At 32.4% G+C, this 57,181-nt stretch overlaps 2 protein-coding genes across 2 annotated transcripts; one reads left to right on the top strand and one right to left on the bottom strand.

The window, feature by feature from the left end:
• Positions 1-6,528: 6,528 nt before the first annotated feature.
• LOTGIDRAFT_152026 (hypothetical protein) lies at positions 6,529-26,111 on the bottom strand (the record flags this gene model as incomplete). The annotated part of the gene is made up of 33 exons (XM_009045509.1): positions 6,529-6,822; positions 7,050-7,160; positions 8,239-8,403; positions 8,749-8,829; positions 9,086-9,222; positions 9,450-9,664; positions 10,048-10,215; positions 10,310-10,365; positions 11,081-11,305; positions 13,551-13,673; positions 14,318-14,447; positions 14,639-14,835; positions 15,003-15,158; positions 15,427-15,555; positions 15,890-16,090; positions 16,453-16,537; positions 16,922-17,136; positions 17,607-17,723; positions 18,018-18,170; positions 18,340-18,423; positions 18,538-18,646; positions 18,759-18,873; positions 19,094-19,232; positions 19,511-19,594; positions 19,893-20,025; positions 20,388-20,608; positions 20,791-20,937; positions 21,173-21,328; positions 21,698-22,016; positions 22,273-22,495; positions 22,680-22,905; positions 23,205-23,332; positions 25,940-26,111. 33 exons carry the CDS (start codon positions 26,109-26,111, stop codon positions 6,529-6,531), a joined length of 5,214 nt encoding a protein of 1,737 aa, XP_009043757.1.
• A 10,791-nt stretch (positions 26,112-36,902) lies between these two features.
• Positions 36,903-37,784, top strand: LOTGIDRAFT_80233 (hypothetical protein; the record flags this gene model as incomplete). Its single annotated transcript, XM_009045508.1, has 2 exons — positions 36,903-37,012; positions 37,676-37,784. Coding segments are annotated over 2 exons (219 nt in total), but the record flags the coding sequence as incomplete, so codon positions are not given.
• Between the last annotated feature and the right edge of the window lie 19,397 nt (positions 37,785-57,181).

Here is a 57,181-nt window from a genome sequence, read left to right as displayed (position 1 = left end):
GCGCAAAGCGGTCGTAATTATCTATCATTTGTGGAATATATTTTGATTGATTACAAATTTAAGAGGTTTACACAACAAGTGTTCATAATAGGGCCAACGCATTAAGGTCAGTAGTACTAAGAACTGGTCAAGTGTTTGACAAATGGTCATAATGACTCGATTACTTACAGTCCACTTGTTCCAAGGCCATTTACCTTTACCTTACATTTATCAAGTGTCATTTCTATCATGATATCATACATAAATTATAACAAAGATAGCTTGCCAGGCAAGGTAACATACGCCCACTGGCAGCTGTCAGAAATGATTAAACAGTCTTTAGTGACTACATGGTTGCACAATATAGCTATTAGAGTGAAACGTCAAGTCAGACACGATATTTCGGTGAAATATTATCCGATCATCGCGAAAATCGATAGGGATCATCTTCATAATGACATTGACATACAAAACAAAAATCAAAAGAATCTGTAAAGAATTGTAGCCTGTAGAGTGAGCACGAGTTGCACAATATAGCTAATAGAGTAAAACGTCAGGTCAGACACGATATTTCGGTGAAAAATTATCCGATCATCATGAAAATCGATAGATCATCATGAAAATCAATAGGGATCATCTTCATAACGTCATAGACTATACAAAATAAAAATCAAAAGAGTCTGTAAAGAATTGTAGCCTGTAGAGTGAGCACGAGTTGCACAATATAGCTAATAGAGTTAAACGTCAAGTCACACACGATATTTCGATGAAAAATTATCCGATCATCACGAAAATCAATAGGGATCATCTTCATAATGACATTGACACACAAAATAAAAATCAAAAGAATCTGTAAAAAATTGTAACCTGTAGAGTGAGCACGAGTTGCACAATATAGCTAATAGAGAAAAACGTCAAGTCAGACACGATATTTCGGTGAAAAATTATCCGATCATCACGAATATCAATAGGGATCATCTTCATAATGACATTGACACACAAAATAAAAATCAAAAGAATCTGTAAAAAATTGTAGCCTGTAGAGTGAGCACGAGCCAAATGTGAACGGACGGACCGACGGACGGACGGACGGACCGACGGGGTGATTACAATATACGCCCATCTTACGTGTGGGCGTATAAAAATAGAAACTTGAGTATGAAATTTCCATAATAATCAGTTTGTATTGGGAAACGGAAATATTTTAATATGATAATTTTGGATTTGCCCGGATACTTATCTATTTCATGTTTACCCTTTATTTGAATGAGATCCAAATATATTCACTGACCTAATACTTCGCGATTACAACCCTCAAAACAATTTTTTCATGCTTAGTCATTGGGCAATTTGCGAGTCAATTTTGGAACAATTCCGAATCCAATGTAAGCCATGAGTGAAATGATTTTTATGTTAAGCTACAACATCATGCCTTGAACTAACACAGTAAAAGCAATTTTGTCTTTATACTTTTAAATTGACGTTTACAGAATGATTCAAGCGTGTATATTTTAAATATCAGTCCAATTTTTTCACGTTACATAAACTCAATGCCAACAAGTACACTGACATTTATATAAAAAAAATAAACGTAAGAAATTCATTATGTACATAATCAATGTAAAAAATGTCACGGTCAATCTTATTATCCTGTAAACGGCCACCTTTGAAGCTGGTTTAATAAGATTTTAATTCAAGTCAGCAATGTTTATTTAGGGTTGTCAACTCTCAATGCTACATTTTCATGATTTACTTCTTTAATTTTGACCGAAATTGAGGGTCAGAAGATGGGATTAGGATTTCTTTAAAAGTCGATAATAAATGTGTTAAAATGGATTTCATATTATTACGAGTCATTCCTGATTTGGGCAATATTCATAACATTCAAATTTTTTGGCGTAAAAATGCATTAGATTACCCGGGCATCGTATAATTATACAATTGTCAATTGGAGAGAGAGAGAGAGAGAGAGAGAGAGAGAGAGAGAGAGAGAGAGAAAACCCTATAAAGCAATACATAAGGATTCAATTACCAAGTAGTACAAGGTTATATTGTTGAATAACGATATCACCATAGTGCTTGTATTAGTATTAGTTATTTTTCATGTTATATATAACTCTTTAATTATTGTTAATGTCACGAATGTCATTATGTCAATATAGAAACGACACAAATCTACCAAACATTATCATATTTCTAAATACACAAATTGTGAAAGGGCCAATACTGATCTGATTATTTCTATTTTCTTTACTAAAAAACCTATTTTCATTTTATATTTAAGAAGTGTTACCATGTGGGAATTGATATCAATTTTCGGGTCTTCCGAGAGAGGTGGGGGGGGGGGGGGGGGGGGGGGAATGAAAGACCCCACATCACGAATAGAAGCCACAGGAGGAACTCACAGCTAATACTGATCAGACAGTCAGGATGACCACCACAGCGCTGAAGACCTCTTACCTACTGAGGCTACCCAGATCAACATTGAAACAGAGCGAGGATCACCAAACCCGGCACATACCAATCCTGACCCAGCAGATGATCAAAGGAAATCAGCGATACAGTGACCATTAACAGATGACGAAAGATGGGAGTCGTTTGTGATTCTGAACAACACACTAGTTGGAGATGTACATAGGAAAATAGCATCAATATCATTAATTCATTGAGGGAGAGAGAATAAGGCAAGCAAGACGACAAAGGGGAAAAAAAGAGGGCAATGTTTACAGCAAATCCATATAGATTTACCAAATCAACACTTGACGGGACTCGGTCAGGAACACCACGTAGTGGAAAAGAGGAGGTTAGGTTGAGAAACACCTGGAGGAAACACATGGTGATGAACAACAGTGGGGACCACATGTGAATTTAAGGGCACCAGAACCAGAGATACCAATGGATCGGAAGGAACCGACATTGAAAGAAGTGCAGGACATAGTCAAGAAAGCTAGATTGCTCTCGCCCCTGTCCGTCGGTCCGTTCGTTCTTTTCCGTACATTTCTTGTAGGCGCGATAGAAGTTTGTTTCCGATCTTGATGAAACTTGGTATACATGTATATATTGATGAGATCTCAGTCAAGTTCGAAATTGGTAATAATTGGATGAACAGTTTCAGAGTTGCTGTCCTTGTGCCCATTGTTTGAATTTGATGATAATTTGATGAACTGTTTCAGGTTTTTGCCTTGACTTATAGATGATTTTAAGATTACATGTACTTGAAAATTCATTATTAAGCCACCAAGTATTTTGTTATCATTTCTGACAGCTGGTAGTGGGCGTATGTTACCTTGCCTGGCAAGATATACTTTCAGGGTGCATTGAACAAACCAGCATCATTACACAGCTAATTCAAGAAGCTAAGGCCAACAAAAAAGAACCTCACCATAGTATGGTTAGATTTAGCTAATGCATATGGGACCATCCCACATAGGCTTATAGATGAACCACTAATCCATTACCACATTCCAGAACACTTCAGAGGGCTACTTCAGTGGGATAAACATCCGATTTACTACTAATTTACCACCATTAGCTTCACAACATCTGAACAAAAACTCCAGAGGGGCATCATAACAGATAACAGGATGTACCATCTCAGTTATCCTCTTTGTAATGGACATTATAAAAGCATGAGAAAGAGAAACTAGGGGACCAAAAACATCCAGCAACATCCGACAACCACTAACAATCACCACAGAAATCCACATACAAGCTAGATGGATTTAAAGACTCTAGAAGAAACTGCGTCGTGGACAAGAATGACTTTTAAACCCAAGAGGTTTAGAGCACTTGTCCTTGGGAAAGGTAAAGTGACACAACAGGTATGTGAGGGGATGCGGAATATCGACAAAATAGGCCTCCCAGAGAAGTTCAAAGCTTGGATATACCAACATAGGCTCTTACCTAGTTTAGCCTGGCCCCTGATGCTAAATGAGATTTCTGGCACAACAGTTGAAAAGATGGAGCGTATCGTCAAAATGCACCTCTGTGAATGCTTTGGAGTTCCTCCAAGCTTCACTTCAATAGGCCTTTACAGCAGATCAGCCAAGCTTCAATTTCCGCGGACATCTATAGTTGAAGAATTCAAGACTGGGACTAATTATGACTTTATAAGATTCCAAAGATGACAAGGTGCGCTTAGCTGGAGTACAAGTGCGGACAGGAAGGAACTGGCAATCATCCAGTGCAGTAAATGAGACTGAGGGCAGATTACGACAAAAAGTTATTGTTGGAACAGTAGCAGTAGGACGACAAGGCTTGGGAATTTCTACAACCAGTTACTGGAAGAATGCTGATGAGCTGAGAAGCGGAATATGGTCCAAGGAGAAATCAGATCCAAGGAAAAGGAAACGCGAGAGTCCAAAGAAGTTGAAATGGGAATCTAGGGAGCATGGACAAGATGGGAAAAGGACAAAACATCAATAACTTGGTCGGAAATATGGAGATACCCACAGTTCCAATTCCAGTTTTTGCTAAGATCTGTGTATGATGTGCTACAAACACCAGTTAACCTCCACCGATGGAACTTGGTAGATGCACCAGATTGCCCCCTGTGTGGTTAGAGAGAAACATTAAGCCACATACTCTTTTCATGTCGTGTGGCTCTATCACAGGGAAGGTACACATGGCGCCACAACCAAGTATTAAGGGAGCTGGCGGACATCATAGAAAAGGAGAGAATAAACAGGAAGAAACATCTAAAGAATAAGCCCACAAAGATCCTTTTTGTACTAGAGGGTGAGATAGCATCTAGAGTAGATAGAAGGAATATTACATCAAGCTGGAGACTGGCAGTTAGCCGTAGATCTTGATTTGACATTCCAACAGATAGTCCCAACCAATCTCAAACCAGATATGGCTCTTCGGTCATCAGGAACAAGAAAGATCGTCATCATTGAATTGACAATCCTATTGGAGGAAAGATGTAGTGAAGCCCACGAGCGGAAAAAAGCCAAAGTTATCCAGTGGAAGTTGGGTGCAGAGGCTTCCCTGTACATTCACTTTGGAGAATGCTTTCTGCATTAGGAGTAACAGGGAGAAGCAGACGGACAGCAGTCCAGAGAAAATCCTAAGCTGCAGGGTGTCGATGAAGTGATACAACAGTAGCTGGAAACCCACCACCGATGCGCAGTAACTGATCATTAATGTGGACCCACAATCCTGAGAGTGCATCGAGCTAGGGGCCTAAACATACAATGAGGGATTGCCCCGGCTAAGGACTTTGGTGGTGCAGCAGCAGAAACATCATTGTTGTATGTAATAACTGAGTGGATATTAGCGATATCATTTAGTCATCGGCTATAACTTTTAAAAATCATTTCTTTTTAATTTTGTCACCATCGCCAGAACAAAGCTGGGTGTGTATCTTTAATATAAGGTGTGTAGATTATAGTGACGTCATAATAGTACAACTTTAACATAATTTTAAAGGTTTTTCATTCATCAGTCGCTAAATTGGTCTGAACCTGCCTTTGATTTGAATGTTTTCAGTGAGTCCCATCTTATCCAATATTAACATGGATATTCTGAGACATTATATTTTAAGGTTTCAGAAAAATATAGTTTCGGTTTGTGGTGAGCCCTTCCAGCCAATGGACTATGTTATTTTTCTTTTATAGAGAACGTTAAACCCATGTAGCTTAGTGAATATTGATTCTAGCATCTTTCCCCCTTATAGGACATATTGGGTTACAAAGATAAGGGGAAGCTAAAACAGGAAAGGAACAGGAGAACTTTATTGTTAATATTATTTACATATTTTTACAATAGTTACTTATACAATTATTTATTGTATCAATAATAATAAGAACACTTATAAATTTATCTTCATTATTTTTATGTAAATAAAGAATACACAAGAAATAATAATTTTTACTAATGAATGAAACAATATATCAGATCACATGGATTTATATCCAATAAGGCTCTTTTGTCCTTTTTTTGGCAACCGGACATTTTTCAATGACCAGTAAAATCTTATATCAATTTCCTTCAGTAAAAAGTGTGCGAATTACAGGGTTTCCAGATAAATATTATCTTTTCAGTCAACAAGAAGATTGAAGAATAGACATAGCTTATAGATTGAAGAATAGACATACCTTATAGATTGAAGAATGGACATAGCTTATAGATTGAAGAATAGACATAGCTTATAGATTGAAGAATAGACATAGCTTATAGATTGAAGAATAGACATAGCTTATAGATTGAAGAATGGACATACCTTATAGATTGAAGAATGGACATACCTTATAGATTGAAGAACAGACATACCTTATAGATTGAAGAATAGAAATACCTTATAGATTGAAGAATGGACATAGCTTATAGATTGAAGAATGGACATAGCTTATAGATTGAAGAATAGACATAGCTTATAGATTGAAGAATAGACATAGCTTATAGATTGAAGAATGGACATACCTTATAGATTGAAGATTGGACATTACTTTTCTATTATTTTAAAAACTGAAAAATGCAGTTTGTACATTCAATGAATGTTATGTTTAAGATTGAAGATTGTACATTATTCTAATGTCTAAATTCATGTTATTTTAAAGGCTGAAGAACATCAAAGCTACCAGTACCACAAGAAACTAGTTGACCAGCAATAATACGTGATGAAGGTGTTTTTAATCTGTCTACATTACTGTGTATACTAGAATCTACCATAAACGCCATGGTTGTTTCATACGTCATTTTTAACAATGGTGAGGAATTGTTTTTGATGCCTATTCTATTGAATGGTCTTATATTGCCTTCAAATGTCATAAAGTCTGAGAGTAATGAGAGATGTCTGTGATCCACGTAAATACCATAAGCACCAAATACATTCTTTAATTCCTGAAAGTAGATAGATGTATGGGTCATTTTCCAAAATTACTGTTTCGGATGGATCTCACTAATTTGAAGCCATGAAAATATATATGTGAACGCAAAACAATCTTTCAGATAATTTATGTAGAAAGAAAGTGTATCGGATGGTTCTGTCATGGTCTACTTAAAGACCTGGATGAGGTGGAAATACATAACTGTTCCTCAGACGAAATGTTTGAGTCAATATATAATACCTGTTGTATAATTCTAGCTGAAGCCTCTATACCATATGTCTGTGAGAAGAGTTTAAAATTATTACTGTATAATTTATTGAGATCTAATATATCAGCATACTTATACACCTCCTGTTAAACAGAGAAAAATTCATTTTAGTTCAATTAAAAACTGTAAAATAGCATGGCACAGTGCTTGAACTAGTGTCATGCATGCTACAATTACATTCTGTTTAAACAAAACAACTCAATCAGTTGAGCAGTTTAATCTGAAATAGAGGTCATAAGTTTTTTATCTAGGTAATCAGGGGAAAGTCTTATCTTGTAAATATTTTACTCAACATAGCTGTAGATGTCAACGTAGTTGTAGATGTCAACGTAGCTGTAGATGTCAACATAGCTGTAGTTGTCAACGTAGCTGTAGGTGTCAACATAGCTGTAGATGTCAACATAACTGTAGATGTCAACATAGCTGTAGGTGTCAACGTAGCTGTAGGTGTCAACGTAGCTGTAGATGTCAATGTAGCTGTAGATGTCAACGTAGCTGTAGATGTCAATGTAGCTGTAGATGTCAACGTAGTTGTAGATGTCAACGTAGCTGTAGATGTCAACATAGCTGTAGTTGTCAACGTAGCTGTAGGTGTCAACATAGCTGTAGATGTCAACATAGCTGTAGTTGTCAACGTAGCTGTAGGTGTCAACATAGCTGTAGATGTCAATGTAGCTGTAGATGTCAACGTAGCTGTAGATGTCAACATAGCTGTAGATGTCAACGTAGTTGTAGATGTCAACGTAGCTGTAGATGTCAACATAGCTGTAGTTGTCAACGTAGCTGTAGATGTCAACATAACTGTAGATGTCAACATAGCTGTAGATGTCAACGTAGCTGTAGGTGTCAACATAGCTGTAGATGTCAACGTAGCTGTAGATGTCAACGTAGCTGTAGATGTCAACGTAGCTGTAGATGTCAACATAGCTGTAGATGTCAACATAGCTGTAGATGTCAACGTAGCTGTAGATGTCAACATAGCTGTAGATGTTAACATAGCTGTAGATGTTAACATAGCTGTAGATGTGTATAGTAATAAAGCAAGAATATGAGAAATGTTTGGTTAAAAACTAGCTAGTGGAAAGTATCTTCAGTATCTAAGGAAATGTGAAAGTTTCCCTCTCAACATGTTATTAAAGAATTAAGAATATCTTGCCTTACCTGAAAATTAATACCCTCAGTTTTTAAATGTAAGATTGTTTCTCCTTGTTCTTTCTCTTCACTAAGATAAGTCTGATTGATACCACGTACAGAGTGTAGAACAGACTTCTTTACATGATCTTGTACTACTGATGCTATATCTAATCTTAAATCACTTAAACTAAACTGTTCAAAAAAATAAAAAGGATCAATATCATGTTTATGTTCAAAGTATAACCAACCATGAAAATTGTTTGAAAAACCAGTAGGAAGCTGCAACTACATGTTCATATAGAATAAAGCTTTGTTCATTGGCTATCAAAGAGCTCTCTTAACTTCTAAATTAACCACAAGATTTTGAAGTGATCTTTCCATTAATAATGGTGTGACAACCATAACCATAATAAGATGATAAAAGTCAAAGGTTGAAAATTAAACAGCTTATGATGCATTGAATTAGATATCTCACTTGACTCTTAAAATTTATCTCACAACTATGTTGTTGGTTATTAAAAAATATTAGCTACAAACCTGTAGAACAAATTCACACCACAACTGTTTTTTAGTATCATATTTATAATCTACTATAGCTGGGTTTGATGCTAACACATGCTGAAACATTAGTTTAAAAAAGCCTTAAGATTTTTTATTGAAAATGGGTTTACCTTTTTCACTACCTCTAAACATACTACATTAACATTTGAACTCAGGAGATATTTGATGTACAATAAAAGTAAACAAGAACAATCTAACATGTGATAATTATAATGATTCACCATGGTACCAAGTTCTAATTAAAATTAAATAAAGTATCATATGATTGTAAATCTAGTCGCATATTTCAAGGAAATAAGGAAAAGTCTGGTACCTGAATTCTGGCATTGGCTGACTGTTTTTGTACATCAGATGTTTTCTTTCTGCTTGTATTTTCATTATCACTCTTATCATCATCAGAAATGATTTTGCCATCTTTCATATTGACATTATCATCATTATCTTCATCATCTAAAATCAGATCAAATAGAAACGTCCTGGAGTTTGTTAACAAGCACAAACAATTGATGGACTTTATATGAAAGCATGATTGCTCTAACATAACTTCAATTTACAGCCAAATTATTTTCTCTTTTATTTTTCATTTGTGATTTCGTAATATTCAAATTATCTTTCTTAAACAAAAATTCTCTTTCATAAATTAATCATAGTTTTCACATCTGATGATTTCATCTTACTATCTTCATCGCTTATACCAGCTTCTTCTTTTTCATTTTCTTCTCCCACATATTCTTGGGTATCTCTCTTCCTTTCTTTCTGTTTCATAGCAGTAGCATCACCATCATCATCATCATCAGATGACAGATCATCATCATCATTATCATTATCATCCTTACCACCATCACCTCCTCTCAACTCTTCTTGTACTCTAACATTACCAGTATCTACTAGTCTATAATTAACATCATTGTTATTCTGTCAACCTCAAAACTTAAATTATCAGTTTCATATGGATTGTAATCAGAAGTTTTGAGTTGGGAGTTACGTTCAGTACACAAGACCATTTTCATTATTCGCAAACATATGCAACTCAAAGAGAAGGCACCTCTAATGAAATATTCCGCTCAATTTACATATATTTCTCATTGTCATAATTTTGCAGCTAAACCTTTAATTTCCAACCCAATTAAATGGTTCTCACTAAATTACTATAGGTTCTCACTAAATTACTATAGGTCTTCACTCAACTTATTTCAATCTCCAGACTTTCTCAAACTGAATCAACATTTTCTACTAATGTTATTTGTTACACTTTACTTTCTCTTTAGTACTTACTTTGATTTCCTTGATAATCCCATCTGTTTTCTAATAACATCTACTAGTTGATTAATATAAGTTTGTTCTATATAAAATAATATTGTATGTGGTTTAACTGACATCTTATCTCTATAACATTCTGGTGATAAAAACTCAAAATGTATCTTGTATTTTCTGTAACGATTACTGAAAAATAAAACAACCAAATGTACAACATCTTACATTTTAGTAGCAGTCATTTTCTTTTGTTATTAAGGACATGTAGTGAATAAGAACTTACAATGTGGTTAATCCCTCAATTGAAAGTTCTTCTTTTATTTGTATATCTTTCATCACCTAAAATAAGAGAAATTGGATGAGAAATGGTAGTAAAAACCATACACAAACATCAGTGTAAGTATCCAATACATTAAATGTATGCTGCAGTGCAACAATATCAATGACAAGCAAAATATTCCTTTAGATAATATAAATTTGTGTTATTGTGATTCCCATCGTGTCCAAACCACACCATTCGTCATACTTCCTTGGGGCCGTGGTAACCCAAGTGAGAAAAATTACGTATTCATAGCTAAATATTGTCCAATTCAAATTGGCCTAATGTATTGGTAGCAAATTTCAGCCAACAAATTACTCGTTATGATGACGAAAGCAGTGTGCCATTACATATTTTGATGAATATGTACGGTACAGAATTGATTAAGATTTTCGTTAAAGAACTGAAGCTGAGAGAATATTTATTTGGAAAGAATGTGTTCTTATCTTTTCAAACGGGCGGCAGCAAAGCGGTGTTGTGTTTTGTTTACATCACCTCATTTCTGTTCTACTGATTTGATTTAAATGCCACCTATCTAATTTCCACCATGTCAAAAATGGTATTCATGATACAATGTTGTGATTCTATGCTAAATTTGCAGATTATAAATTCTTTTCATGCATCAAAGATATGATATTTATCGAGTCTAATAATGTGTAACATATTCAACCATGAACATAAGGACTTTAATATTTAACATGGAACAATATTTTAACAAGTATACTGTTTACTAACCTCAGATAATCTAACTTTTGATAATTTCTTCTGTAAATCTTTAGCATTAGATCGTGCTGTATCTGTATTATGGACTGGTATGTCCATGGCCGGTGTTTTTATATTCTCACTAGCTGTCATTAAGATTTCACGTAACCTAGGTATACCCAATGTCATATTCATCTCACCACGACCAGCGAAATGAAAGGTATTCAAGGTCATCTGAGTGGATGGTTCACCAATTGACTGAAAATAAATGCTCATTCATAACTACAAAGTATACTTCCTTAACAGTTTGGTTTGGTATCCAGCTTGCGAGGCAAGGTAACATACGCCCACTGGCAGCTGTCAGAAATGATAAAACAGTCTTTAGTGACTAAAGTATGAATTTTCTCATATTGAAGAAATTGTATTAGTTTGAATTCAATTACATATATGTATATGCCAGTTATTTATGCTGAATAATTCCACAAAATTTTTTAAAATCAATATCAATAAACAAACCCAACAAACAATTAAATCACACAGCTCTAATCAAGGGCAAAAAACAACTTTTGACGCGTGTTTACAAAGTCAAGGGCAATAACCCAAAAAAGTTCATCAAAAATATCTCAAGTTAGAACTTGTCCGAGATCTTATCAATTCCAAAAATCACACCAAGTTTCATCAATATCGGTTGAAAACTGTAGCGTCTATTGTGCTCACAAACAAATTTTGACACGTTTTTCATAAGTCAAGGGCAATAACTCAAAAACCGTTCATCAAAAATGCGTCAAGTTAGAACTTGACCAAGATCTTATCAATTCCAATGATCACACCAAGTTTGATCCAATTTGGTTGAAAACTGTAGCTTCTATAGTGCTCACAAACACATTTTGATGCGTTTTTACAAAGCCAAGGCCAGTAACTCAAAAACCGTTACAGAAAATGCGTCAAATTAAAACTTGTCCGATGATCTTATCAATTTCAATGAGACACACCAAGTTTCATCAGAATCGGTTGAAAACTGTAGCGTCAATCCTGCTCACAGACTATTTTTAGCAAATTTCGACGCATTTTAACAAAGTCAAGGGCAATAACTCAAAAACCGTTCGTCAAAAATGCGTCAAGTTAGAACTTGTCTGATATCTTATCAATTCCAAAGATCACACCAAGTTTCATCAGAATCGGTTGAAAACTGTAACTTCTATTGTGCTCACAAACAAAATTTGACACGTTTTAACTAAGTCAAGGGCAATAGCTCAAAAACCATTCATCGAAAATGCTTCAAGTTAGAACTTGTCCGAGATCTTATCAATTCCAATGATCATACCAAGTTTCATCAGAATCGGTTGAAAACTGTAGCTTCAATCCTGCTCACGAACTATTTTTAACAAATTTCAACACGTTTTTACAAAGTCAAGGGCAGTAACTCAAAAACCGTTACAGACAATACGTCAAATTAAAACTTGTCCGAGATCTTATCAATTTCAATGAGACACACCAAGTTTCATCAGAATCGGTTGAAAACTGTAGCGTCAATCCTGCTCACAGACTATTTTTAGCAAATTTCGACGCATTTTAACAAAGTCAAGGGCAAGAACTCAAAAACCGTTCGTCAAAAATGCGTCAAGTTAGAACTTGTCTGATATCTTATCAATTCCAATGATCACACCAAGTTTCATCAGAATCGGTTGAAAACTGTAACTTCTATTGTGCTCACGAACAAAATTTGACACGTTTTAACTAAGTCAAGGGCAATAGCTCAAAAACCATTCATCGAAAATGCTTCAAGTTAGAACTTGTCTGAGATCTTATCAATTCCAATGATCATACCAAGTTTCATCAGAATTGGTTGAAAACTGTAGCTTCAATCCTGCTCACGAACTATTTTTAACAAATTTCGACGTGTTTTAACAAAGTCAAGGGCAATAACGCAAAAACCGTTCATCGAAAATGCGTCAAGTTAGAACTTGTCCGAGATCTTATGAATTCCAATGATCACACCAAGTTTTATCAGAATCGGATGAAAACTGTAGCTTCAATCCTGCTCACGAACAATTTTCAAGGCGTTCTAAGTCAAGGGCAATATCTCAAAAACCGTTCATCGAAAATATGTCAATTTCGAACTTGACCGAGATCTTATCAATCTAAAGCATCACACCAAGTTTTATCAAAATCAGATAAAAACTGTAGTCTCTATAGTGCTCACAAGAAATGTTGACAGACGGACGGACCGACGGACAGGGGCAACGACAATATACGACCACATATTCATGTGGGCCTATATAAACGTTTTAATTTTCTGGTATACTTGATGTAACCTATATTATGCTGAAGAGTGATTTATCTGTACTCTATTTTGATTTCAGTAATACTTTGTTGTGCAAGTATGTAGATATATTACAGAGAAGAGACAACACATAAGAAGACTGAACACCATTACCCAACTGAAGCATCAACCAGTAAAACTGATGCTATCAGATTGAATTCACCCTGAATATGAACATACCTGTGCACATAATAAGCCTACAGCTTCACCAGGTTGTACTAAAGCTTGTTGTAATTTATCACTGATTAAACATTCAAAATCATTCTTATTAAACTTTTCTAGTAAACCGAGATCATTCAACATCTGAAAATATAAACAGTTCAAAAATTAAAATTAGAATTATTTCCATTTAGTACAACAACTAGTACTATACAGAATGCATACTTTAATCAGATATACAGAATACATACTTTACATCAGATAAACAGAATACATACTTTACATCAGATATACAGAATAAATACTTTACATCAGATATACATAATACATACTTTACATCAGATAAACAGAATACATACTTTACACCAGATATACAGAATACATACTTTACATCAGATATACAGCATACATACTTTACATCAGATAAACAGAATACATACTTTACATCAGATATACAGAATACATACTTTACATCAGATATACAGAATACATACTTTACATCAGATATACAGAATACATACTTTACATCAGATATACAGAATACATAATTTACATCAGATATACAAAATACATACTTTACATCAGATATACAGAATACATACTTTACATCAGATATACAGAATACATACTTTACATCAGATATACAGAATACATACTTTACATCAGATAAACTACATACTTTACATCAGATATACAGAATACATACTTTACATCAGATATACAGAATACATACTTTACATCAGATATACAGAATTCAGCAGAAATGCCTATATAAAATATATACTCACTGTATTAAAGTTTTCTTTATAATATTTATCTATAATATAATCTAATTTCTCTGATCTCACACCAGTATCTTCATGTGGCCATGTATGAGTGAATACAGGGTCTGGACAGGCTACAGTATTCTTCTCATACCTGGAAGTGGAATTATAAAAAGTCAGCCCTAAGTTTTACAAGTTCTTAATCCTATGTGACTTAAAAACTACATATTGAGATCTTTTTGCAACCAAATTCAGTGTTTGGATTTTATTTTTACAAATTGGTGTTCAATTTACTCCAACACCAAACAAGACGAAGACAAAACAAAATCAACAAAGATCACTTACTTATATTTCTCCTCTTCATTGAGTTCTCTCCATTTTTTGCAAAGCAAGATGGCTGACTTTGAGCGTCCATTTTGAGTTTTATTTCCACCACTGTCTATAGTTAATTCACTACAATTATCACAACAGAATTGTAGAAATCCTGATTTATATTGTTTACAAACTTCACTCTCACTATTAGATTTCTTCCATTTCTTAATCTGGAATCAAACAAAAACCCAAAACAATAAACCAATGTTGAATTTGACATCATTTCAACCTTGCAATGTTCATCCTCGACATTGGTTTAGAAAATGATACAACATACAAAACAATGTAATGATTGAACGTATTGGTAAGTGAAAATACTGAGAAATTATTTTCATACCCTTTTTTTAGTCTTTTTAACTTTTTTATGTTTTGATTTATCTGTAGGTATTGTGTTGGTACTGTCTGTGTGTTTATTTTGTACTAGGAAAGGGAATTGTTTTGGTTGTAAAAATGGTGTGTGTTGAACATCTAAACCATCATCACCATAATAGAACTGAAAAACAAAACACTCAAGAGTCTTCAATGCTGTTGTATTTTGTCACACCAGACATGATGCACATTGAAGCCCTCTAGACGTAAGGAATCAAAACAAGAGCTGACTAATGTGGCCACCTTGGAAAAATTTCCCTCATTACAAACCTGGTATTTTCACCAAATTGGATCATAAAAGTGGAATGTAGAGCTTCATGTCATGTCATTCAATTTTATTTTATTTATGCATTCTTTTTTCACTTCTCCCTGTCTATAAATATTATATATACCTGTACTATACTACCATCACTATCTCTAACACTAAGATCATAGTTAACTATCACACCTTCTAGATGTTTAATAAGACATCTCTGTAGATAACCACTACGACTAGTTTTAACAGCTGTATCAACTAAACCCTGTATGAAATTAATAATGATGATTATCAGCCTGTTGACATGTTAAACGTAAATATCAACTCTACAGTGGTATGATAAAAAATTTCTAAATAAATAAGAAGATCAAAAGATCATAAGCTATCTTTCTTTCAACAGGCTGTGTCCAAAAGTACTAATAGTTATATTACAGATCTCTTCTTATGAGATTCAGGCTATGACTTTTGTTTAATTTTAGTTTTCATGATATGATCAAAATATTGACACTAATTTTCTTCATAAAAAACTGACTTATTTCATATTTCAAGACTATTCTCAAATCCGACATCCTTTTTATGTCAAATTTGAATATCTTTACCTCTCTACCAGCCATACAGTGAAAAAAGTATTCCTGTGGTCTGATACCAGTTAAAAATCTTCCTGAGACAAAACCACCAGCTTTAGGGGAAGTATCATAGGGTAAGAATGATGGTAAGGTACTGCCATTTATCATCTGTGGTGGTCGTCTACCTTCTAATTCAATTTGTCCTAATAAACATGATATCTGCATACAATTCACCTGAAACATTAAAATAAATATTCATGTCTTACTGAATAAGGTATACATAATCAAAGATCAGATTTCTTATAGAAATAAAAAAATAAATTTCTGTCCATTGCAGAATAAGGCAATTGTTGCCCGATGAAGCACTCACTAACCAGAGTATTACAGACTTTCTCTCAGTGTTGATTGAGAGAGCATTATTGGATCTTCAGGTCTATAGATGTAAGCTGAAGAAATAGAACTGACTTAATGAGAGTACAATTCATTAACAATAACGTTGAGAATATAAAAAAAAAAAATGAAAGAAGGCTAGAAACATTTTACTTAAAATATCAAATAGCTAGGAAGAGAATTCAACAAATTTGTTTTTACCGTACCATAGAACCTTTGGCACCAGATAAAACCATTAATTGTAAATTATTGTCTGGAAATTTCTTTTCTAATCCACCTGGCATACATACACTAGAAATAAAATAATACTATTCCATAAGTTGATGTAAGTATTGGAAAGGAGGTTGAATTAGATTTTATGCTGTACATTGTCATTTACTTGTCATTTAAGATCTGAAAATGAGATGCATATAATCTTGAAAAATCTTTGATGAACAACAGTGAGTATTCAAAACTAAGACTATGAAGAGTCACAAAGAACATGATTTTCCAGACCATCTAAATTTCCAACATGTCACAAGATATGAAACTAACACATTCTAATAACATCATGGTTACATTTAGAGGATGTTCCAAATATCATGTATTTTCTCCCTATTATTTGAAATGTTGGGTATTATGCATCCATAACCTTTCCAGGTAAAATGGCCAATATCAATTCATTCCACAACTTACCCTGATATTTTGTTCTGAACATCATCAGTTTTATTTTTCATACCAGCATCAATTTCTCTAAGTCCTCTATCATCTATAGTATTATATAGTGCTGATTTCCACCCACTAACCATCTCCTGTTCACAAGCGGACTTCTCTAGACCTAGAGCTTTCTTTATAGCTTCTTTACCAACTTTAGGATATTTACGTATTATTTTACTCCTCTTTTTATTAGCCTGTAAACAAATATATGTACATTTTTATCTTTTCATATATAGGTCAGTTCTCAAAGAAGATAGCATAACAGATAAGTTCAGTTTTTACTGGCACAAAAATTAAGTTCATACATAATATGCCTTTTTACACCTCAGCTTTTTAGCTAGCATATCTTGAAGTTTCCCCAAAACTCAATTATGACACAATTATTGAGTTTGTCGATAATCCTCTCAACAGAAAAATGAACTTCAGTCAGAACATGAGTTTGAAATGTTTTTTAATAAAGATCAGCAAGTGAAATAATAGAGACTTTCCTTATTTCAGACAGACATTAGTAATGTAAAAGGGAATGGATCATCCAGGGGAAAATCAATGCCAAGAGGAAAGGACCAAATGGTAGACAGGATCCTAGCTAAGATCAATAATGCCATGCTTGTAAAATATTTGAATCTTGTATTGTTTGTTTTTAGAAACTTTTTATAAAACTTACTTTATTTGTAACTAGAATATCTGCCACACCTAGTGTAAAACCACGTAATTTGAGATAAGCATTGAATAGTCTACCTAAACATGATAGTAACAAACCTGCCACATTACCACCATACATCTAAAATAAATAAGGGCCATTAATACCTTTCAATTGAGGATTTTACATGCTCTGCTTATTGAAGGTTTTGAGTCTTATTCAAATAATAATATAAATGGTTGTAAATAGGTTTTCTAGTCTTTTATGTGTATCAAGGCCATTTAAAATTTTTTTTACAGAGTTCCATAAAATAATCAAAATAAAGATCACAATAAATATCTTAAGTTATACAAGAACACATAATGTCAATCTGCAACTGCATTTGTCAACTAGCCATTGCTTAAGGTGTTTATAAGAGATCTTTGTGAATCTTACCTCAAAACAACAATGAACCAAACCAAAAGGTGTATTACCATAGTGTCCTTTATCTAGAACACCTTGTAATAGTTCACCATGTCGAATAGTGACTGTAGATTCACCAAGATCTATTAACTTATCATCTATATCTCTCTTGATATTATCCCAATTCTGAAAAAAAGAAGAAAAAAAAGACATAGACTTGTAAAAAATCAATGTCTGCTTTTCAAAACCGAGGAAAGTGATAAGAGATGTTCACACTATATTGGGACAGGGCAGAGTGAGTGGTAGATTAATAAACACATTGCCATCTTTCAAAAAGTACAAAATTTTCCAATACCTTTTCTCCAATTTTAGATGTTCCATTGATACTTAATGGTGGTTTATCATCTGGTATTACATTTAATAATACAGTAGATAATACCTACAAATATATAAATATTATTATAACATAATATTACTATTCAAAATAGTTTTACTCTAAAAATAATATAATAAATCAAAATATAACAACTCATAATATGTTTGAAATATTTACCTGTTTACCAGACCACAGTTGATATGGTTTAATTATTGATGGTGGTAATGTTTTAACTCGACTATATTTATTGGATAAAGCTGAATATACCAAGTTGAAGTAATCACCCCTTTAAAATAACAAAATCAAACTTAATATAACAATCATGTCAACATACTGTATTCATATTATTGTAGATTTGTATCTTGTAATTGAAGATTAATTAAGAATTGAAAACCTACTTATTAAAGAAGCGGCCTCTAATTGTAAGAGCTACTCCTGATACCATATGATCTTGAATTAACCCAGCCAATGGAGCTCCATCTTTAGGTGCTAAATATTGAAAATCTGTACTGGCTGAAATTAACAAGACAAATCTATTAATGAAGGTAAAATCTTTCAACTCCAAATCAGTTACACATCAGATCTGAGTAGACAACTCATAGATTTAGATATATATTAAGGCAATATTGACCTGATTTAGGAATCCTAAAGTAGGGTTAAAACTACTATTTGCAACCTCCCATTTTACAGAACAATGTCTCTTTCAATAATTTAGAATTATAAGAGAATTTACCCAATGAATAAGCTTCAGATCTGCCCATTTCATTCTGTGGAAAATGTGCATTCATTTCATCTCCATCAAAATCAGCATTGTAGGCTTTACAATTAGCATAATGCATTCTTAATGTCTTCTGTCCTGGTAATACACGTGCCTAGAATATAACATACATTCAAATTTATTTCAAATGTATCTCTACAATATCTATTATTTTCCATTTTTTCCAATGCAAGAATTGAGCTGTTAACAGGACAAGTACTTGTCTGCTACAAGATAAAAGTGGTACACCTTCTTTCATTTTATTTGCATAAAACAAATAATATTCTTGAAAAGGACTATCCAATCAAAACAATTTTACCAAGGTTTTCTATACTAACATTTTTTTCAGACTTGCATCCAATAAAATCAGTTCAAAGGAATATTAATAATTACCCGATGAGCTTGTATACTGGGTTTATGTAATGTAGGTTGTCTATTTAATAACATTACATCACCATTCTTTAAATGACGATAAACCTAACAGATAGAAAAAATATATATGTATAAACTGCAACAATTACCTTAACAATCATGCTTTTAAAACATACAGGTTTTATACTAGCTTTTCCTACAATTTGACATATTGAAAAAATATATTGCAAAGAATGAAGTAGTTTACGTTTATCATCTAAACATATAACTCTGATTGATCTGAGCCAAATATCCATCAACAAAATTTCTATAAATTATTTCAATTTGGACATCAACTGTCTGACATCAAACTTCATTTAGACAGAAAACTGTACATAGAGAAAATATGTGAAGTATACTGTACCTTTTTACAGCCTAATAAAGATGTAGTTGTTGAGCTTGGTGTTAATAGTTGTTTAGCTAAAGCCTCTCTCTGTAGTTTATCTTTAGGACTTAACTTGGTTAGAAATCCATCTTCATTCTCCACAAATAATGCTCTATAAAAATATATATTCTTATTTTGGGTCAAATAAACCCACTACCATGAATTGATGTGATGGAACAGTAAAATCCTATTAGTCAATTGAAATGCAATACAATTATGTACTATGCAATAGAAATGATTCTGTTAGGAACAAAGCATTAGGCTATTTTCAATCTTCATCCGATTGTTCAAAGGTTGTAGCTCACAGGGCCTCAATTAAATGTCTTATCCAAACAACAAGACATTTTTGCAAGTCAGATCCTACAAATTGCATTACTTATCCTATAAGTGGAGTAAACACTGAAACTACAGCTTAGCAACACATTTCTTTCTCTTCTAATGCTATCTGAAGGTCTTTACAAGTCTATCACTTACCCTGGATGTACTAAAGGTCCATTTATAACAGCTTGTCTTAATTCTTGAACATTCCACATAGTAACTGGCTGAGGATATGATAACTTAGTAGCAAATACCAATGGTACACCAACCTCATTGGTATTTAAACAAGGATCAGGGGAGATTACTGAACGACAGGCATAATTGACACGTTTACCCATCATGTGCATTCTAAATAAACCAGATTTCTTCTCTAGTAGCTGAAATGAACAATGCAATATTTATACAGCCAAGATATGTAAACAGAAAACAATACACATACATAAGTCACAGTGGAACATATCATCATATCAAATAGAGAGGGAGGGCGAATTTGTCCAAGAAATATCTACTAATCACCATAATTTGAACATATCAGGGGCAGTAACTCCTGTTCTTTTACCTGTTTGATACCTGGCATTTTACTATCTGATCTTGTATATTTATCTGTATCACTATCTATCATACTATTAACATGCATCTGTAATGTCTGCCAACAAAAATGGAGTTTCTCAGATATTGTGTTGCCTTTTATACCATTTAATGCTTTCTGAAAAACATGTAAATATTTTACTTCTTTACATTATTTCAACTCTTCAGTTAATATTTAAGTGTCCTATCAGTTCATTAAGTAATAGAATTGTAAGAATGAAAAAATTTGTAAGAACTAAATATATTCGTTCTTGGTCCACTATTAATTGATGATTTGTATTCTACTTAAAAACAAATACATTAACAGATTTCTTGGAAGAAACTGAACTGTAAATTTGAAAATGATTACAAACCTGAGCAAATTCTTCAATATCTACGGTAGCATTGTCTATTTTCTGTGTTTTATCATTAGATTGAAGTATATATTTTAATATCACATTATCCATTATAATACGATTTAAACTGACAGATTGATGATGTTCACTAAAACCACCAGCTCGAAATGCTAACTAAAATAGATATACAAAAACAATTTTGTCCAAAAAGCTTCAAAAGATGTCTTGATAAATGCTAACAAATCAAAAACACTGTTTAAAGTTCTTAGATAATACAATGTAAGGACAATTTTCACTGAACAGAGCATTTGATTGGTTGAATATTAGAAGATTTGCACAGATACAATTTGTCAGATCATGGATGGCGAGTGGAGTGACAGCAGAAAACATGTAATGCAACATGAATCATTTTCCAATACACATAATATAGGTAACATTGTTGTGGCTTATTGTTTTACTAAAACTATTCTAAATTGATTCTATCCCGGAAAAAGTAATTCATAAAGTTTAAAAATATGAAAGTCAAATTGGTGTGGTACTTACTGGTCTAAATCTACAGGGTGGTACAGGTACAACATCTAAAAAGAAAACATCAGTTGGATAAGACTGGGTACCACAGAAATCTAAAGATTTAAAGATATTCCTTAACACTAGTTCATCAGTCTTCCACACAACACGTAAATGTTCCTTCACTGATGAAGCAGTCAACAGTGTCTGTTCACTACCGCTTTCAAAAAATTTAGAAATATTTTCAGTTTGGCTTTTCTCAGAGTCTTTTGTCTCTTCTATAGTTTTAGGATCTTCCATATCTAAAAGATCCATTCCTTCTGTACTACTGTCATCTTCCATTGGTTTTAATTTTCTACAAAAGTATTCATGTATAAGATTAGAATTGTGTTAAACAATGACTTGTCTCATGTATGCAACAAAAAAAAAAAGAAAATCCATGAAAAAAATAAATTATACCTCCAAAATAAACTTAGACAAATTGATTACACCTATTTACAGATATTTCATGATAAAATTAATGTTTTTGCCATTAAAATGCATGTTGTCCACTTTGGAATACAATCAAAGCAGATTTTTTTCCCCATTTCTGTGTTTGAAAGAATACTCACTTTTTAATCTTAGTCTTTTCATTTTCTTTCTCTTGTGCAATTTTTTTGGTGTATTTAGATGTAAGAACTATTTTACTATTATTTTCTTGTCGTATATTTTGTTTTTTCTTCTTACAATGTGGACAAGCTTTCATATAAACCATATTTTTAATAAAATCATTCACTAACAATCTATAACATGATTCTATATGGCTTAATCCTGGCTGTTTTTCTTTGACATCATCTGAAATTGAAATTAATTTAAATTTATTCCCTCTGTAATGCCTCATTAATACATGCATATAGGCCCTGGGGATATTGCATACTGTCAAAAAAGTTAGCAATGTACAAAGAAGGGCACTAGCTCAAAACCATGCCACTCATAAATTTTAACTATAACTTTCTGAAATAATATGTATGTTACTCACTTTGAAAGGTTTTCTTGGTAAAGGCAGAAATAAATTCCTGAATTTCAATTAGTACTGACATGTCATTTAAATCTCTATCTTTCACCATACAGAATACCATTTCAGATAATTGTAAAAAAGATGTCACATAGCCTCTATCTAACAACTCTACTTGATTAAAAAATAGACAGGCGTCAACTACATTTACTGTTAAACGATGACACTCAAAACAGGTTCCTTTCAACAACTGAAATAAATAACAGGAATTGCAGAATGCAGTTAGTTTGGGTTGAAAACTATATTGCATACATGGGCAAATGCGTTGAATAGTTTTGTTTTACAACATTTAACCTATAACTGGGTTATGATCATTGCAGAAATCCTTTTTTGGCTTTGATAAGTAGTATGTGACAGACAAGATAAACTAAACACATATAAGTTGGGCAAAGGTGGACAGAATATTGATTGTGATTTGGAGAGGTACATTACGGGATAAAACTTCAAATACACTGTGTATAGTTTAAAATGCTTAAATATAAATCTTACAGAATAAAGTTGTTTAAAGAATAGAGGATGATACACTGGTAATGCTAGTTGTATATGACCCAAATGTCCAGGACAATGGAAACTATTCTGACCACATGTAGAACATACTTCTGATTTATCATATGGTCCTGAAAACCATAATAACAATAACAAACACAATATAAATAAAATTAAATAGTTGATTCCATTGTGCATCTGTTGTCAAAATGATGTAATTTTCTTACAAAAGGGAAAGATAGCTTGCCAGGCAAGGTAATATACGCCTACTGATAGCTTTGTTTGAAATTGAATATTTGTTAGAAAATAGCAGACATAGACACCAGGAAATATTCAACTTATACCCAAATCCATCACAAACTGTGCCATCACAAGTTAAAAATCAAACACATTTGTAAGAATAACGGCAATAACTTGTATTTTATATTTCAAAAGGTTTAGTTTTGATTGTGATCAATTTCATCAAGTTGTCAAATTTGTTTTAGACTTCTGCTTTGTAGAATAAAAATTACATGTTTTACAAGATTTTTGATCAGATTTATCCTTGGGTGATTTCAATAAGTCTGTCATGAATTGCGTATTTGCAGATTATATTCAAGCAAATTAGGTTGAAATATTTTTTTTAAAGTTTTATGTATCGAGTTTATGACAGGTGGGAGTTGCTAATATTTACCACCTTTTTTCTCCTGTTGAATTTAATCTTTTTATATCCTTACATTTTTTTTCTCGAAGATTTGATTAGTTTGCATGAAATGCAATGGATTTGTAAGTATACTTGATTGCAGCTGTCTTGGCTAATAAGGACAAGAAAAGAATTGAATTTTACTATTATGACAGTTTATCCATTAGCAATAATTCTATAAGTAATTACTGCTCAATGTGCCACAGGAATATGAAAAAATGTGATAAATTAACAAAGTTTTAATTCAAATAATAAAATAAACTAAAATAAATACAAAGCACTGTGTAAAAACAACAGTTAGAAAAATAATAATATGTACACTAACACAAATCTATGAAATATACTTATGATCATGCGACTACTTAGGACTGGGCAAAAATAATCAATATATAATTTTGATTATCGAATTTTGTAAATGATAAAAAGTCAGTTAAATTTGTTTTTTTCAACATGATCTTCTACATGGTAATTGGACAAGTCACATCAGATTATATGTGATGATTATACATTTTAGAAATTCTATGAACCAGATATCAATAAATGACAAATTTATACAACCATATACATCAATAGACGGAAATCAGAAGATTTCTTCATTAAAATTTTTGATCAGTAGCCTGTTTTCAATAATCGATTTCAATTTGCTAATTGATTCTTGACCTCAGTTTATAGTCAAAGTTGAAGTTGAAATGTTCGAAATGTAATCATATAATCTTTTCAATTTGTTAAAAAAGCTACTTAATATCAACCTCTCAAGAATCAGACCAATATCAAGTTGTGCATCTCCAGACCATTATCAAGTTGTGTATCTCCAAAAACCTTTTTGTGAAAAAGAATTTAGTCACTAAACACTCAAGCTGAATTAAAATCACATGGATTATACTGTAGAGTGATTAATAATGATTAGAATTGAAGCGCAAAGAGAATCAAAATAATTGGAATGTATTGAAAATGGTAATATACAATAAGAATTACTAGTTATTTTCTAGCACTTGTTGACATAAAATCGAGAAATACTTTGAAATGAAGTTTTACAGCAAGTACACATTGTTTTATATTTTTTGTATCAGCACAATTGGTGAAAATGAAATGATTAAGCAAACCTTTTCTCTTGAATGACATTTATAAAATGAAATCAGATAAACTGCTGCATCTTGGGATGTCACATGACTAAGCTATGATCGGATATCTGTCTTGGATTTTCCACTTGGTCTATTTATAGTATCTTATGATGCTGTACATGTATGGTGGCTGGTTAGGGACATGTTAAATGATTAAATTAAATTTTCTTATTTGTTAACCAAAATAGTTTCTCAGGAAAATAATGACATCTATTGTAAATTGTGATTATGAACAAAAAAATTGTGACTTGTAGAGTCTGTCAAGAATTGTGCCTTATAGAGTGTTTACGAGCTAAAAATTGAACGCGTTTTCAAGAACAAGGGCAATAATTCATACTACATATTTTTCGATTTCCCTGATTTTCAATAGGGTCTATCCTTGGGTGATAACGAACACTCATACCAAGTTTCGTCAAAATCTGTCAAGAATTGTGCCTTCTAGAGTGTTTACGAGCTAAAAATTGAACGCGTTTGCAAGAACAAGGGCAATAATTCATACTAAATATTTTTCGATTTCGCTGATTTTCAATAGCGTTTATCCTTGGGTGATTACAAACACTCTTACCAAGTTTCGTCAAAATCTGTCAAGAACTGTGCCTTCTAGAGTGTTTACGAGCTAAAAATTAACAAGGGCAATAACTCATGCTAAATATTTTTTGATTTCGCTGATTTTCAATAGGGTTTATCCTTGGGTGATTGTGAACACACATACTAAGTTTCGTTAAAATCCGTCAAGAATTGTGCCCTGTAGAGTGTTTACGAGCAATTGTGGACGGACGGACGGAACGACGGACCGACGGACATGGGTGACGACAATATACGCCCACATGAAATGGCGTAATGACAACATGGACTGAAATTATTTACTTATTCTAATATTCCTATCAAAGAAGAAGCTGGCAATTCAGGGATATTAGTCTACTCAGGTTACTTACCAAGGCTAGGGTCATATAATCCATTGACATTAGGATGAGCTAAATTATTAAATGATATAGGGTATGATATCTCCTTCACACTCAGTGCTTTAATTTCTTCATTACTGTAAACCCGGAAACCAATTTCATTCAATTGAAATATTGGTATGTCTGTGTCAGAAAAACTATCCATTTTAAATTTCTTCTTACTCTTACTCCTGTCTTAGTACTTCTTAAATTTCTCCTAAAAAAAAAAAATGAAACACTGCACGAACAAGAGGAGAAAGTTTTTCACCCTGAATATACTCTAACCATTCTTACTATTTCCATCTGAAAATGACAGCAGTTACTGTTCTACAATACAACCTAGAATAGACAGTAGGCCTACAATATTACAGTTCTAACAATAGTAGGCCTACGCTACTACATGCAAAAGGGAAGGGCATTTCCTTCCTATCAACAAGAGGCCTTAACAGTCAGTATTTTAATCCTAACCTCTCCGTCTTTAGTCACAGAAACAAAATTGAAACATACAAACGTATTGGTACAGTACACCAGTAAGAGTTGTGAACATCTGGAATTCACTGCCTGAATATGTTGTTTCATATGATGCCTTAAACCAATCCAAATCGAACCTGAATAAAGCATGGAAGAACGATGCCATTAAATTCAATCCCTCTACAATGCTGTAAATTAACTATTATTAAACCTACTTTTATTAAATTTTCAACGTCATGCGCACTAAACTATAATTCCGAGGCGATCTAGAAGCTTTTAGCTTAATACAGATCGAAGATCAGTTAAATCAGGTAGAAGTAGCAAAATATGGACAGAGGCTTTGAAAATTTTATGCAAAACAGAGACACCGAAAGGACGTGCTAACAAAACATGTCAGTATAAAGACCTTCGCCATGCTTAAACTGGACCAAAATCTGCAAAGATTACATGTTCCAAATGGACTTCGTTTTACCTCAGTGACAGTCCTATTGCCAATGTCTTAAAATGTCATTTTTTATGTTTCTCCACGTGCATCTCTTGTTTGTTTACACACGTGGTTTGTACAATGTAAGGGGGGTAACTCCATTTTCATAAAAATTGCTCTTTGGTCCCAAACCTGCTTACTCTTCTAATTCATATCTTACCCAATAATTAGATAAAATAAATAAGAAAATTATTACCTCTTACTTATTACTTAGATCTTATCTTTATTAAGAATTAAGGGCTACCAATTTATCAAAACTCTGACAATAGACTAATCCAAGACTTTTCCTCAATTTTAATGGTTCTAATTCTAACTAAATAAGTCTAAGATTTAAGAAGGAAATTTTGTGAAAATGTAGCCAAATTTGATCTGGGTGTACTTACTTTTGACAACAGACCCAATTGAAATAGTTTGAACGACTAACAGTGATAGGCTACTGGCGAAAATGGTACCATTAGGGCCTAATATAAAAGACACTATTAAAAAGTTTGGTCGTCTTTTAAGGTGAGACATTTGCTACATTTGGTTTGATTAGGCTACGCTACGTTGTACATGCTTCGGCCTTGGGTTGGCTAACTTGACAAAAATAAATTTGGTGGTGAAAGTGGTGGTAAAAATAATTTGTAATTTAATTTACGCCAGCAGAGGCCGGGGAGAAAATTCAGATCTACACCAATTACAACTTTTTTGTGCTCAAAAATGTACCAAAAATGTATAGTATCGGATACTTATTATAAAAAAGATGGAACCAAAACCATTTTTAGTGTATGATTGCATACCCGTATAATTTTCAGAACAAAATCACTTCCAGATCTAGTCCTAAACATCTGCAGCCTCTCATGAATATTTTGACAGTTGTCAGCTCGAGTAGAGTCAGAAAAAATAGACCCTGTTAAATGGGGATTTTCCACACCTCCAAAGATGCGTCTTCTCTAACATAATATTGAATTACTTTTAAAATGATTGTAAATTAGTGCTGGGCATTCAACGTAACTTTCCGTTTCGTCAGCATCACGTGACTCTTTGAACTTTTGGCTTTTAAATGACCTATGATGGAACCGCAGACATGACATAATGGTGTATGGAGAAAATGATATAGCTGAACTACAAAAATATTTATCTTTCTAAATATAGGCTACCTTGGCTTTGCAGATCCATGGTATCTAAATAGGTTTAAAAAACGTGCATCTGCGGAGATGCGGAGATGCGGAATATCCCCATTTAATCGGACTTAAAATTATTATGTCTGTCTCTACACCAGCTGACATCTGTCCAAAAAGCTATCAGAGGCTGGAATAAAGTAGAGGTGTTTCGGTCTATTCCAGATCGTACATTATATGATCTACTGTATCAGAAATTGCATTCAGATCAGAAAATGAATGTTTTCTGGTAAAGAAAAGTAATGTCCATAGGCTGTCAGTACTATGAAACATTATACATTATTATGCTTTGATTCATAAAGCAAGAATTTAAGATAAAGACCATATAATATTATTTTGACCAATTATAATTTACCGTGTGGCCGAGTTTCTGATGACGAAGTTTCTTGTGACCAAGCTACCGCGTTTGGCATGTTTTTAACATTGGTTTCTCTCACTGTCAGTTGAACTTGGGGACTTATACAAATTTATTAGGCATATTTCATTTACGACGGGACTGCGTGAACTGGAGTGTGCATTAAGACCATATATATATGGCCTATAGCTTAATAAACCTCTGCGATTTAGACACAAATACTATTCTTAAGCCTAATTAAGAAACCCATTTCTGGTGGCAACTATGTATATATATATTTTTTTTTGGGGGGTGGGGGGGGGTCATCATGTAAGTTAGACACTATATTGTAGGCCTTAGTCTAAGCTCTTTCTTGAGTTGTCTTCGCTTGAATTCATAACCTTTGACTCAAGATACATGGCACGTGACCTAGAAATAAGCCAATCAAAAAATATCAGGGTTGCCGCCATCTTTGCCATTGAACCGCGAGACAGAAAAGAAAGATAAAAATGCTTTGTAAATAAGGATAAATATTGATTTACGACATATAATTTCTTTTTAACGTTGTAAAATGGCTTCCGACGGAGGCGGAAAGCTAAAGTTGAAACGTCCACAATCGGCATCAAAACCGTACGAAAGGAGAAAGGTGAGTATTAAAATCACGTACACACGTGAGAATGAAAAAAATAAAATCCCCGAAGATTTACAATATCTATACATGTACACTTATGATATCCTGTCGATGTTACCCCCTTTAAGTCTGTTTTTAAGCAGTCTAGACCTAACAGAATGACTTGAATTTAGAAGTCGAAGATGGGAACCAACTTGGGGTAATTTTATGCTGTAGGTTTTCATTATCATTTGTCTTCCAGAGTAAGTGTCGACTGAAAATACGAGATGCCGAGGAGTCTGGTATATATTCATCAGATTTTCACTAAGAATTGTAGATCACGTCATTCTATATTAAAAACAATCATAATTTAAGCAAAAAAAATAATCAGTGTTTTTGTTTGTATCCATGGAAAACGGTGTCAGCATTAAAATTGACTGGAATCATGAAAATATTAAATATACAATAATGACGAAACTTACCTTGTTGACGCCATTTTGATCGCACTCGATTCACCAAATCGATGTCGTAAATGTGAAAATTTACTGAATCAGGTTAACCAAATTTTTCCCGTAAACGCATTTGTTGTAAATCGATCGAGTTTATCCAATCTTCTAAAAACGCTTAATGTGACATGTTGAATTATAGACTGAAAAATGTAAACTTAAGCTTAGAATACTTTGAATGCTTGTTATGTCTTGAAACCTTCTCTAAACTATAGTATTATGTTAATTTGATTAAGCACATACCAAGAACATGTAAAATAGAACTAAAACTTAAAAGAGAGTGAAAGTTAACAGAGTTATGTTAGTCTTTTTTTTTGCGGTTTGGAATCTATTAATGATAAAGAACTTAAAGAAGGATAATAAAAAGTTGCGAAACAATTTGTTTTTGTTAAAAATTAGAAAATAAGATTTGTTATTTAGCTTTTTGTTTATGTTATTTTCTAGTTTTGTTTCTGATGTTATAACATGTTCATAGTAAATGTTTCCTGTTTGTCAGTAGTGTTGGTGAGTAACAAAAAGTATCAGAATTGTGCCATTAATTACTTGTCATGATTTTGATTTTAATGTTTCAGTCATTGTATAGAAAAGTAACAGATACAGTGAAAGATTTGTTATCACCATCGTGGTTACCGGATATTTTAGCAACTGTGAAGAAATCGCCACCCAAACAATCAAACAATCCAATTAGTATTGATGAAGAAGAAGATGAAGAGGAGATGTTTATGGTAAGTTGTTGACAAAGTGTCTTCATTTTTTAGCGGAGTATTCTAGGTCTACTTTTAAGACATCTCCAGAGTGGAGTTGTTGATATTGAAGAGACCAAATAAATAACTATTTTTGACTCCTTAAATTCACATATTAAAAATGAAACACTTGAAGTTATATTTCATTGTATTATGATCAAGCTTATGTTAGATATGAAATGAATGAAATGCTTTGTTTATTAACCCTTGACCAATTGCTGAAGGAAATAATAGTTTTAAATTCCCCAAAAAGAAAACAAAGCAGGAATACTTTGAAAGATGGTAGAAGGCTTGAGCTTGCCATGATTTTGATATATAGGATATGATTGTGAAGCCTGTCATCAAACTCATTGCAATCAGTGATTTTCTTCAAAATGCATATGGAACTTTTCAATTTAATTTCAGAACCCTCCAGCTACAAATCAGATGAATAGTTACAATGGACCACCACAAATAGGTCTAGCATCTAAATTAGAAAATAAACTGCCTGCACCTCAGCCCAAACGCTCCAAATTACCTATGAACACCACAGTTCAATCTTATAATAGGAAACCGACATTCACCTCTTCACGACCTAGTGCTAGTTACACTCCATCTCATCCACCAGAATCTTCAAGGTATTCCTTGGATAATAACAGTGTTACTAGACCACCTCTTCGAAGAGGTAAGCCAGCTTGTTTACTTCTGGAATTTTTTAATAAGTATTAGTTTTGACATTCAATTAACACTTTCTGTTTCATATAAATAATTCATTGTTGCACATGTCTTATTCAATCTTTTTCATTGGAGTTGACTGACTGGTTGAGTTTTTTTTCTCCTTTGTATTTCATTGGTGCAGAATAATTGGCTTCTTTCCAGTCTTTAAATAGACCATGCAGTCATGGACAAATTTATGAGATCTAATATTCATTTCCTTAAGCCTATATATGCTTGGTTAAATTGAAGATAAATAATGATGATTTCCAAAAAAGGAACAGAGAAAGGAATGTAAAAAGTTGATTTTATACAGTTGTTTACCATTACTGCAGTATTTGAAATATTATCAAGTCAATTTTCATTCTGATATTGCAGAAGAAAGAACAAGTTCCACTCAAACATCGAGTGGTTTATCTGGAATACCTGTACCTCAGCCAGAAGAAGGGCTATCAATGAGTGAAGATAAAATACAAAAGTTAAAGGATGATTTTAGTTCTGAAGCTAATAAAGCTGGTAATAGTAAGAGAACTAGCGTAATAGAATCAACTAGACAACATGATAGGTCATCAAATATATCTATGACTTCTAATATGGAGGGTAGGTATAATACCCATTTTACATCCATTTGATAGGATCAAAGTCTGAAAACTGTACATGGTTTGTAACATCAATGGCAGACAGCTAATTGGTAGTTATTAGGATGTTGCATTATTGTCTTGATGATTTGATATCTTGTATGCTTGTTTGGAAATGTTCTTCAGGACAATCCAAGAGACCAAGATTATGGGGACATGAAATGAGTAGAACAGCTGTTGCCAGACCAGTGGAGTCAGCTGTTAAAGATAGACCTGCATTTAAAGCTTCGTTATTTGGTTCTTCTATGATGGTAAGAAAATATTAGATGTGAATTTTGATAAGCCCATAAGAATAAGCTTAGAATAGTCTAATTTGTGTCCATAATGAAAGGTTGTGCGACACAAAAACTTTTTCTTTTATATCCAGACAGTGTTCTTGTTCAGCTTGTTAAAAAACCATATGATGTTGAATTCAGACATATTATCCCCCTAGGGAAAGAAATCATTATAGCAAACCTTGACAGTTTCTAGCTACTGGCAGTTTAGTGTTGTAGCTGTTTCCTACCCTGGGGTCTAGTTACGACAACATGGAGTATTGTCCTTTAACAAACTAATTATTTTTCTAGGAGACAAGCTTACTAGGAGATGATACATTAAATGAATCCTCATTTTATTCTGGCAAAACAACATTTGGTGGCAATTCAGCGTTACGTAATAGAAATAGATTAAATGTTACAGCACCATATCAGGTAATGCAAGGCTTGAAATAAGCGTCCGAACACAGACATTGTCAGGTACAAATTCAACAAATGTCCGGTACAATATCGATTGAGCCAGACATTTTTGTTCGGTACCAAATCTATGAAAAAATATTGTTTTTCTTGATACAAAGATCTTGTTATAATAGAAAAATGCAAAGCTAAAAAGTTCGGAACAACAATACAATAGTCTAGATCATCCAGATAAAACTAGCACCTAGAGAGAGGACATGCAAGGTCTGGATGATAAAGTCAAAACAAGAATGAACGGTATACAATTAGTTCAAGTCGTTTATCCGAATCTTTTAGTAATGTTAATTCTATGATTACTTTATATGAACATGAGATGATCTTTCATATGATACTATATATTATAATCATGATTCGTTGATACTTTTATTTCAAATATTACATAAGAATTTGATACAAAGATATACACTGAGTCGGTTTATCGTTCCCGGAGAGTCACCAGGGAATATAAATAATCTCTGTGGCTTATTTGAATTACATTAACTACTCTTAGCACTTGCAGTAAAGAAAAGGGCGAGTTTCAGTCCTTAATTGATGGGTTTTAAATGCAATTTTTCAATTGAAAATTCCATATTTTTTATGTCCGATCCAAAATTTCAAATGTCCGACACAAATTGAATCGGCCCAATTTCTGGAGTTATTTTAAGCCTTGAGATAATGGTTAATTACAATAATAGATACACAGGAAAAATATACACATTAAATTTGAAACATATATATTTATTTCATTATCCATATCTCTTGGGTCTTAATTTCTTGCATGCTGATATTTGTTGCCTATGAAAATAATTGACTTCACTGTATATTATTTGGTCAATATTGCTGTATCTATTATATTTTATTTATTTTCTTTATTTAGACTTCACTACCAATCAGAAAACAGATGAAGCCAAAGTTAGCTAATAGTTCTTTTAGTGCAGTAACAAGTTCTTCAGCTAGGAGAATATTAGAGTCCTTGGAAAGAATGTCCACACCACTTTCTGTAAGTTCTTTGATATTATGTCAATGCATTCAAATCATTTATGTGGCTCAATACATGAAAGTGTTTACCTCATTTCCGTCAAGGTGCTTTTAAAATGTGAAACTGGTATATTATGTATGATGTTAATATATTTATAGGATGTTAAAAAGATTCCAATGGAGAACCCCTCAGTCGCAGATTCATTATTATCATTCACAGTGAGTTCAGTTTTAGTACTTGTACTTTTTAGAGGTCCTATTTTAAATCTAAATCAAACATCAATAAAGCCTGCCTAATGCAGCCCTAATAAGGCTTTGTGGTGAAGTTATCAATTAGTTGGTTGATTCTTGTTCCATAGATCTTCATTTGGCTTGGATACTGAATAGGCGGCATTCAATAACACATCAAGATTTCTGAAACAGATTGTCATATAGAAATATTATTTTTCAGCCTTCAAGTTACAGAAGACAATCTTTCCAACCTTCCTTGTTATCTCGAAGATCTCTAGAAGTAAGTTCGTTAAATTTGTGTTGTTTAAGAAACTTGAGTTGACAAATATCAAAGAGAAAGAATTTCTGTCATTGACACAGCTTTTACTATTTGGAGAATCTGATCTAACTATTTAGAATTGATTGTCAATTCAGTTTCATAAATGTCATTTTGGAGAGTGAAATGCATTGTGAATGAACTTCTGGTAAAGGTAATGACAATGTTTAATTGAATTTCAGGTTCCCTCAAGAAGTGGTCCACCAACTAGTCAAATTAGAACACATTCTATAGCCTCTATATCACGTAATAGACAGACATCAACCCCTATATCTAGTAGAACCACATCTATACAGAAACAATCTATCCAGGTAAAATCATTAATAAAAAGGCATGAGGAGCCATGTGTACACAAGTATTATTTGTATTGGAGAATTAAATCTATGCTAAATTACCAAAAAAAACATTTTGTAACAACTTTCAAATTGAATTTGAGTTAAAATTGCTGTAGAATTACTCTTGAAACAGCTGTATGTGGGCTTTATTTGAATTTTATATTGAATTAATTACAGGAAATTCAAGGAGATAATACAATGAAAACAGATAAAAGTTCCATATCAAAGTGAGTTTAAATTTTGAATCATATAAGTACTTTTCATATTCTTAGTAGGAGATGAAATACAGTTAATCATTTCAGGCAGTTTGATATTATTGTTTGCTTTTGGCATTACTTAATTGATTTTGCTTTTAGAAATATGCCAAAGAGTAGATTAGAAGTTAATACAGAAACACCTACAATTAGTTATAGTAATAAAACTAGTGGTAAAATTAAACGTGATAAAACACATCATTATTCAAGTAAAAAACAAGATATAGAGGATGAAGTTGTAAGTTATCTCATTTTTATACGCCCACATCTCTCTATGTGGACGTATATTGTCGGCATCCCTGTCCGTCCGTCCGTCAGTCAACATTTCCTTGTAAACGCTCTAAAAACTAGATTTTTTGATGGAATCAAATGAAATTGTGAAAAAATGAAGTTGTAAATTGAATCCAATAATCGTGTATTAGGGTGTATTGTTTATTAATGAAACTTGTGTTCTAAAAGAATATTACTTTGATTTGACTTCAGGTTGAAATTCCAAGTTTAAAGTCAGATTTTACATTACCTGTGGGTAATTTACCTCAGATACAGTTTACAGCGACACCTATAGGGAAAGTTGATGATTTAACAGCTAAAACTATAGTGGGAAGTACTCAAGATTTAACATATACATTCTCATCTCCTATACATCAACCACAGAAACCACTGACTGTAACATCACCTGTTGGTAAGATACAGGTAAGTCCAATACTCAAATTAAACATTAAGTACACACAAATAACACAGTTTAAGATTGTAACCATCGTATGAATACTAGTTTTGACTTTCTCTTATTAACCTGTATTAAACTAAGCCCACTACACTTTGATTTGGGGGCGTGGAAATGAGATTGGTGGCATGTAAATCAGATCAGTAGGACAGAAATGAGGTGATGTAAACAAAACACAACACCGCTTTGCTGCCGCACGTTTGAAAAGATAAGAACATATTCTTTCCAAGTAAATATTCTCTCAGCTTCAGTTCTTTAACGAAAATCTTACTCAATTCTGTACCGTACATATTCATCAAAATATGTAATGGCATGCTGCTTTCGTTATGTTTACATTCGCAAACAAAGTGTCATAACAATTGATTTATTTTGAGTGGCTGAAATTTGCCAGCAATACAGTAGGGCCAATTTTGATTTGGACAATATTTATCTATGAATATGTAATTTTATCACTTACCACGGCCCAGGAAGGAAGTATGAAGAATGGGGGTGTGGTTTGGACTCGATGGATTGTTACATTCTTGCTTTTCTTAAAACTTCAAACTAGATAAACCTAGTAATTCAATACTGAGTACTTGGTATAAAATATAAAACTTTGTCGAATCATCGAATGAAGCTAAATACATCATTACATTGTGTATAAGTAATCCTTAGTCTGCTCATGCCATAATTTCTTTCTATCTAACTAATCTGGTTTCTGTTTTCCAGGGTTTCACCTTCAGTTCGCCATTAAAAGCTGATGATGATACTATAATGAAACCCTCACAAACATCATCCACTGTTGGTTTCTCGTTTGTGTCATCAACACCCTCTACAGCTCCCAAACCTAAATCTATGTTAGGTAATGGAGGTAGGTCTGTCTATTTATTTTTTAGTACAAGGGACATAACTACTATGTAATAAATGGCATATTAAATCTATTATTAAAGTATTATTTTAGTAAACCAATCATTTTTGATGTAAAGCTGAATTGTATTTCATCCTATCTGACATTTTGGTCTAACCTTTTATCTTGAATGTGAAATATTCCACGACCAAAAATGGAATTTCTCAATTATTACATTATTATTTTTTTAAGGTATTGGATTAGATTATAAGCCTAAAGTATCTACTACTAATGAGAAATCACCTGCCAGTGGATTTCAACCAGCTAGTACTTTAAAACAAGGCAGTGTTATGGACATATTAGGTGGGAACAAGTCTTCATTAAAAAAAGGTTCAGTTATGGATGTATTAGGGAAGAAAACAACTTCACCTTCTCCTTTAAAACAAGGCAGTGTTATGGATATTCTTTGTAAAAGTAAGCCATATTAACCATTTATTTTATTTACTAAATTACTCTCAAATTCTTGTAAGTATAGTATATTAGTGCAGAACAGTAAATGAGGTCTAAATATTTAGGAGCATAACTTTACAAAAATACATATTTTAATATGGATATGTTTCATTTCAGAAGATTCAAGCATCAAGAAAACAGACTCTCTATCAGGTGAGAAATTGTCATGATAAATTAGCTCCAAACTTAATCTATGTAAGAGTTTCAAAGAACATGTTATGTTATACATACTAACTTATATCAACCTTTAAGTTGAAGTAATTGTTTACTTTGTTTCTCCATTATACTTATTAGAATAAATTGAATTTGGTCAAAATTAGGTTACTTTTATTTGATATGTTCAAAACATGGCATAATGATTGTCTTGTCTAGAATTTATGTAAATGGTTTTCCTCTCCTCTATTTCAGGTGTATCTCTGGCCCAGTTATTTGCCAAACCAGCTGGTACCTGGACATGTTATACCTGTATGATAGAAAATAATGTAGAGAAAACAAAATGTGCAGCTTGTGAAACTCCCAAACCAAGCTCTAAACCAATAGGTATGTTGTTTTGTTAAATTATCTGAAATATGATATTGTGTTCCTAATTCTATACAAACTTTGTTTATCTCCCTTGGCCTTACTTATAAAACTATTTATGTTAAAGCATGATAGTATTCTTTATGATTTTGAAGCCTGTTTCATGGCATATGTATGAGGATAAATATTGTACAAACTTTCAAAACGTCCAGAGTCAGCTTCTACTTACTACTTACTTGAGCTGATTCAAAATATCTTGAATAGTCCACTTTATTATCAAGTAGTCTCTGAGTATAAATATCTTTGCTTGACTACTCTCTGATTTTTTATTGCATACAACTTTTCTTTTGTCTTAGGTAGATTAATAGCTTCTGAGAAATCTGTAAGCAGTAAAACAGCCAGTAATACAGAGAAACCATCATTATCTAGTTTATTTAATCAACAATCTGGTACTTGGTCATGTGATGTATGTATGGTACAAAATAAACCTGATACAGATAAATGTGCTGCCTGTGAAACCCCCAAACCTGGGGCAAAACCAGCTTCAACTCGTAAGTAATGTATTTACCTTGAAGATTTCTCAAAAGGTTTTTTATATAAACAATATTACGAAGTATATTCTGAGTTCTCCCATTTGTTGTCTTAATCTACATATTATTTATGTTATATTTTGGACAGAAAGCAATAGTTTGTCGTCATTATTTGCTAAGAAAGCTGGTAGTTGGGATTGTGATGTATGTATGGTACAAAATAACCCAGATGTGGAGAAATGTGCTGCATGTGAAACTCCCAAACCTGGTTCTAAATCTACAGGTTGGTTTCTTCTACTACTTACATCTTATTCTACATTGTACATGCGATCTGTTATTTCTGCCTTGAAACTTTTTAAATTCTAAATTGTTTAGACTAGGCCATGAACATTTTCCGTCAAATTTATTTTCTGTGACAGAGCAATCACAGTTTAGAGATGGAAATATACCACAATTTCAAATATGGAGCAGAAAGAGTGAAAGAACAGTGAAGCTTGCCATGTGCTGACCATAATAGGGATAGTTCCAACACCTGTTTAAAATTCACAACATTATAATTGTTGGGTTTTGATTGATATTTTCCTATCCTTCAGGAGGAAGTTTGAAATCATCAGGATTATCAACAGAAACTGCAAGTGGAATAGGTCAACTTACAACTTCTGGATTTAAATTTGCATCAAATAATACATCAGCAATTAGTGCCTCTGGGTTCAAATTTGGAACATCATCTTCAGCACCAAGTGTGGGAGGGGGTTTAAAATTTGATGGAGGTACTGATAGTACTCCTAGTACCGGAGGTTTCAAATTTCCCGGAGCCTCTACAACAGACAGTAAATGTGTGTTTGGTGGTGCAACATTACCATCAGAACAATCTACCACTTCTGGTTTTAGTTTTGGTAATAAAGAAACTACAGAATCCAAACAGGGTTCTGGTTTCAGCTTTGGTAAAAAAGATTCTTCAGAATCTAAGCAAGGTTCCGGTTTTAGTTCTGGTAATAAGGACACTACAGCAGAAGTGAAACCAACAAGTGGTTTCAATGTGACTAATCAGGACAAATCTTCAGGAACTGGTTTCACCTTTGGAAATCCAGTGAAATCATCAGAAACAGACAATTCAAAAGTGAATGCTGCAGGTGGTTTTACTTTTGGTGCTCAATCAGACTCTTCCAAACTTGGAGAAAATAAGAACTCATCTGAAGGAGGAATTCAGTTTAATTCTGTAGTGAAAGCCAGCAATGACAATTCACAACTCAATGGCAAATCAGTTGGGGGGTTTGTGTTTGGAGATTGTAATAAAATTAAGGAAACAAACAATAATGACTTGGAAAAAGCCAAGAGTGAGAATAAAGTTGGTTTTGGGCAATCAAATCCCTCTGGTAGTGGTATAGGTAGTGTGGGTGGGTTTACATTTGGTGCTAGTAAACCTGAACAAGCTAAAGTTAATTCTATTGGAGGTAACAAAATTTATTCCAATATATCTATGACAATTGATAATAATAGTTCTTGTTAAGGGTAAAGGTGTGCCATTGTTTTTTGAACCAATCATACTTCAGTCTCAGAAACAGGAATTATTTAGCTTAGCTACTCAGTAATAGTGTTCACAGATCACCATTGAAATTTGAGCGTTCAAATCCTAGTGATTCCAGAATTGTCCACCTTTGAATGTTAAATGACGACTTGTCATTTTAAGATAATCTTTGATATATTATGGGGTTTTCGTACATTTCTAGTACTTCTGAAATCAACTCCCCAAATGCCACATCTGTCCCTTTAATATTGAAGTTTATTTTGCTCAAACTCTTCATTTCTATTGATTTGATCGTTTGTCTGCATTTCAAGATGCCTTGATCAGTCAAATTTTTAAAAATACTCTGGATTTGTATTCAAAGGGAGAAATGCCCCCTAAAACTAACAGAAAAAGCCATGTCACTTCCTTTATTTTATTTTTTCAGATGACAGTAGTATCTTTACTTTTGGAGGTGGTGTTCCAGCTAATAGTAATTCAGGCTTGGGAGTGTTTCCAACATTAAGTAGTTCTGGTAAACACAGTATTGAGGAAGGTAAGTTTTACATTCATTTTCATGGAGTAGTAAAATTACTTCTAAAACACCAAACTAGGTAACCTAGAACTTAATAATTAAGAAATGTTATCTGAAAGTTTCACTTTAACAGGACAAAAGGTGATCTTGTTATAGAAATAATGTGAAAAATTCAGCAATACGAGGTATGGGAAAAATGGAATAAGAATTATTACGACCTATGTTTAATAAAATTGATGTTCTACGATATCCGGCATGTTTTTATACACCCACATCTCTCTATGTGGACGTATATTGTCGGTCCGTCCTTCCGTCAACATTTGCTTGTAAACGCTCTAAAAACTGGATTTTTTTATGGAATCGACTACCATCTTTTTATACGCCCACATGAAATGGGGGAGGGCATATATTGTCGTCACCCATGTCCATCAGTCCGTCTCCAATTGCTTGTAATCACTCTAGAAGGCTTGATTCTGTTTTTGAAAACGTGTTCAATTTTTAGCTCGTAAACACTCTTTAAATGGCTCAATTCTTGTCAGAATTTAACGAAATTTGGCAAAATTGTTTATTATCACCCGTTGATGAATCATTTTAAAAATCAAAATCAAAAAATGTTTTATAGGAGTTACTGACCCTGCTCTTGAAAACGCTTCAATTTTTAACTTGTAAACAAAACTTCGTAATATTATTCATTATTGCCCCAAAAAGTTCAAAAGAAGTATAGGACTGAAGGTTGAATATTTCTCTACTGGTGATTGGCACTGTACTACCAAATATTTTATTTTAATTCAAAGGTGCCAGTGAGTGTTAATTATCTTAAAATACAAATATTGTATAGATTTTGGAGCTTTTCATCTTTGTAATGCTTTTACTGAATGATAACTTTATGCCTGTAAGCTTACAGCAAATTATTAATTGTGTTACAGATACAAATGAATCATCAAGTAAGAAAGTGTTTAGCTTTGGTGGACCTACTGCAGCACCTGTTTCAAATGGTCCCTTTCAATTTGGTGCATCTACAGAGGGTATGTTAATTCATAATCCTTTCCATTTTTATACGCCCACACGTAAGATGGGCGTATATTGTAATCACCCCGTCGGTCCGTCCGTCCGTTCACATTTGGCTCGTGCTCACTCTACAGGCTACAGTTCTTTATGGATTCTTTTGATTTTTATTTTGTGTGTCAATGTTGTTATGAAGATGATCCCTATTGATTTTCGTGATGATCGGATAATTTTTCACTGAAATATCGTGTCTGACTTGACGTTTTACTCTATTAGCTATATATGTGCAACTTGTGCTCACTCTACAGGCTACAATTTTTTACAGATTCTTTTGATTTTTGTTTTGTATGTCAATGTTATTATGAAGATGATCCCTATCGATTTTCGCGATGATCGGATAATATTTCACCGAAATATCGAGTCTGACTTGACGTTTCACTCTATTAGCTATATTGTGCAACCCTGTAGTCACTAAAGACTGTTTAATCATTTCTGACAGCTGCCAATGGGCGTATGTTACCTTGCCTGGCAAGCTATCTTTTACTTAATTTCATCAGAATATGCCAATACAAGTTACCTTCTATTCAAATGTTTTCTGTATTTGGAAATTGCAGCTGATAACCAATATGATAAAAATTCATGGAAAACTTTTGAAATTTATATATCAATAACATATATTTTGATATTTCAATATATATTTATATATAACATGTCTTTTTACTTTGTAGCAAAACCTACAGCCCTTGTTCAACCTGAAAATAAAACACCATCATTTAATTTCAACGCTGGTGGTAATACTGGTTTCAACTATAATGCTAAGCCAGAGGAGACTAAAGCTCAGCCTTCAACTGTGTTTTCTTTTGGTTCTGGCAACTCTATCACCCCAGCTATGACGTTCGGCAACACATCAACAGCACCTGCATTTGGAACTGGTAACTCGACAGCACCAAGTTTTGGAGCTGGTAATACAACATCAGCTTTTGGTAACAACAACTCTACATCTAGTTTTGGTAATGCTAATAACAGCTTTTCTGGGGCCCCTGCAGCTTTTGGGAGTTTTGGTGGCAATGGATCTACATCTGGTTCAAATCAACCAACGCCAGCTTTTGGAGCTAGTAGTGCAACACCAGCTTTTGGAGCAGCTGGTCAAACACCATCATTTGGTAACACAACTGCGTTTGGTGCCCCAGCCACAAATAATGCTGGTAAGGTTCTTTATAGTCATTCTGTGAGGATTTCTATTATTTAATTTTCATGAATGTTTTTTTTTTTGTCTTATCAAATAATTATGCCTTTGATTGAAAGCAGGACATGAATTATCCACAAGTGCATAATAAGATTAGTGTTGATGTAGTGTCCTAATGTATGTCTGGTTGATTTGTTGACCACAAATGACTGGGCTCACTAAATATATATCCAAATATAGCTAAAGTTATGAACAGTAAACTTTCATTAAAGATATAGTAATGTTTTTTCGGGTTTTGTGTTGCAGGTTTTAACTTTAATGCAACGCCTAATTTAAGTTTTGGAAGTGGAACTGGAGCAAGCACATTCCAATTTAATGCTAAAACTGTAAGTATTTGCATGTTTGACCAAAATCATTAGTTTTTTTGTTTTTTTTTATTTATAAACAATATTTTGTATCAAGTGCATTAATCACTCATTTATTGTATGTTCTGCTATATAAATAAAGTATTATTATTAATTTTTCAAGAACTCAAAGGGATTGGGAAACAGGCGTGTTATAGCCTATGGCATCTTTTTCCCTGAACTGTATTTCAGTTGTAATTAAGAAAACTGTGAAATGAAAGTGTTGTCAATTCTCTTATCCTCTTGAAACAAACAAATATTGAATGACTTGAGAACAAAATTTACGCTTCCAATGTTAACCAGTATTTTTTTTTATGACAGAATGATTCTGGCAGTGCCACTACAGCCCAAACACCACAGACATCAACTTTTGTATTTGGAGCACAGACAGCACCACAAGCTGCTCCAACTCCAGGCTTCAGTGCCCCAGCATTTGGTTCTTCTACTCCTGCATTTAATATAGGGTGAGAACTGTTTATTTTTTATGTTCTCAAAATTGATTGAATTTTTCTCTTTTGTGGATTACATAATAATTATCTCTTTTGTGGATTACATATCATTTTATGAGGTGGAAAAATTGAACAAATTGCAAATAATTAAAATGATTACGTTTCATGAATCTCAATATATAACTTTATTTTATAGAACATCTGATTCTGGAAGGAAGATTAAGAAAGCTGTTAGAAGAAAGAGATAGAAAGCTTCAGAAAACAATGTATTTTTGTGATTTGCCATATATAATACAATATTTTTAGACAACTGCTAGCAAAAAAAAACACCAAATGATCCTGATAGTGCTGAATATTTGGAAAATAAAGAATTGTCAAAATATTGTTTGCTTTATTTTTTATGCTATTTTATTAAGAATATTTAAGATAATATTCTGTATTAAAAAGACTGAAAAAATTAACTTAGCCTTTGATATCAAATGAATGGTTTGCTATCTTGATAATATTGACTTCGTAGGGGAATTGAAATTTTAAAATTTGTATATAGATGCTATTGTAATGTAAATTGTGCTATGAATGTTTCATAACTTATATATGAAGGCAAGTTTGACCCTTAAATTGTGCTATTAATTTTCGTATCATATTCCACCAAATAATGTTTTGTGTAATAATTGCCATTGTATTTAAAAATGGAGTTTAAAAAAATCAAAGATTTTGCCTTGATGCCTTAATTTATTTTTTAGTGTCTAAATTTTGGTGGAATAAAAATTTATTGTTAAAGATTGTTATCTAGTCTTATATAGAAGGGTCCAGCTTGTCTCATATTTGTATTTATTATTGTATTTGTGTATAATATTGTAATTGTATAATCCTAAATAACTACACAAATGATATTGTTAACATGATCACAACATGGTCTACATAATACACATATATTATAGACTTATTGTGTTGTATCTTATTTATATAATGGGAAATTATTTTATGAATTTATAAAATATAACACAGTTGACAGACAGAGGCACTCTACTCTCATTTTGGATCAAGAATTTATGATGATGTCATACATCATGATGTTCTGTGGAAGTTAAGTCTGTTGTCTGTTTCAGGTAGTTGTAGCTTGCAAATCCTGTTGACTTCATAAGGAATATTAAAGCGAATAGTCAAAACATGATATCCCTTCAAATTATCCGAAATTAACGGTATCAGAATGAATTCCTTCAGTTATAGTATAATAAATACCTTTTTTAATTACTATATCTCAAAATCTAAACATGAAATTGTACACCACAACAGATATAATGTATGGCTAGATCTATATGGAAATGTTATATCAAATTCTAGCTATTTATATATAATGTATATCTGACATACATTGTGATCATGATCTCAATAAATATGGAATTGTTCCATTATACTTGTATATATTTTATTGATATGTATATATTGATTCAGTGTAAATATCATTCCATTTTGCTTGACAAAATCATTAAATTCACAAATTGAAGCTTATTAAGGTGGTGCAATCCTCTAATAGATCTCTTGCAACCTGATTTCACTGAACACAGCTTTCGATAAAGGGCAGAAATTTCTTAATATTCTAGCAATTTATTTGATCTATTATAGGAACATGTTCCTTGTCAATGCTGCATTCAGTGCAAATTTTTTGCTTTAGAACATGTTAAAAAATTTTTTTATTTAAAATGCAGATACATATATATTTGTGTGATGATACCCACATATTACTGACAAATTAAATCATCCTTTATAACAGAAGAGACATGGAATTGTCAAATAATCTTGAAAAGAGATTTCTATTAGAGGAATTGATCTTTTTAATCAATAGCTTACAGAATCATTTATTCTTTCTCCTTCACAATAATCAGTGCTCAAATAATAAAATTTTAATATATTTTGTGTTCAAATAGAAAAAATAATCTTTCAAAAACTTCTCTCAATGTGTTACTGCCGATTTTAAGTTTGGTTTTATTGATGTGTCCATTGATTTTGAAGTTTTTATCTTTCTGGGTTAATGAATAACTTTTATTATCATTCATACACATTTAAATCGTATAAATTCCCCCTGCACTTGATGTTAAATAATAAGATGATATTTTCAGAAAAGTTTTCTACAAGGAGAGACAACTGAAGGCAGTGTGATACTATTATCTAAAATCATTTCATATTTGAATTTGTTTTAAACGCTATAGCTTATTTTTATCTTTGACCATATATATTTGACAAAACTCAATGCAAAATTCGAAAATAAGATGCGCAACTCAAAATTATTATCTTTTGGTCACAAAGATATGTAAGTTTAGATGCATGTAAAATTGTCTTTCTATCAACTCATGTTTCTTGGACTTTCTCTTCATTTAATGATTATTTTATTTCCATTGTATATGTTCATTGTGTCTAAAAATGGCATTTCATGTTTAGTTTTTTGGGAAGGTAAAGGGCATTATAAAAATAGATGTTGGTTCGTTTTGTGAAGAATTGAACACAGCATGATTCAAGTCTGATATGTTGATATATATTGGTATGAATATTAATTGTTTCATTTCATACCATATGCCCACAAACCTAAAGATGAAATGACTGACCATTTTGCTATTTGGCAAATTTGGTTGCTACCAGCAGAATTTCACAGACAAGTAAAGCATTTATATTGAAGTTGTATGCATTAAGTGCAATAATAGCAAAATATAAATGTATTCTACTCTTTGTTTTGAAAGAGGAAGAAATTCTTATTTAGGCATATTTTGAATACAATTGTTTAAAATGTACAAAATTGTTGAAATTTGGCGAGGAAGGCGGGTGAAATTGTGCGTCTCGGATTGTGCGATAGTTTTATTAAAAATTTAAAGTGCTGTGAAATTCTGCATATTGTATATTTGACCATGTGATTGAAAGGTGTATGAGTTATTGGTATATATGCATTGTGATGCAGAAATAAAGTTTTTTTTGAATCTTCTCCTATCAGAGTTGTTTATAAATAATTTGAATGTTCTTTGTATAGAATGCCAGCTATAAATGCCATAAATAATCCTGTGCAGGTAGAGTCAGAAAGAAATGTAGCATTTTTGTGGAAAACATGACACCCACCAAGGTGCAGAACTTGGCACAATTATTTTGGCAGCAATAGGCTAACCCTCAAACCCCAGTATTCTTCATCTTTGGAAAATAATTAATCAATACCAACCTTGCTTTTCGATGAAAGATAGGGAGGAAAATAATTTGAAATTTTAACTGTCCATCACTAAATGATGATTCAGTTTCTGTCATTTGAATACTTATTGTCATATTGGTTATGCTTATTTAATGAGACAGTATCTTATATTATATTGGTGCACCAATTAATCCACGTTAGCTTTAAGCTATTCAAATCTTGAAGAAAGCTGCCAACATGCTTCTTATTGCTCGGCCTTCTCGTTTTAATCTTTCACATTAGCTTTAACGCCAGCTGTAATGAGTATAGATCACATGACCTAAGGATGACCTATGAACTTTGCATATATAATGAGATGCATCTTATGAAGTGATGAGATGAAAGAGACTAATGTTTTGACAGTGGATTAACCCGTTATTTCATGATTTGGTGAGCCGATAACATAAGGTGAGTGTTTATTAACCTATTTACTTTTAATCTTGAGTTCTTCATGAATCTGCGACCCGTGTAGATTTATTTATTTAACACACGTGGGTCATGATCACCGGAGACGATTCCATTCTTCTTTCAATATGGCGACATTGTAAACAAAATGTGTGATAAACTGTCACCTTACAATTTGTCCATACATATATACACATGGATGGGAATTTCAATGCTTTGTGTCATTATGATTTTGCATCAATCACCCAGAAATAGGCTCCGTATGTCGCCGGTACCTACAATGCAGTGTGCTATGATGTGTCATAGCTAGTAATAGTAGTAGTAGATAGCTGCACTCATACTCATAATAGTCATACTGGACTGGCACACTGAAAATTTACAAATTTTGTATGAATTGTAATTTAAAAATACTCCTGAGAGTTTTAGATTGTCTTTTTAGTTTCACAGATTTCTCGGAGGCATTTATTTCCAGCTTTGAATCAAAATTTTTCTTTGATTTCATAAATTATATTCAAAATAAAATTTTCAACTGTATGCCATTTGTCTTAGATTGTATGCAATGATATGATTTTACTCTCACAATCCTATATTCTAGTCATTAATTTTGATTGGTAGAGAGTTTACTTCTGTACCATTCCTTCAAACAAAATATTGTGGGGAAAATGTATGAATAACCAGACACAATATTTTAGTAACAAATTTTCTGTGTGATAATTGAGTCTCAAAGTTCACGGTGGAGTTTTTTGTCATGAATATCTTCTATAATCTTTACAACACAATATTTATATTTGAAATGGCATGCAAATCAATGATTGGGCAAAGGGAGTACATGTACAACTACTCGAATGAATTGTGTCCGTTTCCTATTACCAGAAAAATCCCACCTGAAAATTGCCTAAGACGAACGGAAGTTTTTTTTGTGAATATTAAGTATACGTGTTTGGAACTTTCTGTCAAGTTGCACAACAATGGATTATGGAGATGGTCATTGGTGCGAAACTGCAACATTTGTGGATAATTCAATAGAGGTCCCCATTTGCGATCAACATCCTTTTACCCCAAATGTTTCAAGATTCCTGTTTGGACTTAATAGTGACGTATGATTTGTCAAAGGAGGTTATTAGTCGAGAATATGGGATTTTTCAAGCAACGGCTAGGTGTGAGTAATCATTGTACCGTTGCTTTAGGAACATGTGATTCCATGAACTTCAAGACATTCTAGCATGGTGCAGAAAAGTAGGACGTAAAACTCCATTCATTTCATTTCATTTCAAGACATTCTAAGACATATGGGATGCAATTAAATTTCAGATTTGGAATAGTTTTGTAAATACTGATTTCAATTCTGGCCAGGATTTGAGAGTACAGACTAGGCCTAGATAACTATGTGCACTTTGTGTGGTACATAGGCCAACTATTAATGATAGACCTAATATGTTGCACGATAGGCTATTATTATTGTGGTATAGACCTACACTCTGAAAAATAAGTGGTAGGCCTAGAGTCTAGACCTAGTGGGTATGCAGGAATTATAGAGGATTCGGCCCACATGAACTAACATCTTACTTTGGCCCAAAGTTTTTACCAGATTAAGATTCATAACTTATGAATGACTATATTGGGCACTCTTATCAACTCTCTGTGCTAACCTGACTTAGGTCATGATTTCCAACATCTTTGATAATTCTGATTGTCGACTTGTAAATAAAAAGAAATTGTTCCTTTCTTGGTCTCAACCTGGACGCGATAAAATTTCCACATTTCTACAGTTTATACTACTACATTTTTGAGCGTTCCAAGAACAGTTCTATAAGAGTAGGGTAGATGATTTGTTGTTTTCAGACACATATTAATTGAACTTTTCACGAAAGAGTTAATTTTAGACGTTCTAATAACCCAGATGAAGGCAAATTTCTTCTGCTCACAGAAAGTGTAGAAAGGGTCAAAGGATCAAGACGCATTCGTAAGAACTGTTCTCAGAATGCTCGACCGTTTAACTGTTCCATTCTGAAAACTGTTCCGAGACCATCTCGCCTCGTCTCAAATTGGAACTGTTCTCAGAATGTAATGTAAACAGAGTTTATGTGTTAAAATATATCTAAAGGTTATAACTGATACAAAAATTAGAAACAGTGATAGACAATGTGTTATAATATTCAGGTTTTCAAATTTTGAGGCTTTAAATCATATTGTATTAAGTAGAAAAAAAGGTTTACTATGGTTGACTGATGACAGTTATTGACAATTTATTAGTGCTGTTTTTTTCAATTTTTATATGCCATCGACATCACCTCATTGATCCCAAAAATACCAATGCCCATTTGAAAATTGTAAGAAAGTTCTAAAGAGTAGGCCTACTATAGATTAAAGCTATGACATAGTTTGTGTGACATTCTAGTTGAGTTCTAGTTTCAGACAGTGAGAGAGAAAGATTAGTCATCCTTTTACACTAACCTTTTACTAGATCTATACAAATCATCCTTCATTTTATCATGCAATAGCCATTAAATATCATTACACATGATCTTCCATCAATTTCCCTTTTGACTGGTCTTTGGTTTTTCAAATGCCAGGGGTTGACTTTTCACTAAATGTTCCAGTCTGAGGGTAAGGATGTCAGAAGGATGTAAGATATTTGCTAGAAAGTGTACTTATGATCTATTATAATGCCTTAGTGTTGCTAGGGGAACAGTGTTGACACCAAAATTACTTGAAGAAGCAATGTTTGCAATATCAAAAGTATTTTTGTAGCCTCTTGGTAATTCAAATTGGAATCTGCAATTATAACTGCAAAAGATTATTTAACTGACTATTGATAAAACCCCAAGGGACCTGCATCATCATTGAGAGTGGAAAATGTAAGGTGTTATAGGCTATCTTGGCCAGAATCAAACCACAGGCGATCCAGTGTAGATCTTTAATTTTAAAAAAACAACCAAATTAAACAAAAAACGTATCCCAATTAATTTATGGTACTGGTACACTGTTTATGGTTCAGGATTTGCCCTATTTGCAACTATTACTTAATACAGAAAATAAATGTCACATTTGATAATATCAGAAAAAAATGTGTCATGTTACATTAACTATTAATATCAGTATAGGGTAATATAAGATTGACATGGACAGTTATTATAAAAGTGTGTCTACTGGTCATCAACAGACGCCAAGGGCAGACATACAAATCAAATAGACAGAATGTCAAGTAAGATTTGAAGACTTGAGACAGAAATAGAAAATCTTCTGATTGTCTGGCAATTGACTAATTAATCACATTTGATAGCGACATTGAAAATATGATTACTGAATTCATGTTAGATTTTTAGACATCAGATTTCATTGTTGACAGTCCCATGACTTTCTTGAAAATGATATGATTAGTGTAAAATGAGCACAGATTTAATGGGAAAAGATTTGAAAGACTCAAAGTTACTTTAAACATGGCATTCTTTTTGTGGGCAACTGGGCATGTGCTGTTAGCTGTTAGCTGTTACAAAAGTAGGCACAATGTCACCATTACCGAATTAAAAAATCAGTATAATCCAAACATGTGTGGTATTTATTATTCATGAATAAATTGTGTAATGTAATGGTTTATGTATTTTAGTAAATGTCATATTATATTATGAAATATGTCATTGAATTATGATTTTCTACAACATTTAGTATTTTATGATCTGTATGTTCATTTACAAACAACTTAAAACTGTTATTTCATAATAAAAATTAAATAACGCCAATAAACAAAGACAATCTGCCCAGGGTCTCATTATGCCAATTATATATCACCTCTCTAAAATCTTAAATCCTTTTTTCAAACTCATAGTAATACTTGAAATAATCTTATGTCAAGTGCATGAAAATTTTCATCATTCTATGCCAAGTAAAAATTAAACATTCTATGCCAATTATATGGATATTTCCTAGAAATATTGAGAGATATTTTTGAATCTAAAAGTGTAGGTGGATTTTAGACATATAGTAATATGGTGTGTCTGTCCCAGTACTAGCCAGAAATCAGCCTTCAACTTTTCCTTATGATCAAGTTTTTAAATTTCCTTGAATTTAGATGTCTTAAATTCCTGCAAATTTCTAATCTTTTAATGCATTGACCCAAATTCAGAATAAAATGATCTAAAGGTAATTCAGACTGACTCAGATTCAAACATTACCACCCATTATAGTACAGTGGTATTTTAACTTCTGCTAGACTCTGATCAATATAACCAGTCCACAGTATTGTGGATGATGCTGCTGATAGGAGGGAGACATGGTGGTAGTACTATCCAATTTATTAATAGATAGACCATGTACACTTGTTTGATTGTTGAGAGATATAGACTTGTTCAATACCAACAGTCTTTGATTGTGGGTAAGTGAATTGTATTTTATTGTCAAAACGCCTCTAGTTGTATTTTGACTTGTATGTCTACCATGATGACGTAATCTTATATGCTTATATATGTTTTCAAGGATACTACACATATGTTTAAATTTCAAATTCTGTCATTGAATGACTTCTAATTTTATCACTAATGTTTCTTTGATATTTAGAAAAAGAAAATTTATATTTGCACTTTTAGATTTCTGATAAGGCAATAAAGCTTGCTGCTGGCCTCACTTATCAACTTACAAGGTACAAGTTTGATATAATCTTCCATTAGTTAATTTGCAAATAAATGTAGTTGGACAATTTACTACAATAGTTTACCAATTTTACCTCTTAAACATAGAACTTGAAAATCTAGATCAAAGTACATAGGGATCAACAATGTAGGCTCACAACATAAAGGGAGGCTATTAGTTAGGACTAGATTATTGCCTTCAAAAGATTCACCAGCTGAAGTCAAGTGTTAGTTTTGTTTTATGTTTCTATTGAAAATTTTTGTTTAGCAGTAATAAAATGAAATGTAATAGAGCTACTATTAAGTTCTAGATTGATCAAGATAAACCCCACCGGTTTGTGGTTGACTATTACCGATATATCAATTGACTAGTGTGGACTATTATTGACCAATATGAACTACTGGTTAATAGGAAGAAGAGTATAGATGAGATATTAGATAATAAAGGCCCCATTGATCTTGATAAAAACCAAGTCAATCTGACCACCAATCATCATCTATCTATACTGACCTACTTTTAATAGTCACCAGTTATCAGATGGTGCCAGTAAGTGATCCTGTTATTCAGTGCTCTATCTTCATAATATCCCCTTCACATACACTATTTTTCCAAGGAATTCTTTAAGATGGCCAACTTGTAGTCAACCACAAGCAGAATATGTTTATCATCACATTGTATTTGAGACAAAATTAGATTGATGTCACAGATTACTATGATCAACTACGGGCATTTCACAAGTTGTAAATCGTAAAATCTTGCCAGTAGTTTCCTCATGGTTTGTGATACATACAGATTGTTGAAAGTTATTTTCAGAAAAATTAATCTGTGAGAAGTTTTTTTGACATCTCAAAAGATTTGCCTCTCATTTCACAGATCCTTACAAGTGTCTGCAAATTGTTGGTGAAATGTTGAATTTACAATAGCAAATCAAGTACATACCAACAAGATCTTTCATGTCAAATTTTGAACAACAGGCACCAAAAAGTTAAAGATCTGATAAGTTTGGAACTGAAATGGCACCCATGTAAAGCTATGAAATTACATTGTTCTGAAAATCCTGGATTACCCTGCTTATAAGATAGATGTATCAAACACATTTCGATTTAAGTGAAGTAATTTTGTACTCATCAATAAATTTCTCAATGTTCTTCACATGTTTAAACAGGAATGTGTATTTTATTGAAGATTTTATGAACTTATTGATTTTAATACAAGACATTTGACTTATGATGTTTTATTTATATTGATAAAATATTAATTTGGATTGGGAGCTGTTTCTCACAAAGTTATACAACCAAAATTATAGTTTACTTTGTAACGTGATTTGGTAAAACTTTGATTAAAAACATAGAAAACCGTTCCTGAAAATAAGTTAATTTCCAATTGATGATGATTTTGAATTCTTCTGTCAGAGATTTTCAAGAGGGAGTGAAATAGTAAAAGCTCCGATTTCAGAAGGGATGATAAATAGATCAGGGCATGAAACATTACTTAAAGCTTAAAACTGGCTTTTTCCCTCATTCGAAACACAGTTAATTTGAATTTGACTAAAACTGTCTTGACGACCTAAGCTAAATCCTTTAAGTCAGGTATTTTGAATGATTGACAAGTAACGTCTGCTAGGTTAGCAGATTTCTAGATTTAATAAAAATCTAATCATCTAATAACAATTACTCATTACCTCATATTGTTTCTATCTATCGCGTCATGGTTCCAACTTTGTACGTTGACCAAATTCCTTTCTTACTGGAAATTATTGGAAATCAATAAAATTGAATGGAGGAAAAAAAATGGCTGAATTGTCATGAGTGATTTAATTTATCAATCAAGAAAAATGATCACAGTGATGATTTCATAGATTGAAGATATTTAGATTCAAAAGAGGCGACATTCTGATTATCTTAATGAAGGAAATTATAAGTGTGTCAAGAGAAATCATTCTCGATAAAAATTGCAGTTAACACAGGATTTGACGTTTGTATCTTAGTCAAGCAGGAGTTAAATGTCAATTGCGTACACATTTCATTTATTAAACAAATGTTCATTGACAAGGACAGACACAGCATGGAAATTTATAATATATATTGCCCATGAATATTTGCCAGGCATCATACTGCCGTATTCAAATACATTGAGCCAATATAGTATCGTTAAAGTAATATCCTCATGTAACAAAAAATTCCAAAACAGAACCTGAAACATGTTATTATCCAGAGTTTCGCGCTGTGCAATTTTCAGACAACTGATCTTTTTCAGCTTACTGAAGTTTTTACTGTATAGATATTGACTTTTCAGAGAAAATTCCCATTTGTCTGCAATTAAAATTGATGAAACTTTATTAAAGATATGATTCAAATTTTCCAATCAATCTGATTGGTCAATCATTGTAATGGATTTATTACTATTATCCAATCAGCTCTCAAAATATTCAAGATCTTATATTGATTTTACCTTATTATATATAATGGTAATATATGTTTTTGAGAGTAAGGTCCCTGAATAACTAAATGACTGTATTCCTTTGATAATTGAAATCATCTGCAAATCAAATTCATTTAGTCTACTGTTGTATTGTGAATAATGGTTTCTGCTCTTCAACCTATTGACAAGGATTAAGTCCATTCTGTTCTATTTATAAGTAGAAACAAGCAAACTAATGTTTTGCATGACTAAGTTTTGATTGTCTATTCTGTTTTTATTGGAAGAAAACAATCATTAATGGTTTTTTTTTCATCCAAGATAGTTCTTTATTATTGGACGTAAAAAATGTGAGTTATAATTCATTGAGATAAAAGCGTATTCAGGACTTCTCTGATGGTTGTACTTAACAAATACGAATCAAGTGACTTGAAATAAATTTGTGTTTAAACCTAAAACATCTTTTCTGAAATGTTACATTCAGATTTTGCTTTCTATACTGCTTTCTATTCTAAACTTTGAATTGCTAAAAATATTAGATCAGATCAGCAAGCAAACATTTTCTTTGAAATGTTGTGACAAATTAGTTTGATACCCTGCTACTATGTCTGTATTTCTAATTTATGTAAAATGATTACCACTGATGGATTTGGCACTATAGCAGAAATATATAATAGCTTCCTACAGGGTCAGCTAGATTTCCCCTGAATGGAATAAGTGTGAATTATTTAATAGACAAATTACTGTCTGCTAAACTGTAACAAGTCTGTTTCTATCGTTTCTTTAGCTGATGTGAATCTTGACTGTAATTTTATATCCAGATCTAATACCTGGTTCATTTGGACTCAATAATCTTTAAGTGTATAGTATTTTGACTTTCTTCATCTCGTTTGTGGATTACATTTGGAGTTTTTTGTGATTTAAAAACAGTCAAGAATACAATCTTGATCTAATCAAGATGTGAATTGCTGTTTTTTAGACGTCTGGTTCAACTTTACATGTTGACAGTTCCAAAATAGATGTGTGAAATTAGCAGATGGTGGGACGAAATCACAATATTCTTCTCCTGTAGAGTAAAATTAGATCTGTAAAGTATAATTGTGTGAATTTGATACCAAAATGGAGTGTTTAGCATACAATCAGCAACGATTTGCATCTGTTATAAACAACATCAATAAAGAACTTCATCAGAAGGGTAAGAGCAGATGTTGTGTCATTGTTGTCAATTTTGTATAAAATAGTCAAGTCCTGCTTTTATTTAGTAGTTTTATTTTAAGAGGGGGCCTAGCATGAAAATATGTCATTTGTGAAACTTCAGCTTTTGTTGTTATCATACTAGATGTATATGAAAATTATAATTCAATTTTCAATTTTTGTAGTTACCTCTATGTACCCTAGCTAGAGATACTATATCTTGTTTATAATTTGGTGTATTTTTTAATTTAGAAAGTTATGTTTCCCGTAGTTATATTAGTTGTAGCATGAATATATTGTCATTGTAGATAGAGTTGAATCTATAATTAATTGTTATTTAAGCTGATTGCTAATTATAATTTTTAATCCATGGATCCAGATCCAATGTTATATGTTCACATTTTCTTGTATCCTGAGATCTTAATACGATTTCAACTTCCATTTATTGATACGTGATTCGTGACTTACTACCCTTGTAACAAAATTTACTTATTTACTATGTTAATCATTTAACAAATGATTGTGGTGGGTTTTTATCTCTGTCTGCCAGTAAAAGACTTCTGACCTTGAATAAACCCTTTTTTCTCATTAGTCCAGTGTACCCTAGTTTAGACTGCTTTCTCAAGATCCACAGTTGTTATCCTTATAAATAAACTGCTGTTTATTTCTTTCTTTCTTTCATACCTTTTTCTTTCATTCCTTCATTCATTCTTTCTTTTGTTGTTGTTTTTGTAAGTCTATGAAGAAAGACTAGATGGAATCTTGATCTAATAAACTTCTAGAATAACCATGTTTTCTTTATTATGTATTGTATAATGTCAATTTGACAAACTGCATGTTATAAAGTCACAAGTTTTCTTGTATGTATATATATTGTTTGAATGTATGTTAATGTTTTGGGTTAGTAAGAATACATGTTATCTATAAGTAGCTGTATTCAAGTTGAAATATTTCAAGCATGCATGAATAGATATTACACTAGTGATTATTGTCAAGGGAAAAGAGAAACACTGATCATGATCTAGTATGATCTCAAAATTGATATTATAGTTGGAATAGATATATACATTCATAGGAAATTTTATATTATATTGTTAGAGCAGTATCCATCTGTTTTTTGCTAATTTCGAGGTAGATTTTCACTGATTTATAGTGTTTCAACATATAAGTTTTGAAACATTGTCATCAATAGAGCATTAATCTTGAGTAGGAGTATTCAACAATATTTTATTTCTTTCCCTAAATGGGCGATAACAAAATTTGTTATAATTCAAAACATTGTAAATTATAAAAATATGCAATTTCCTTCTATGTATATACTTGAATTTGGTTTGAAGAGGGTGATTAAAAGCAGAGCCTACCATTCGGTAATAAAGCAGTATGAACTTAAAATTGTTTTGGTGTTTGTGACTTACAATGCCTTGATATTTTTAGTAGAAGGAGAAATTACAACCAAAACAAATAATATTAAAATGTTGACATAAACCTTTTTAACTAGTTTTTGCGTTTTGAAATTAATAGCAAGATACTTAAAGTTAAAACCTCAGATAAGTTAAGGAACACATTGCTCAAGATTCTGGTATATGATTCAAAAAACAATTCCGACCTATGAAAAAAATGAGACTGCCCCTTTAACAATTAAACAAGTTTTGATATCGAGGCTTAATATTCTTACCTCAATAATGTTATCGATACATTGTACTTTTTCACTCCATATCTTACGACCTTTTGAGTTTATTGAAGTGGCATATATACCAATATAATGGGGGTTGGTGAAACAACTTCTAAATTCATCTTTATTTATACCTTATGTGGGCCTGTAACATGATGGCTGACAACCTTCAAGCTGTTGAAGACAGAAGTAATAAGGGTAGACTATTTCTTAGATGTTAGATTAGTTCAATACTGTACTCAGACAATATCTACACTTCTAACAGATTTCAAAACAGACCTTTCACCATTATTTACTTTTAATAGTGCTTTCAAACTTCTTCATTGACTTTTTCCACAATACTTTAATTTCTCCCCGGTTTTAAAAACTAATTATTGGATAAATACCTCTTGGTGTTTAATTATCACATGATCAAAGAGCTAAGCTGATTATTTTTACTGGAAAGGTTATTAAAGGTATACCTCCATGAAATGTTTTGTCTGTTAAAACTATATCTAATATGAGATTGTAAAATATTTCGTGAGTGATCATATAGAACTTAATATTTGCTACCCTTTAGTACTTTTCAAAATGATAATATATATATGTATGTTATTGGAAGAGATGACTTGATGTACTGGCTTTGATTATCCTGCCAGGTCAGAACTTTAGGTTAAAATGAAAAAAAATATAGTGCATGTTTACTTAATAATTTTCTAAGGTTAAAAAAGGATTAAGACATCTGAAATCATTACTTGTTAAAATTTAATATGAGTTGACAATTACCTGGACAAACTTCATTAGAAAATAAGTGGTTCAGAAATAATGATTAGTCCTAATTGATGAGACATGAAGTTGACATGAAAATAGATCGGATGTAGGTCTGTCTTAAATCTCTATTGATTTTATAGCATTTTAATTTCCATTATAAAAGGTCATTGCTCTGGACTTAGATTTGAATTGTTTTTTGTGCACAATATTTGACGACTATTTAGACTCAAAACCTTTAAAACTAGTTGTGAAGCACCATTTGAGAAACGACAAATTTTAGAAAACAATTATCACAAAATAAGCTTTGT

The sequence above is a fragment of the Lottia gigantea genome (genome assembly GCF_000327385.1).
Source record: "Lottia gigantea unplaced genomic scaffold LOTGIsca_1, whole genome shotgun sequence".
Classification (NCBI taxonomy): domain Eukaryota; kingdom Metazoa; phylum Mollusca; class Gastropoda; family Lottiidae; genus Lottia; species Lottia gigantea.
This window is presented reverse-complemented; position numbering and strand designations above follow the sequence as displayed.